Source organism: Mercenaria mercenaria, chromosome 6, assembly GCF_021730395.1.
Source record: "Mercenaria mercenaria strain notata chromosome 6, MADL_Memer_1, whole genome shotgun sequence".
Taxonomy (NCBI): Eukaryota; Metazoa; Mollusca; class Bivalvia; order Venerida; family Veneridae; genus Mercenaria; species Mercenaria mercenaria.
This window is the reverse complement of record NC_069366.1, coordinates 88,442,246-88,514,334: the sequence shown is the minus strand read 5'-3', so window position 1 is coordinate 88,514,334 and position 72,089 is coordinate 88,442,246. Positions and strand designations below refer to the sequence as shown.

At 34.7% G+C, this 72,089-nt stretch overlaps 2 protein-coding genes across 3 annotated transcripts; both read left to right on the top strand.

Moving 5' to 3' along the window:
• Positions 1-8,842: 8,842 nt before the first annotated feature.
• Positions 8,843-24,813, top strand: LOC123548286 (uncharacterized). 2 transcript variants are annotated; one of them, XM_045335429.2, is made up of 13 exons: positions 8,843-9,147; positions 10,073-10,305; positions 11,576-11,786; positions 11,999-12,294; positions 12,779-12,919; positions 14,961-15,173; positions 16,233-16,348; positions 16,574-16,715; positions 19,508-19,868; positions 20,221-20,887; positions 22,232-22,429; positions 23,156-23,291; positions 23,760-24,813. In XM_045335429.2, the coding sequence occupies exons 2-13, from the start codon at positions 10,135-10,137 to the stop codon at positions 24,171-24,173; spliced, it is 3,066 nt and encodes a 1,021-aa protein (XP_045191364.2). In that variant the 5' UTR covers positions 8,843-9,147; positions 10,073-10,134; the 3' UTR covers positions 24,174-24,813. The 2 variants fall into 2 exon arrangements, with proteins under 2 accessions (XP_045191364.2, XP_045191365.2); XM_045335430.2 differs by lacking the exon at positions 10,073-10,305.
• Positions 24,814-45,773: 20,960 nt separating this feature from the next.
• On the top strand, positions 45,774-65,570 carry LOC123548287 (craniofacial development protein 1-like). The gene is made up of 8 exons (XM_045335431.2): positions 45,774-45,928; positions 51,511-51,643; positions 52,754-52,994; positions 53,720-53,850; positions 57,399-57,512; positions 58,630-58,705; positions 59,422-59,507; positions 64,709-65,570. The coding sequence occupies exons 1-8, from the start codon at positions 45,874-45,876 to the stop codon at positions 64,800-64,802; spliced, it is 930 nt and encodes a 309-aa protein (XP_045191366.1). The 5' UTR covers positions 45,774-45,873; the 3' UTR covers positions 64,803-65,570.
• Positions 65,571-72,089: the final 6,519 nt, after the last annotated feature.

The window sequence follows — 72,089 nt, the reverse complement described above, 5'->3', positions numbered from 1 at the left end:
TATGCGCCGTTGTTCTAAAGTTTGCCAGTTTAGGGTGTTAATCATCTGGGTTACACTGCTTGTATAGTTATAGTCGTTAAAGATAAACCGTGCAGCTGATCTTTGCACTTTTTCGACTTTGTATGAGAGGGACTTTTGCCAGGGGTGCCAGATGGATGAGCAATACTCAAGTTGTGGACGGACATAGGTGTTATAGGCTTTCTCTTTGACCTTTTTGTTTGTTGTCTGAACATTTCTTTTGATGAATTTAAGAGAGTTGTTTGCTTTAGAGGAAATAGTATTAATATGTTCAGACCAGTTTAAGTCTTTAGTTAGTGTAACACCTAAGTATTTAGCGGTATCGGTAGATTTCAGTTCCTTGTCATGCAGGGTGTAAGGAAACATGACAGGGTTTCGTTTGCGAGTAATTCTCAGCACCTCACACTTGTCTGGATTGAATTCCATTGACCAGTCCTGTTCCCACTTTTCAAGGGCGTACAAATCTTTTTGTAGTGTTTGGGCATCAGATGAGGACTTGACTGTAAGGTATACTATGGTATCATCTGCAAACAGTCTTGCCTTACTTCTAATAGAATCTGGTAGGTCATTAATGTAAGCCAGAAAGAGACAGGGCCCTAGGACGGATCCCTGAGGGACACCGGACAGGACAGGCAGGGTGTCAGAAGTGCAGCCGTCTACAACTACTCTTTGGGTTCGACCCTTCAGAAATGACTTTATCCACTGTGATACCAGAGGGTGGACACCCAGCTCATTAAGTTTAAATATCAATTTATTGTGATCAACCTTGTCGAATGCTTTACTAAAATCCATTACTATTACATCTGTTTGTTGACCTTGCTCAAGGTTGTCGTAAACTTCTTGTGTAAAGCTGATCAGTTGTGATTCACAGCTATGCTTAGATCTGAAGCCATGCTGGTACTGGCTTAAGAGGTCATTATTGTCAAAATGTGTCATGATGTTGGAGACTAGAATGTGTTCCAATAATTTGGAAGCTATGCAGGTGAGAGATATTGGCCTGTAGTTACTGGCCTTGGATTTCGGGCCTTTCTTATAAACAGGGGCGACAACTGCACTTCTCCAATCTGGCGGGACACAGCCAGTTTCCAGGGATGACCTAAATATAATTGTAAGGATGGGCGCTATCTCGTGGTGTAGCTCTTTTAGAACTCTTGGTGAGAGTTCATCTGGGCCAGAGGCTTTGTTTGGAGAGAGCCCCTGCAGGAGTTTATCAACACCCTCTTCTGTAACGGAGATCATGGGCATGTTGGGTGCTGAAGTGTTTGTAGTAACTTTTTTGCAGAGTTGCTTCAAACTGAGTGGTTGTGGTTTTGAGAAGACCGACTCAAATTGCCTATTTAGTATATTGGCCTTGGTGGCAGGGTCAGTATATGTTAGACCCTCATGCTTAAGAGGTGCTACACCACAATTTTCTGTTTTCTTATGTTTTATGAAGGAATAGAATTTCTTATTTTTACCTGGTTGTGAATCGTCCATGAATATGACTGATTCTAGGTAAGACCAGTATGAGTTCCTTAGCTGTTTTTGGATGCTATATTTAAGGGCTTTGAAGGTGTTACTTTTACATGGGGATTGGTTGGATTTCCTCAATTTAGTGTACATTTTATCACGCTTGCGGATTTGCCTAAGGATCTTGGGAGTTAACCATGGGAGGTCGCAGCGTGTCTTAGTAGTTTTAGTTGGAATGTGTAGAGAACTAAGTCGATTGAGTTCATCTTTGAACAGATTCCAATCTGAGGCGGGGTCAGAGTGGTCAGAATCAGCGAATTTCTTTCCAAACTCTGATAGGTCCCTTTTGAAATCATCCCAATTTGCTTTGTTAAAGCATTTTATTGACCTTTTGGGTTGGAGGGGACGGCCTATCTTTATGTTGATTTCATGGAAAAAATGTCGTGGTCAGATTTACCTAGACAAGGGATTGTTTTAGTACATTGAACTAGGGGAGGGAAGTTAGTGAGGAACAGGTCCAGAATATTCTCATTTCTGGTTGGGATCTTGACCATTTGCTGTAGATTAAAGGAATTTATCCTATCAATGAAGTCCTCATACATTTCCTTGAATCTGCATTTGGACTTGGGGGCCTCAGATGACCAATCTATATAAATCTAAATTTAAACAATATATTACTAGAATATGATAAATAACGGTAGGCTAAACTGTTTAAACCCGCGTACATCGTATATTTTACGTGTGAGAAAATGCTACATTCTACTGATTGAAAATGAAATGTAAAATAATGAATGTTGAAGGTAAAATGAGCATGTACACGTCTAATATTTTGGACTACCCCCACCCCACCCCCAAAAAATGGGAAATTTGCTTGTAAAACATCAATTTCATACACTGTTTGGACATGCTGAACAGCCAGTGCTTTTTGGTATAATGACCGCAAGGTTGAGACAGCCCAGTGTGTTCTCAATAAATGTGTCCACATATTCTGAAAGATAAATCTCACTGATCCGAAATCGTGACTATCCGATTCATTTTCATAGAAAAATGATTACGCTTTCCAAGGAGAATCCATCAGAAATGAGATTTAAAAGAAATCACTTAAATCTATAGATGAATTAAATTATATGTATCAAAATCACCGACAACTCACTTTGTCATTAATGAAATAAGTAAATTGAAAATAAAAATGTTGTTGTTGTTGTTGTTGTACTTCTGCGCTCAATTTTTATTTGTTCGTTTTAAATAGCTTTACTTTTAATCGATCAAATACCGGGCTTAGGTCAGAGACCACCAATTCAAAAAAGTACAGGGAACTTACTGGGAATGAGGTAAGTGTATACCTGGGAATAAGGTAACGTTTGTGCGTTCTGATTGGTCACTCATGTAAACAAACCCAGGAAGTGATTATTTTTTCAAAATTGATATTTTTTTTCACTGCATTTACATTATTTTATTATACATTTTGACAAAATTTGCTACATTTTATGTGTATTGAAAAAAAGTTTTATCAAACGAATTTCTCCCGCCATGCCAACGATGTAAACAGGGGTCATCTCATTCACACGAAAATTACTTAAATAAAGTATCACTATTCATATGTTTTTCGTCCGATATTTGGTAGAACTAAGATGGGCATCTCATTCACAACGAAAATTACTTAAATAAAGTATCACTATTCATATGTTTTTCGTCGTGATTTTGGTAGAACTAAGATAGTTCTTGAAAAATATGTAGTAAGTTATACATGTTTCGATGTATGGAAGGCCGTACACGCCATAATGTTATAATGTAAGTCTATGGGAAAACAATTGGTGGTCTCTACCCTATATTAGAGCTAAAACATGACTTTCGTCGGAAGCCATCACAGGTAATGTTAATGGCCACAGATCTGTTGTAAATGATGTAGAAAGACGTTTTCGTTCAAAAATAAGCGTGAAATTTGAATATTTTTTAAATTTTGGCCTCTTTTTTGGACAAATGTGCGCGTTTTTATCTGAGCTTTTGGGCCAAAAAGGATCATTTTTATCTCTGTAATGTCAGAGAATGATCAAAATTAATAGACTTTATTTCTATTTCTTACGGAATGAATCACATTTCAGCTTCCAAGTCAAATCCAATGCAGATAATTTAAATCTTCACGAAAAATTGCAATCAGACGAGGACAGGGACTGAATCTGGGCATATAAATCGACTGGGGGTGACCTCAGTAAACTGTCCATATCTTTCTTAAAACTGAACATTTCTTGATGAAACTTTGCAAGACATTTGGCATTGGATCATGTTTGACAATGTCACTGTAAAATTGGAAAATGTGATACAAAACATTCCTCTATAGGTCAGAGACCACCAATTCAAAAAAGTACAGGGAACTTACTGGGAATGAGGTAAGTGTATACCTGGGAATAAGGTAACGTTTGTGCATTCTGATTGGTCAGTCATGTAAACAAACCCAGGAAGTGATTATTTTTTCAAAATTGATATTTTTTTCACTGCATTTACATTATTTTATTATACATTTTGACAAAATTTGCTACATTTTATGTGTATTGAAAAAAAGTTTTATCAAACGAATTTCTCCCGCCATGCCAACGATGTAAACAGGGGGTCATCTCATTCACACGAAAATTACTTAAATAAAGTATCACTATTCATATGTTTTTCGTCTGATATTTTGGTAGAACTAAGATAGTTCTTGAAAAATATGTAGTAAGTTATACATGTTTCGATGTATGGAAGGCCGTACACGCCATAATGTTATAATGTAAGTCTATGGGAAAACAATTGGTGGTCTCTACCCCTTACGTAGTAATTTCATCATCATCATCATCTTCAGTGATCGCCTCACTCTGTGTAGAGTATACTCGCGATTTATGTTTAAAAACCGTGCATGCGCAGCTGAAGGTGGACTATGGTACTGTCTAAAGGTCTCTCTATGTACAAACTTTAAAATCTGATAAAAATTCAGCGTCGACGTTACAAGGTGTGTATGCCAGCCATGACAGTCTACTTTCTAATTTCTACTCAGTTAAAATCAGTCTGTACCTATGAGCCGCACCATGAGAAAACCAACATAGTGCATTTGCGACCTGCATGGATCCAGACCAGCCTGCATCCTGGTCGCTTACGGTTTCTCTAATTGCAATAGGTTATGTGTTACACACTAAATGGTTGTTGTTCTTTATTCTTTATAAAATTGACCTATTTCTAATGGCCGCAGCACACATCAGGACCCATTTTAAATGTCTGTAACCTACATTTTCTTGAAGAATATTGTCAGTGCTAAGTAAAAATCAAAAGAAAAGTGGGGGTCATGTTTGATGCAAGAAAAATAATTTCAGTCAAACACACAAACTGTAAAATCAGCTAAAACATGAGACTCCAAATTATACTGGTGGTGTATGATATTAGTTTCCATGAAAAATTTTGTCATGTTGTTATTTCATTCTGAAAATGCTACCTACATATCAAGCATAGATCTGTCATGTGATTTTAGCAAAAAAAAAATTGCAAAGAAAGTAAGGAAAATAGCTCTACAGAGCAGAAAACTGAGGACTATTTGTATCTGCCATTATGCGACTACCATCTTTTTTCGCGCCATTTTTCTATTTAGTGTCTGTATGCCAATAGATTTTGAAAGTGAACAGCATGGATCCTGACTGCGCGGAAGCCCTGCTACGTTAGTTTTCTCATGATGCGGCTCCTATAGTCTTGAAGGTGACCATTCTGAAGAAGTACCTTCAATATCTGGTGTTTCGCAGGTCCTTTTCCTTGGTCACTACTTTCTAGTTTACACAAACAATATCTGCCATCTACAACAATGCAGTCTCAATTAAAGTCTTAGTGTTTTCCTACGTCGGTTATCTTACTATCAATTCTTCAAATGACAACAAATCTGAAATGGAGAAATGAATAGATCATGGAGTTCTATCCCATCGTAATGCCAGGTAAAAATTTCATGAAAATTAACTCGATATATAACTACTCCATGGCCATACCTTACAATTCCGTCTCGAATAATGTCTTGGCGTTGACTTAATTAAATCTTTTGGAATCAAGGAGACCATTCTATTTCACTGCTATAGAATTCCGCTTGGGGTGTGAGGCCCGATGTTGCACATTTCATTACCTCTTGTGAGCAGACAAATCAAACAATGCAATCAAATCATTGGTTTTCCTACGCAGAGACCACAATTAGAGTATGCCTCTTTGGTATGGTCACCACACACACAGAGAAACATATGGTACAAAGAAGAGCAGCCAGGTGGGTAAAGGGTCAATATTCAAACTATGATAGTGTAACAAACATGATCTTAGTTGGCAGGCACTCGAGGACAGACGGACAATTGCTAGCCTTTTCTGTTGTTTTCATGTTCTACAAAATCGTTCATAGTTATGTAGCTATTTCAATCCATCCGTATCTAGTACAGCCACTGAGACGAAGTCGTCACATGCACGACCATGATTACGGGATATGCCAATCATAACTGACTAACTGACAAAAATCAAGATACCTAGTTAACGTCAGTGAATATGTGGATGGCAGTAGTGGGCACTAACAGTCAGTTTTGTCTTGTTAAGATACTTAATTGGATAACACGCAGTTTTGTCACTTGCCAGATAACAACTGAATTAATAAGTGATATTTTTACGAAATAATTCAAGGTAAATAAGTGGAGAGGTGGTTGGTAGAAATATGCCACCATAGCTAGTGTACTTTTAATGCGTACTAGTATGTAAGTTTACATATATTCCATATGTCTCAAGTGTTGTGTTTAATAACAGTAACTGTACTATTACTTGAATAAGAAATTAATGTGTTTAAGATGATATGAATGGTATTCTAATTAATGTATGTATTAGGTGTATTACTTGGTAGTAAGCTTTGTTAACGCTATACACTTTCAGGATGCTTCTTTTAAAACACATTGAATGGTAGAAAACTATGATCAGCTCATTTTATAACACATGACCTGGACCACAGACCTACCCCATTCATCCCACTTTCCGGTTATTATAAAGGAACATTAAAGTAAAGCTAATAGAGTGACATGAAAATTTAAACATAACATAGGGTACACAAAATCAACACACATCTGTCAAAACGAAAAGTTTTTCGAAAGTTTTATAGCTTAAACATTTACACATCTACTACTCAAAGATACCCTGAAATGTCATAAAATGTTCCAAGTACCACCCCTGTAGAATAATGGATACCTTATATACCTCATGATCAATAAGGGGAAAATCACGAAAACCCATGCTATGGTGGAACCATAAACCATACCATGCTATTGAATTGTTATTAAACCGGTTAAATAAATCAAAAGAAAAGAAAGCTACATTTGGCTACACAATTCGCCCCCCCCCCCCCCCCACCACCACCCTATACACCTCAACCACAGCCCTTCTTTAAATCGAATCATTTACATATGTGATGACTTTTTAAGCATTTAAAACTTGAGAAAAGGTAAGGTATGAAAGAAATTTAACTAAATACAGAATAAAGGCTTGTAAGCATGATTTTTAAAACTAAGTCATGCAGCTACATTTTGTCAACATAAAAGAGTTGTCTTTCCATTCACCCATCTACTTCACGAGTGTTCCTTAAGAGAGACAAAAGTGACCCCAATAGTATGACATTTGCTGTTTATTTTGTAATTTAATCAATTCTGACCAAAAGAAACCCAATTTCATACATATCCAACATATGCTGTTGAAAATTTTGACAACTGGAGTACATCATGTTTGCAAATATTCTACCAGGAACGCGTACCGAAATTAACTAGTAACATTATAATTTCATTTAAGGCCCATTGCATACAAAAATGAGGTCTCAACCATGTTTTTAGTACCTAGATATGTTCAGCTGCCAAGCTGGCTGAATATTATAGCAATTTTAAGTCACTGGTACTGTGCTGGACCTGCTCCAGGAAGCTACAAGCACATGCATGAGCACCATATGTCACCGTCTTAACGTTTCACAAAATATACCACTACATGCTAATTTGTCTATTCCAAGACACTAAATGGTGTCTATTTGAAGATAATTATCTGCACTGTGATATTTAGCTATGATGTACATGATTTTCAACCCATAGAACTGACTGCATCAGACCACGAGTCCATGTTAAGACCTCAGTTTGATAATGATCACCTTCCGCGAGTGATGAAATATGAGAAAAACGTTACTTTTGAGACAAACCTTTCAAAACCCATCTATTTCAGGGAAAAAGATGTCTATTCTCTAAACTTTGTGTGCTGTGACTGGAGTCTATGTTATATGCAATATGTACATAAATTCTAAACTGAAACGAACAACGAAATACTGATTCAGAGGACATACTGCCGAAAGTACCCCCGAGGTCTGTTCCACAGCCCGAGCCGCTATTTTGCTGTTAAAAAGCTTACTGAATTAATAGAAATCAATGAATTTGCATGTAAATGCCTTATTTGACGACTTTAATGTCACAGTAAGCATATGTCTAAGTAAAATGGTGTCACAACAGATATATCTTTCATTATATCGGCTCGGAAAACACTGTAAAACTGACTTTCATGTCTGAATCGCGGTTATCTCCCCTTAGTTCTTGCTCTTAAAAACTCTCATTTTGCTTAAAAATTAACTTTAAAACTCATATTCCTTCACAAATCATACTGAAAAAACTCTAAGACATCAAATAAATGCACATGGAAGAACTTACAAATTTTCAAGTTTTGCTCTTAAGGAGGCAGTAAACAGTTTTCGGAGCTTCTCGGCCTAGAGTCGCCTACCTAACTTTCAAAACCTCACACAAAAGTCTGTAATCACACACCTGAAATAAATATATTGCAACATTAACATCACTGTATGTCTATCGCTACAAACCATCTGCAATACATCTCTAATACCTAGTTTTCTGTTTACAAGACCTGAATTCTGTGCTCTCCCGGTCGCGGAAACTGATGACGAAAAAAGCTAAATTTGCCAATTTTTCAGTCGCTGCAGAAAATTCCCTGAAAATGATAGCCCCAATTGCTACACTGTTCCGTACTCCAGTAACACTGTAAAACCTGAAAATAAGCTGAAATATATGGGCCATCCGTACCGTTTTTTCACTATTACACTTTTCCTGAGGCCCCTGCTAAAATGACAACCCCACTTTAAGCTAGCTCAGAGGAAGCATGTATACGCTCCTGCAAGTCATTACGTCATACTATCAAGATCAAGGCTACTCAACTGATTTTCTTTAAATAAATGAAACTCAATTCTAGCCGCTGAAACTTCAATTCTAGCAATTATTATTATTTAGAAGTTCAAATATGCACTTCATTCCGTAAATTGCCTCTTACTTGTAAATTTCACCCCCCGGCCAATTCGACACTAACAGCTGAAAACTGTTTACTGCCTCCTAAATATATGGACAAAAAATAATCGTTTCAGTGGATTATACATATTCAAACTATGAGATTTAGCGTATGGTCAATTTTAAAGCAATGATAATAGTGCTATTGACCTTTTTTACATTTAAAATATGATTTGATAAATCCTAGACAAATAAACCACAAGGAAGGACTAAATATTTGAATAAATAGACATGTTTTACAAAATATGTCGATGTAAAGTGTTCCTTTTGATAATCTCACATCAAGCGGTTTACACCCGACATACTAATGTAATATTTGAGGATAATTTAACGTGTAAGTATATTTTAACTATTTTATGGACTTAAAATGCTAAATATACTACTATTGTGTCAGTAAATCTTAACCCAATAACTTGTTTAAAGATTATTTTTTCTAATAATTCATGAGCTATTTATAAAGTATTACAATAACCTGACCTATGAAATACTAATATCTGATTTAAATTTGTTTTATTGGGTTTCAGTTACACGGTCACATTTCATTCACCCGAACTAGCTTAACGACGCGCCACCGAATAACTGTATTCTTTTGTACTTCCGCGATGGTACTTGTATACATGATTTGCATTAAGAAAGAGAAATACAAGTATTTAGTTACAAACTGAAAGTGAAATATGTTAGGCCAAGACACTGTATGTTTAATGTCTACACATTTTCTTGAATTAATGTAGTATTATGCACAGTACTTGATGTTTTAAGTTTAGTTTAGACCTCGCTCTGTTTTTTTTTTCAGTGTAAGATTGTTATTTATCTATATTTTGAAAACTATACTGGAAAGAGATTGACTGAATAAGTTGGCAGATGAAGTTTTGAAAACACATTAGTTCAGGGAGGGCCTAAGTGTCCACCTGTCGTCTTGTAGTAGAAATCTATAGCTCTACTATGCCACTATATTCAGAATGATTTTCACGAAGTAAGGTCTCTAGGTTGTGTGGTAGGTCTTTAACTGCATTATTTTATGCGGATAGAACCACCGACCATCCATATGTCAGCGTAAGGTCTTACATAAAACAAAACAATTTGACATTTCGATGAAACTCGAAATCAAACTAGTATTATCAGTAAAAGACAATGGATTTAAACATCACCACCTTGACCACAACCGACAATGAAGGTCCCTTAGAGAATTTGTCGTTTACAGGACGGATTATTTATCACGCGGAAACAAAGATTAAAATATGCAGTTTATTTGTTTTCAGTTCAGATTATGTGAAGCAATAAAGTGACCAAGCACGATTGTAAAAATTCAAAAACAGTAAAAATGACAATGCGCCTAGAAGATGTTGATCGTCTCAGTATAGAGGAGGCTGTGGATTGGTTAGAAGAAAGGGATATTTCATACGAGCTTTTAGAAACACATAGTGAAATGTTAGATCTCATTAGAGCTACACTTAGAAAAGACGAAAGCCTGGTTGAAAGAAAGTGTGTAGATGTAAGCGTAATATATACTAATCAGACATACTTGTCAAACTGTTTCACAATGTTATTTCGGGCTTTGAATCAGTAATCTAAGTTTACTACATGTATGTTTTATAAGTTTCTTCGTCCGTCAATCACCTTATAGCGAATAAAAGCTTCTGCTGAGAATCAATCTATATATTTTAGATAACCGCAAGTCAAGTGTGACCAATTTGATGAGTTTCAATTGCCCAGCCAGCATGACTATATCGGCCCGATATAGGTATGATGTCGGAATGTCGGCAAAATATGCCGATGTAGGGCCGACATCGGGCCGTTGTGAGTGAGTGAGTGAGTTAGTTAGGTTTACGACGAATCGACACAAAATTATCATATATCGACGAGATCGGACCGTTGAACTGCCGCAAAGTATTGAAATCGGTAGACCGACATCAATCAGTGTAACTGTTTCGTAAGTCGGATTGACACCGGGCCGATATTGGATTCTCTAATATAGCTTTATTTTTCAAAATATTATTGATAAACGTGAAAAAGTAATCTAATTGTTTATGTGTGCTAAGCAAATATGATGTATGCCAGAATTAATCAAACTAGGTTCCAAACAAAATTTGTTGACGGTATTTATCAAAACTTTTATATGTAATAAAGGGAGGTTATATTTAAGATGCTTGTAGAATGCCGCCGTAGAAATATTTATATTTACCAAAAAAAAAAAAATGAAAATATAAATATGTTTAAAATTCTAATTGAACAATTTTAATAGAGTTAAGAATATACAGAAAAAATTACGTAACAGTATAAAACATGTGGTATATAGTTGTGAAAAGTATTATATCAAATAAAATCAAATAACCATCATACACATAATGCGACACACATCTGTTCTCAAGTAAATTACTCTGAGAATTTATAAAGTATATATTTGAAGAAAACTTTGATGAAGTACTGCGTGTCACACTGTTTCGCGACAACGATATGAACTGCCAATATCGGACCGATGTCATTATGATGTTGGCCCAATATCGTCTGCCGACGTCGGGCCGACACCACTCCTATTTGCAGCCGATATTGAAGCCGATATCGGGCCGTTATAGACAACGACCTCGGTTTGATATCGGGTCGATAGAGAATGCTGGCTGGGTGAATGTTGTGCAATTCATGTTTCGTGATAACGCCAGTATACATGTATTTTTTTCATAGTTTAGAAATACATGTTCAACCAATAAATTTTCCACATCGCTCATCGCGAGTTAGCTTCAATGTGGTAAATTCTTTATTTTTAGAGTGATGAATTTATATCTGATGTCCTAAGTGAAGACGATGCGATGAAATACGAACTGTTAAAGATATATACAGACCTTCAAAAGTTTGTCAAAGACAACTTAGGGGATGAAACAAGACAACGTATTAATAGCATTTACACTGATGTTGACTCTCATCTACAAAGAAACACCGATGACCTTATAAATTCAGACTGTGCTATAGTAGTCGCAGGTATGTAACTTGGCGACCACTATTAAGGTGTAAAATGTTTAAGTATAGATTTCGTTACATTTTGTTGAAATTTAACACCCGGTAATCACATGCAAGTAAAAGTTACCTCTTAAGATCGGTATCAATAATTTTGCTAAAATGTATGGGTTTTTTTTATCTTCTTGCATAAATTAGGCATTTCATGATGAGGAACTACTTTTTGTGTTTTTAAGGTGAAACAGGTTCAGGGAAAAGTAGTTTTCTGAATCTGCTGATAGGGACTGATGTTTTACCGTACTCCCTCTTATCCAATACCTCAGCCATTTGCCAGATTCATAACAGTGAGAAGAAGAAATTTAAAGTGGTCAGAGAGAATGATGAAAGTGAAACATTTGATGTCGTGGGTGATGGATCGGCAGCGGAGAAAGACCTTATAGCCAAGCTGACGCCATATGTCGGTCGGTCGGGTTATGTCACTGGGAACAAAATAAAACATGTTGACATCTATTGGCCCGTTCCTATGATAAGGGTAATGGTATTAAGTTTTTAGTGTTTTTTTTTTGTTTTTTTTTTGGAAAAAAATATCGTTAATGTTCGAGCCATTTCAAAGTTGCTTTATGCATATTTCTGCACTTAATCCGTTATGTATCTTTATGTCAAAAACGATCGAACACAAAATTGAACGATACAATGTATGATACAATTTATATATTACGAAAACTAGTATCAATGTCTCCCCTGTCTCTGTTCATTACCAACGGGAAGATTATAAATATTTATCAAAATATGAACTCTGCCTGAAGTTATAAAAAGGTAAAACAATAACAGGAAAATAAAGGGAAGAAATAATTAATTTTTCTTTCGCGCAAGTTTTTAAATTACAATTTGACAATAAATAACGATTTTTTATGTTTTAAACGAACGATTCAATTATAGAAGCAAATGTATGGTATAGTTTTTACTTCTTTTGGGGGAAATTCCATAAACATGTATATCAAAATTTAATTCAACAGGAGCATGTGACCATTGTTGATACTCCAGGGGTAGGAGAAAACCGGGAAATGACAGAAAAGTTGGTTCAGTACCTACCAAAGGCAGTCGCATTCATTTATATTGTCAATAGCGCTAACGCTGGCGGCATTCAGGAAGATACAGTATGTTAACCTGCTTTTCATATACCCATTAATTTACAGCATAGATTATAAGTTTAAGTAAACGACAACTTAATTAAAGATACATTTGATTTAGTTGGTTGACTTAGTGGGGGCTTGCGAAATGTGGTTCTCGCAAACTGTCTTAAAACATGTAATTTTGTCAGTGGCATTTGGTTTAAAATATACTGACATAAGAAATGTTCATGACTTATTGCAAGTACAAAATATGTACTGTGAGAAACTCAGAAATGATTAACAATAACAATACTTTTTAATACTAAAAAATATGTACCAAAAAGTCCAAAAGTTATTATTTTTTTTTATATTGAAGTTCAAATTTTCACATGACGTTACTCGTGTTTCCGTAAAAAGTTTTCTTGCATACCAGACCGGGATTTCTGGTGATTTCACCGGTGCTGGAAAACTCCACCTTACTCTCGTAATGTAAACAGAGGATATTACACGAGTGTCTTTTCATATTGAATTTATTTAACGTGTTGAATAAACTCAATATGGAAAGTCACAAATGTAATATTCTTTTTATCACATGTTAGCTTTTCCTGCCGAAACATCAAAAAATCTACTTTTTTTTACTATATAAACAAGCCGATTTAAACAACGTCTCCTATACTATAAACGACGTCGACGTCAAAGCTTTATTACACTATAGACTACAGTGTATAATCATTTTTATTAATGGCTTTATTTCACTCCCGCGACGTCAAACATGTGATAAATGATGTATATCGAACTACATATATGTAGAACATTTTTGTAGTTATTTACAAATCTTATTTCATAAAACGATATAATATCAAATACCTAGATAGTTTATATTTGTTCCTTTTGTCGATGGTATATTTCTCAATTCAAAAACGTTACTTTATCAAAAATAAATAACGTTACGCTGAAACAAAACCGGTTCTAAACATTGTTGATTATCTTTGAAACGTCATGGCGTCTTTCCTGTTTACGTGTTGATTTTTGTTGATTGTGCGCTTTGTTTAAATACGTTGCTATCAGGAAATAGTTCTAAAAAAAGAAGTCGTTCATTTGGTTTTATCTTTGCTATTTTCTCTTGAATAATGGCATGCAAGACAAAGATTCTGTCACTGGCTGTAGGTGGAAATATCAAGCCTCGTTACCGCCGTAAACAGTTACCCGAGAGTCTGGCAGTCCCATCTGTACCTACAACCAGAGAAAGAATCTTATAAGAAAACCACACTATTTTCCATTTTACTGAGGCTAATTAACAAATTTAAATCATTTAGGACAGATGAATATATAATAAAAACATTATTAGCTTTGCATCGAGAAATATGCATTGGTTCATATGCTGCCTCTCTAAATTTGCGGTATATTTTTATAAGTTGCAGAACCTATTCATATATATATATATATATATATATATATATATATATATATATATATATATATATATATATATGTGTGTGTGTGTGTGTGTGTGTGTGTGTGTGTGTGTGTGTGTTTATGTGTATGTTTCTCTCGAGCTATGAACAAGTAACTTACAATAACTACCATCCAAAAGGTATGTACATAAATTGTCATCATTTTTAAAGTGTTGAATTACCCGTAAAATGGAAGTTGCCTTACTAAATGGCCGAGAGTCTCATTGCAACCGTTTGTAAAGATATGTATAAGTCTTATTTGAAAGTAGATTTAAAGCAAGAATAAGGAAACACTCTGTTACCTCTGTTTGATATGTGATCCCTCTTCTAACTTGCATAAACAGATACACCATGTCTTACCAAGCAACACTGAACGACAAAACTAGGTGGCCTATTACATTTTAAGACATATTAGTGTTTCTTTTTTATTTTTATGTACATTAGGTATTAGAAACTGCTATGCATGGCAAAAATACTTAATTGTGAGATTACAGTATGACTCACTTTTCATGTTATTTCTCATAAACATTTAGACCTGATTTTATTAGTATCTTTTTGTTAGTTAAGATTTCAGCTGTTTTGTTTCGTATCTAGTGTATAAAAAGCAAAATATCTTGTTTTCTTTTTTGAAGATACTTCATATCATATCTGAACAAAAGAAACTAGACACAGAACATGAGCTTTCAAGTTTTGATCCAAGAAGTATGATTTTTGTATGCAACAAATGGGACGTTGTAGAAAAACGCGGAGAAGCTGATAGGACATGGCAAGACACTGTCCGTAGACTCCAAATGACCATTCCTGGGCTCCGTGAAGATCATATTTTCAAACTGAGCGTCAGCGAGGTCAGTCGTTTTATTGTTGTAAAGTCAAGATTATTAATGTTCCATATCTATTCTAGCTGCTCAGGCATCAATTTCCCCTTTTAAAGATTTGGAAAATACTAGAGCAAAATTTTTGCATAAACTTCTTCAAATGAATAAAATTAACAAGTTACGGATGAGCGGGAAAATTTTCTCCATTACGTTTAAATACAGTTATATTGTAAGGATGGTCTGAGGGCAAAATGCTAAATAAGAAAAACACTTAAAGTTTATTATCTTTATTTTTACACTCAACCTCGTGTAAAATTATGTCAATATTTATTTTTATATGAATGTTATTGTTTACATTGTGGTGTCATCCAAAATTAGGTTTTCCCGTAAATACTGGGTCGCCCTCAAGAATTCGGGAAAACAAAATGGCGGACATTCATAACATTGTTGCATGATCAACTTTATACAATTAATACAAGATAATACATAAATGATTCAAATAGTAATTGTGGATATTGCTTAAGAAGGTACCTTTCTTAATGTTCTTGAAAAGACATTACATAAAGTAGATGTCCCGGGAACAGCAGATCAGTATGTTTACTTATATAGTTTGTTATTATAAAATATCTGGTAAATGCTTTAGGTGGATATACCTTTTAGCAACCATGAACAGTGAAAATGTAGAGTAGCACAGCTAGCTAACATAATTAAGCGTTCCAAGTAAAAATCTTTGTTGTGAAGTGTTCTGGAGACAAGACAAATATTGATAATTAAGGTTGAGTTTTTTTTTGTCTTTTATGTTTTTAATTGTTTTTGAATTACAAGGAGTTGCTAACTTTTAATTACTTGTCCTTCGCCGTTGTGAGTTAGAGCCTCACTCGGGGCATTGAATTCATTATGTGTGGAAGCCCTCCAGATCCATCCGGCTTACGGAAGGTCGGTGGTTCTACCCAGGTGCCCGCACGTGATGAAAAAATGCAAAGAGGGACACCTGGGGTCATCCTCCAACAATAAAGCTATGAAGTTGCCTTATAAATGTCGCCAATTGATTCTGTGCAACGTTAAACCCAACAAAACCTTGCATTGCAGGCGATAAAGTATAAAAAGTCCGGAATAGGGAATACGGAAAAATATCAACATCTGCTTGAAGGACTTGAACGATTCATCCCAGACAGTTTGGTTGCAAATATCAAAAGGCATTATAAGTGAGTTTTTTATTTCCTCTTATTTAAATGAGTCTTTTTAACATTTACAAAGTTAGGGATCATTCATACGGCATAAGTAAATAAAAGAACTAAAAGGTAACTAAACTGAAAATAACAAATTTTAATATTTTTACAAATTTTCCAAAGAACAAAAACTAACATTTTTGAACTTTTGAAATGTTTACCTTTTGAACTAAGTAAAACTATTTGTTTCAATATTGTTAGATGGATAAACAGCATTATTTCAAAGCTTGAGGTATATATTGCATCAAGGATCAATAATGCCAAAAAATCTTCAGAGGAGAAAGATGAATTTCTTAAGACGGTGATGTTAAGACTCTCAAAACTTGAAAGAGATTCTGAACTGGTACGTAAGTCGATATCAACTTTTTATCTGCCATTTAACTGTACTTAAATGTCAAAATCTCAAGAAACAATTGCTTTCCACGAAGTGTACTGCACTTCAAAAACACAAATTTGGAAGAATATCTAATATGTCTTCAGCTATTCTTTGAAGACGCCGTCCATCCGTCCACCTGTTTGTCACCATTTTCTATGTAGGTTTTACATGTACCTGTTGAAAGATTTTTAAAAGATAATGAGATGTGTCGGCTATTTAAGATAAAGAAAAACCATTCTGTTTCGGTTTATTTATCAGTTAAGCAATCAACAAAATCAAAATATATCTTTGTAAGAGTGGTTACTATGTGCATATAACATACAAGTGTGATTTATAATACTATATCCAAGAAAATGCAAATCAGCTTTAATTGGTTAGCATCTTCATCTAGTCGCACTTGGACGTACGTCTTCCTTTGCGATTGTAGCTGACGGATCCATTGAGAGTATCCAAAATATAAAAAGCAGTTGTTCAAGGATCTGTGTTGTTAGATTTTTTCCATTTATCCTCATTTTTGTGCTCCAACTTATGTGCCTGCCTCGTTTTACTAACAATGCCACCATCCCTTCTAAACTCCATCCAACATGTAATAAATTGTTGATGGATGTTTTAAGCAACCTGTCTAACATAATTTCTATCCCTCCTAAACTCTATCCAACATGTAATAAAATGTTGATGGATGTTTTAAGCAACCTGTCTAACATAATTTTTTTCTGTTTGTGGTCGGCCTACTTTACGATGTGTCTTCCAAAGACTCTACTGCTTACACCTGCCTTACCTTTTGCAAAGAATTTAAGTAATACGTATATTTTTATGTTATATATTCTACATGCACAATTATGTGTTTTATATATGGTGCCTTTTGTTACCATCATGCATATTATAGATTTATCAGGCGCGAATAACTTTTATTTACTCGGTCCTGTGACTTTCACAACAGCGGGTGTTAAGGATGTAGGAGCGATTTTTTTTCTAACGTTAAGAATTTTTTCATACTCTGTGAGCTTGAAGAACATTAGTTTCAAAGACAAACAAGAGAAGAAAAAACATAGGTCACCGAAATCGTTTTAATTTCATAGGGCATTTCCTTCACCCACTGTTTAAGCATTTCTGAATTTTTGTAAAACTGAAAAAATGGTGGTACTTTATAAAACATCTAATATCCCACTTAATGTTATAGTGATTTTGGGTCTTATAGGTTAATGTGAAGACAAGGTGATGTCAGTATTATATAAGCATAAATGTCAATAATAAATCGCTTTCATTTTTACATGTTGACATAATTACCCCACCCATTTTATTTTCAATGGAAGAAACGTATTTAGATCTACAAAAAAAATCTGACGCTAAGATTTTCAAAATATTTTGCAGCTTTAATGACACACAAAATTGCTTCATATTGGAAAGAAAAAAAGTTGGAGTCACCGTGCATCTAAGAGATTTACTAAGAAAAAACTGTTAAAAACTGGTGAATTTCGATATTTTTTGTTCTTTTTGTTTTAATTTATATTTTCTAGATAATATAAAGCGCTATCTTGAAAACGTTTACCTCAATTGTACCTTATTATTATATGTATCAGTCAGGAAAATATCAAAACCAAACCTAATCTACTTTAATAGATATTTGAAATCACCTACCCCTACCCCATCGTAAATCTTACATCATTTTAAGGCAAATGCCAGCCAAAAATAGGGGTGGAAATTTTTTTTCGCAGAAAGTAGAATCTATTTGGTTAAATGGTACATTATTAGCCATATTTTAATTATTTATCATTATTTTTTGGCAAAACTTTTGTTAGAAAGCAATTTTCGAAGAAACATTTTTCAAAATGGCGGATATCCCGAAAAAAAAATGCTCGTACATCCTTAAGTGCTGTGTGGCGGCCGTAAAAAGTAGCCCGACTTCATTTCAGTGTTGTTATATTTTCTGGTCCTTCGGGATCATTGATTTCAACTCATTTAGATTTGACGATTGAATACTGCTTAAGCCGGTGCTAGGGGGCATGAGCAGTGTTGCATTTTCCATTACTGCTCATGAACAGACTCAATCAAACCAAGTCGGCAATTTTCACTGTTTGCCTTGTTCTCGGTGCTTCCGAGGGATCTACTTTCCAGATTTTATTTACTTCAGAACAATGGGTCTTAAGGGCTGTATGGCGGCCGTAAAAAGTCGCCCCGACTTCATCTCAGTGTTGTTATATTTTCTGGTCCTTCAGGATCGTTGATTTCAACTCATATAAATTTGAAGATTGAATACTGGTTAAGCCGGTGCTAGGGGGCGTGAGCAGTGTTGCATTTTCCATTGCTGCTCATGAACAGACTCAATCAAACCGAGTCTGCAATTTTCACTGTTTGCCTTGTTCTCGGTGCTTCCGAGGGATCTACTTTCCAGATTTTATTTGCTTAAGAGTAAAACGATTAAACTGCCCAGTGGTGTTTATGTAATTGTTAGTTCTAATGCGGCGGTTAACCATGTGTTTCTTCAAAAAATCTTTTTTTGCTTTATTCTTGTCTATTTTTTCAATGCATTTCCGTTTAAATCAAATCTTTTACGCACCCATACATACAATGATGTAGGAATTCGTTTCCAGTAGGATGCTTTTTGGAACATACCTACTCCTGTTTGATCTTTATTCTTTTTTCATCGCTATTTAGTATAATATATACTAAACCAGTTACATACACACCCGTCAATTCAATAAATCATAATGTTCTCTTGATACTGTTCATTAAATTTAGAAGTTGTTTTAAACAACCAGGTACGCAATCAGCTCATAGCTGAGGCACAGAATGAATGTCACCTTGTTACACAAGAACTTCACAAGCATCTCAAAAAAGAAGATGTCATCTCTTACCTTGAAACATGGACAGAAGAAGAGGCTCCAGATATTATTGAAAACGACCTTGATGTCACCAAATTCGGAGCACAAGAGATGATACTGCACAGACTACTGAATGTTATTCAAACTTGGGAGAGTGAAACTCGCATTGTTCAAAAAGCGACACAAAAGCTAACTCGCTTATTTAATAGGGAGTGCTTTCTTCTTTCACAAAAATGCAATGCAGTCGACGAAATTCTCGAGGGTGGTTCACTTTCTGATACAGTCGGGCTCATTCTAGGTAATACGGCAGTGAACGTTAGTCGCAAGTCGTTGAATTGTAGTACCTGATTTGATATGGATATTTTAATTAATGCACTTTAAAGTACTTTTATCATTTTTTGTTTGTAAATATTTAGTACTTTTTCATTTATATGAATTTACATAACCAAATTGGACGATAAACATGATGATAAAACAGTATTTTAGTTTTTGAACTTGTGAATTAATATTTCAAAAAGTGGTAAAATTAGTTTAAACGATTAAAAAGATAACAAAAATCTATGTTTAAAGCACTTTAAAGAACCTTTGCCATTTCTTGTGTGTAAATATTTAGTACTTTTTTAAGATGCTCATCATTACGAACATTACAGGGAGACACTCCGGTCCAGAAAATACTGTCGATACTGATTTAGAACTAGAAGCTTCAGACATCGCAATTATTGCAGCAACTGCACCAATATGGATACCGCTTGGAATTGCTGCCCTTGCAATTTTCATTCCAGTTGGAATAGGATTTGGTGTAGTAAATAGCATCAGAAACGCACTGGAAAGAAAGGAATACCGGAAGGACAAGGCTAAATTTATGCGGAAATGGACACTTATGTTGCTTGATAGCCTTCATGAAATAGATAATATATCTCACCTCATTGAAGGAATGTATCTCAAAAGTATGATTGCACGAATAAATATTTTGTTTTCTGACTTCATACCTAGACAAATTGAAGCTGATAAAACTCAACTTCACCTTATCGTAAGTGATAAAAGAACTGAAGTCCAAATTCTTCATCAATTTCGACCAAAGAAAGAAAGGGTACACGAGCTCTTTCAAGCACTGTATCTATTCGATCTGAAGTATTTAGCAAATGATTTGATTGGCATATCAAAGATTCTGCGTTACAGACAAATTGGAAGTGGCAATTTTTCAGATGTATATCGGGCCACATGGAAACAGGAAGATGGAAGCGAGAAAGAAGTTGCTCTAAAGATTCTTAAAGGTCATGACATGCACTTACAGCTATCTGAAGTGGACTGCTCAAGGTTTGAAAATAACACTTTGTATGCCCCACATACACTAGATAACTGAAAGATTTTTTTGTCATTCATTCCGTAAGGCTTTTATGTGGCTATTCTTCTTTTATTAAAAGAACTAAAGAGAGAACACACTATTAGCCTGATTTTATTTAAACTTTCAAAGATAAACAAGCTTGATGTGAAGATGACCATAAAAGAGGGATTTTTGTCTATGACCTTTTTAACCACAGTTAATGCCCTTTGACTGTTTTTGTTATATGAAATATATAGAAATACTTTGTGTGTTCAACTCCTCCCAGAATATAAGTCTAACAGATGAACAAGTTTGATGTGCAGAAGGAAGGAATTTTTTCTGTGACTATTTTCACTTTGAACAGTAATTTTTGCTATATGGAATATAGAGACAAATCGTGTGTGTCCAACTCTCCCCACACCATTAGCCTTATTTGCTTCAAACTTTCACCGATGAAAAAGCTTGATACGGAAATGACCATAATGAAAGGATACCTTTTTCAGTAAATATTTTTACTGCAGTTATATGGCCCTTTGACAGTTTTTGCAATATAAAGGAGAGCAAAGTATGTGGGGGAATCCCGGTCCTATGGACACAGTTTCTAGTTTAAGTATGTAAAGTACTCCTGAACAATAATGTATTAGCAATCTGTGCTACAGCGACTAACTCACGCATCGTGGTGAGCCCTTTAAAAAAATCAAACTTTTTATGTCGTATATTTGATGTTCTAACAATCTATTTTTCATCGAATTATGTTGAAAATCGTTGTTTTCCTAACAAATTTAAAATAAAAACTTTCGTGTACGACTTCTGATAAGGGTTTCCTGGTTTATAAAAAGGCGGAATTCCGTTCATCAAGCATCTTGCAAATATCACATGACAGTGAGAGAAAATTACATCAAACATGAGCGGAGCGCACACGTATAAGTATCGCACAGTATTATGTAACGTCAACAAACAAGACAATAACATAAAAAGAAGCCAGTACACTACGTTTAGTTATTCCTCGTTGGCCGAGCGGATACAATATTCGTAATATATTTTTTCGTCGGGTGTTCGATTCCCAGACCCGTAAAAAATTTATTTTGTCACAAATCACAATGTGTGGGTTAGTCGCTTTAATATTTATATAGATACACGCTTCGTTAGACTCACAAAAAAGTTTCTTTAATAAGGAAGTTATTTCGTTAGTTGTTAAAATATAAGTGTATGATATACGACTTTTTTCAGGTTGTGTTTTATTCAAGAAACATTTATATTGTTTGAAATACATAATATAAATTCTATGGTGTTCCCTAAAAACCTTTGAAACTAAAAAACTATTTTACACCTCACAGGCGGTTAAAACACCACAATCTAGTTGAATTCTACGGCGTCATCTTTTCCGGTCGTGAAAGATACAACGGTTCTCATGCTGGCTTGCATAGACAGAACGTTGGATTACCCTTGTATGATAATCGACTGATGCTTGTGCTAGATCTGTGCGACCAGAGTTTGGAGTCATTAGTTTTTGGAAACAAAGATTTACAGTGCGGGTAAAGTTTGTTTTTAAGTATTATTGACAATTTCAATTCATATTGATTGTATAATAAAATGTTTCTTTTACTAGATTTTAAATGATAAGAATTTTCAGAAAATTCCTTTAGGTTTAACAGCCCTAAATATTATTCCCTATATGTCCTTTACCAAACGAAAATATTCACAAAGCTGCCACACATAGCTAGACCCATTACAGAGTAAAAATTAAGTGTTAACTTTATTTTGCTGAATTATCCTAAAACTGACATTAACTGAAGTGAAATACATGTTAGCGGTAATGTATCTTCTAAGAGAGATCTTTCCTGTCACATTTGTTCACTGCAAAAGCACACCAAAATTACACTGATGTAACATGGTATTACTCAAACTAAAATGGAATTTTACTTTACCAAATATAACCTTCGCTCTCATTTATGTTCTACCAAATTTTCAAAAATACATCCACAAAAAAACTCACCTCATTTTTTTCGCTCTGTGACCGCCAAAATGAAAAGTAGTGTTAAATTACCTGTCCTACAGTACGCGGCTAGACCAGATTGCTCTTTCGCAGTAATTCCTTTATTTTATATCATACATATTATGTTAACCACCACATGTAGTCACTTGAGCGCGAAAAGTGCTTAACTGTTATTTAATGTCAATGGCTTGAACCATTTTTGGGCTGAAGTTATTATACCTCTCCTTGACATATGTTTTACTTATATTTTCAATATTCAATATAGGTCATTTTCCCACTCTCTACGTGAAAGGAAAACGTACGACTTTTTCTTCGACATGGGGGTATCGATCTGCGAAGGTCTAGCTTACATGCACAGAATGAAATATCTCCACAGAGACTTGAAACTTTCAAATGTTTTGGTATGTATAAAATAACATAGTACATATCAATACGCACTATGATACCCAGTAAATTGAAAAAAAATTATTGAAATTAGTGTATCACATACAACTAGCATATACTCCACAGCGAAAAAAAAAACATACCTAATAGTTTATTTTTAAATGTTCTTATCAATTTAATAAAAGACATGTTAGTCATAGCGTTGAAAAATAGTTACATTTTATGACATAATGAATACAGAGTAAATGACATTTAACTGGGCAAACAGTAGAACACCGATTGCTCGATGTCTTGAGGTCATGAGTAAAATGCTCGAATTATCAAAGGTTTTGGGGATTGCATGAATTGTTCAAGTGAGCCCGGCTGCTCGGGTCATCTATGCTTAAGCGAGCGGTGCTATTCTATAATGTGAAAACAGCCTTCAACAAATTGAATTTGACAAGAGATAGCAGCATGCATATATGTCTGAAACCCTGTCGTTACAGGTGAAAAACGGTATAGGAAAGCTGAGCGACTTAGGGTTTGCAAGAGCGGAGGTCACCATAACTGGGACAGCTGCAGGCACATTGACGCACATGGCACCCGAACTACTAAAGGAAAAGTTGTACAGCTATAGCTCAGACGTTTACAGTTTGAGCATTTTGATGTGGGAACTGTGGTATGGTAAAAGCTCATATTCAGATACAGACTTTGCTGGCTTTGGCGTGGGGCAATTCATTGATGCAGTAACACGAGGTGCAAGACCGGGTTGTGATATGGAACATGCAATGATGGAAGATTTGAAGATTTTAGTTCAGAAATGTTGGGACCATGATCCAGAACGACGTCCAAAAGTTGAAAACGTTACAAAAGAATTGAAGAAAATTGATGAAAAATACCGTCGAGTTATTTCAAGATAATTTGCAAATTGAATGGAGAAGTTAATAAACTGGTAAAAGCATGGATAAATTCAGAAACAATTCCCATTATATATCAAAATAATAGTAATACTTTAAGTTGGTAGAAGGGTTGTCAATGGTCTAACTTGCAACATTTAACATAAAAGAATGTCGTTGAAATTTTATATAGCTAAGTTTTAAATAACAGATTTTCGTTTTCATTACAAAATTTCATTTAACCAAAATATACATGGCAAAGTATAATTTTTCATTTGTGACAATCACCTAAGCCTATCTCTAACTATTGTCTGCCTCATCTGGCTTTCATCAAAACTACCATCTATATACGGAAGAAATGCCAGACAAGCTTGTGCATAATAGCTTTTTTACCTCACCATTTCCTGGTCATGCTGTGTTCAAGCCGTTTTGAAGCCGGTTTAACTTATATCACACAATCTCTTTCTGTAAATAATTTGAATCATAAATATGATGATACTCTGTGGCGCAAGCTTTGTGAAATATGTGGGATAGATACGGTAAGCTCGTTTCTTAAAGAAAAATTGTATTAAGATAATTAATCAAGCTTACTTAAAGGAAGTCCAATATTTTGTAATCCCAAAACTTTTTTTAAGTAAATTAAATGTATACCTGTTACACTATACTTCGACTCAGTGCTATTTACGTTTTCAGGTCCTTTAGGATCATGGAATGCATGAAATATTTCTGAAAAATAGAGTTCAATTTCAGAAGGAGCTAGTGGGGCATGGGGATGTTGTATATTTCATTACCTCTCACGAGCAGACTCATTCAAATCGAGTCTGCTATTATTTTGCTTAGCTGCGTTCTAGGCTTCCAAAGGATCTTCTTGTAGAATTTGTTAACTCTTGATCACAACAGCAATCTTTTAATACAGTGGTGGCCACAATTAGTCTCTTCGTAATTGGACTCAGCGTTGTTATATTGTCTCAATCCTTTGGGATCATGGAGTCCATTTAATATATCAAAATATCAGAGCCCTGCTTATGCTGGTTCTTCTTAAATAAATCTTATTGAAGATTAAACGTACAATTAAAACACAACAATAGAATAACTTCGTTTTTAAATTGCGTTGAAAAGATGGGCAAAAAAGACAATTTTCGACATGTCTTTTTTTTATCTGAATTACCTTGACATGGCTATAAATGTCTTGTTGTTAGTTTCAAGTATATATGTAATATCAGAAGTGAATTGAGCAATGGTAGGTATCAATATGAGTATTTAAGTACAATTTTACAAATTCGTCAAGTCAGAATTGATAACATATACCGAATGTGCTTGCCTGCTGAGAAAGAGAAAATCTGAGAAAGAGAAAATCTGTCTACTTCTACACAGTACTACTGAAAATAATCATTAACAATTACTGTTTGGAGACACTAGTCTACGGTGGCACAGAGGTGACATAGATGTTTTTTATTTTAATACGTGCGCATGTAATAACTAATATGTGCGCACGTACTAGTACAAAAGAACATCATCGCACATACTATAAAACAAGAAATATCTTTAAAAATGATGGTCCGCGAATTGTAATAAGGATAGAAGTTTATGAATTTTTCATCTAACATTCATCTTTCATCTAACATTTTTCAAATTGCAAAACTAAACACCACACTTTAACAATTTAAATGGTTCTATTTTAATTTTTCGCAAAAGTTTCGTAGGGTTGCAGTTTTGTTTCGTTTATCCTTAGGCGAATAATTACAGCAGTAGTTTGATGAAGATTCATGAAGCGAGGTCATTAAACGTGTTTATATTTTTAGCTAAAATGGTCCCTATCCCCATTTGTAACAAAATAGCAGGAGACCTTACGATATTGTTACACATCGAGTTTGATAAATATCAATTACATTTTAGTGGTTAATGCGAAGAAAGGCATATCTACTTTTAGCTATAGTGGTCCCTAATAGGACCCAAGTTCCTATATAAATATATTTGGAAGAGGACCTTATAATGATGATCCAGACCAAGTATGACAAAGATCCACCAAGCAGTTCATGAGACGCTGTATAAAGGCATTTCTAGTTTTAGCTCTAGCAGCTCCTAAAAGGGGTCAAATGTCCCAGCTGAACAAAGTTGGCTACAAATCAAGTTTGATTAGAATACATGAGAAAAAAATCAATTAAAGGATTTTTTTATTTATTATTTTTATTTATTTCTAAAATAGGCCAACTGATCCCGTTTTAACAAAAGCTTATTCGCTATTCACGAATCTTGCGACAATGACGTCACACCTATAAAAAAGTGAAGGTCAAGCAAAACATACAATTGTAATTATTTCAATATTTTGTTTCATAAGGAAAGTTTGACCATAGTCATATCACATAGATAAACTGTATGCAGCGTACCTTCATTTCAGTGTAATGAGATTCAGTCATTATATAGCATATATATAATAAAACAGATTTCAACTGAGTTCAATATTTGCATACCATACTAAAGAAAAATATTCATATATAATAAATCAGTTAAATAATTTATAACAAATATATCAAAGCAAACAAGTACTCATTTTAATATGCAATCTGAATAAGTCACAAAAGCAAGAAACCTTTTCATATACAGACGACAATTGTAACAAGGAAAATCTTTTAAAAAGCACTTCTCTACATAAAAGACTCTTATCACACCCTTATTCATGTGATACGCAGACCGTATTCAGCTGTTTCTTTAATTTGACATATGTTGGTATTTGAACAGGTTTTTATCATATTTATTAAACTTACTTATCATTTTGAGATATATCAATATTCTTGCTAAATATACTGAGCCAAAGTTAGCTTTAAAACTGTGAACAGCGTCGTTTAGGATAAACGCTTTGTCTACATTTCACTCAGCGTAGCACAATCAACAGAGTGAAAGAAATTGACACTCTCGTCCAATCAGGCAGAGTGTTACAGAAATCTTCCATTTTGATAAATTATCTATAATGCGTTATCAAGTAGTTTGATTGGCAAACTGAAGTCACGTGGCATAGGAAACGAAAACGAATTTAGACGGCGTTCGCCGAAAAACATCATCGTACGCATAAAGTAATACGTGCGCACGTACTAGTATAAAAAACATCGTCGTACATATAAAGTAATACGTGCGCACGTAAAGGGTTTTACGTGCGCACGTATTAGTTTATGCGTAGGTAGATGTTTTTTATAAACTAGTACGTGCGCACGTATTACTTTTACGTGCGCACGTATTACTTCATACGTACGAAGATGTTTTTTTATAGTATGTGCGATGATGTTTTTTGTACTAGTACGTGCGCACGTATTAGTTATTACGTGCGCATGTATTACTTTATACGTACGATGATGTTTTTTTTATAGTATGTGCGATGATGTTTTTTGTACTAGTACGTGCGCACGTATTAGTTATTACGTGCGCACGTAATAAAATAAAAAACATCTGTGTCACCTCTGTGCCACCGTACTAGTCTGAAAATCTGTATGTTAATTTATATTGGTTAGGTACGAAGATAAGGACAGTTAAAAAGGTAAAATAATACAGTGTAAGTTGATAGCGAGGATGTAGCAATTACCAGCTTTTCAAGGAAGACATTAAGTATTGGTCTACACTGAATGTATGCCGGAAGACCATTCCGTAGTACTTTACGACTCTGTTGAAGTAAGAATAATAGTAATTCCGTGGAACAAGAAAATCATTCTTCCACATTACCATAATTGATTGTTGTCACTTTTTGACCTTACAAAAACGAAGTTTTGTAATTTGATTTCCGCTGGAGTTTTGTAACATTTGAGTTACACTACTTGTAAATTCATATTTGTTGCAGACCTCTCTGGACAATCAAGTTTGCTAATATGATCGCCAGACGATAGAGCAATAATTAGCTATCATTTGCTTTCGGTTTTCCGAATAATTTATTTGAATATTGGAAGATGTGTCCAGAAATACTAGCTTTTCGACAAATCCATAAATAAATTCAATCTCCATTTTCTGGGCTGTTTTCCGGCGAAAAATCAGTCACCAAGTTGTCAAATTGGTCCGCAGCTATTCGAACCCCACTGTAATTGTGCATTAAACGGACAAGCTCAAAGTTACGAGATTTTTTTTTCTTCTTTCTTTTTTGGGTTGCGTTAATGCTTCCAAAGGATCTTTTTACTGTTTTTATAATTTTATCATTTAATACGAGTATTCGAAGTTGAAACGAATAAAATCTCTAAAACATACATTTAAAAGAATGTCACAGCAACAAAAAAGCATATATATTCACCTTCCAAAAACATTTTTCTTTAAAAATCCCTAGATATACATGAATTAGATCTGTATTATTTTAAACATAATAGCATAATGGTTATACACACGGCTCGGCCCTGGCCCGGATCTAGGGCCGAGCCGAGGCGGCGGCGGGGGGGGGGGGGGGGGCCCACCCCCACCCCAATTGTCTGAGAAGTGACCTATACTCGTCAAAGTTGCACATAACTATTTTGGCTAAGAAATAAAATTTTCTCCAAATTTTAGACCCAAAAATGCACCAGAGGCCACCATTTCATATCTATAATTCAACATTTTCCGGGGGCAGAGCCCACTATCCCACATCCCTTCTCCTTCCCTTAAATGAGGATGGTACCCCCTCCCATGCCTCAAAATTTAGACCAAAAAATGCACCAGAGACCTGTATTTAAAAAAATCCTCAAGCGGAGGGACCCCCTCCTCTGTCTACACCCCTCTCGGTGATATGCGCCTCGCCGGTGACGCCTTCGTTCTAAACTGGTTTTGTGCACATCTCAATGAAATGTTTACGACATTAAGATTTAGATTCAATCTGAATAAAGTTGACAAGACTGACATAAATTTCCGATAAGTTTTAGTTTAAACATATTTATTCCATATATATGTACATATAGTTACATAAGCATATATTACATTTGTATGGACAGGATTAGAACGAAAGACAATGTCTTATAGAGTTCTTCTCCTATGTCTGGTATTTGTAGTTTATTATTTTTACTGCCCTGAGCTTTAAGATTAACGAAATATGGAATATCTGACTGAAAAAAAAAATGAAAATGACCAAAACTCTAACGAAAGAAATTCTTTGCAAAACGTATGAAAGTGACTGAAAGTGGAAAGGAAAGAAAGGAAGAAAAGAGGAAGGGAAAAGCAATGCCTCATTTCCGGTGAGTTGGATAGGTTTGAATCAGTTGAGAAATCTCTTGCTGCTTGATATATAAGATTGTACTAATGTAAAAATGAGAGAATTATCTTGATCTGAAAGAGCTGGGTCCCCAAATAATAGTGTATCCAGATTAATATTAAAATTTTGAAGACTGTCGAGCAGAATTGTACGAATGTCATTATAAAACCTGCAGTCGAAGAAAAAGTGAAAGTTTGTCTCAATTTCACCACAGTTGCACAAAGGTGTAGGGGATAAGTTTTAAGAAGTTTTAAGTTTTTAACATAAACAAGATAGAACTTAGAAAATTAAAAACATGTTTTTCCTCCTAAAATCTCGGTAACATTTGTAAAATGTTCCTAAGTTTATAGGTTATTAGCTTTGTATCGGGAAATATGCACGAGTTCTTCGGCGGAAATATTGCGCGACTTTAGGAGCGCAATATTCTTCCGCTGAAGAACGAGTGCATATTTCCCGATGCAAAGATAATAACCTTTTTATTACATACGCATATACACGTATAAATATTATGTAAATATCATAAATATGTTCAATAGCCTGAATAGGATTGACAATACTGAACTAAATAGAAACAAATAGTGCAACAACACACACTGAATTACGTCACGCACCAGATATGAAATTCAGGCGTCAGTGTATGGAAAAATATTGACGTTTCCGCTACCAGTGTAACTTAACGTGGAATAGAAAAGAGTATGTAATATTTTTTTGTTATTATGTTTGGACATCAAAGAATTTTCTTTTAATAAAAAGTACCAAAATGGATATATCGTTTAAAAGTTATCACATATTTATTGAATAAAAGTTCTATCTATCTCTGTATACTGCCAACCCCTCTCGCGAGTGTTATAAGCAGGAAATAAGTGCACGTCGGATTGTTAGTAAATAGGTGAGAGAGAGATAAAACCTGACAGTGAAAGCATGTCAGGATAAGTGAGACTGGAAAAGTGTTCTAGTCATGATTACAATGTTAATAGTGAGAAAAAAGTGAAGATAAAAGGTAAAAACACCGGGAGCCAGACTAATAATGCATCTTTACAACCATCCGCTTGAACTGATCAAGGTCGGACAGGGTGACAATGTGACTTGGGAGTTTGTTCCAAAGTACAATGCTGTGAGGAAAGAAGGAGTACTTATGGTAATCAGAGGAAACCTGTATTTGTTGTAGAGATAGAGGGTGCGTCTTGTTAACCTATGAGGAACATGGATATATGGCAGGAGATTAACTGCAACTAGGTTATGGTGTATTTTGTAAAACATGATGAGCCGGTGTAACATTAAATTTTGACCCCGTTGAAAAATGACCCCATGGGTCATTTTTCAACGGATTAATAATCAATTTTCGACGTTGAAAATGGACCCTTCCCGTTATTTAATGACCCACCCACGCGTAAAAATTTGACCCTCGTTGAAAACTGATCAACTATCGGCAGGTCATATTTCAACGTTGAAAACTGATCCCACTAATCTTGCGAAATATGCCTATTATCCTTACAGATGAAAGATTACTATTTCTGTATTTTTTTCAGAACTTTACGTAAAATTCAAATCGATTTTGGGCCGTTGGTTCGAGTGACAGTACTGAACTGGTTGTTAGTTACACATAATTGTATCACTTGTGTATCAGACAAAAAAGAAAGTACATGTATTTGTTTTTGAATTGCCTAGTGTAAGATAAGACACTATCAGTTTTTAGTGAGCATTTTGGCAAAATACTTGGAAAACATTTCTCTAGTTAGGTCAAACGAAACATAAAAAGCCGTCTCAGAATTTTTCAGATTTTGAAGAAATTATCCATGATCAACAATTAGGTAAAATTTGCCGTCTTATCGGTAAAATTATCCCCCTTGAAATCACCTGGCAGTGCGATATCGATTTTTATCTGGTTGATATTTTCCAATAGAAACAAAGAAGGAAAAAAAGTTTGAACAAATATTGTTTTAATTAGAATGAAAACACAATATTTATTATCCTATTGAAGTGTTCGTCATTCTTTTCTCTTTACAAAGATATAAAAATTATTTATCTAAAATGAAGAATTAATGCTTCCCTTGGCGATTAAAAAACATCACTATCAGTCTCTGTTTACGGCATATAGTTACTGAATAAAATAAGTAAAAACCCGTGATACGTATCTTATTCTTTTCCCTGTAGCCACTTTATTCATATATTGAGAATATTTATTATCCTATTGAAGTATTCTACAGACAATAAACTTTTTATATATGTTTTTATTTTGAAATTATTTTAATGTCTTCTTGCTTCCCTAGACGTTTAAAAGTTGGTGATTTTTGTATTATTTCTTTATTTGCCGTGTCCGTGGTATTTCCGGACGCGTGCGGAAACGCACGAACCCGCCCGAAGTTTAGCTGCCGATGATACAGAAAATATTTTTGTTACATAGTATTAAGTGATAATAATAGTGCGGGAATAATTTCAGTTATATTAAGGCGAACCATAGTTTTTGGGAATTACAAGCTTACCGCAAAATAAATGCTACAGAGAAAGATGCTGACGTATCATGTTAATAAATAAAAAAAAAAATAAGACATGATGCACGTTGCAACTATATATATATTTCTTTCTAAACCACTGTCTCGTATTTTAAAGATTCGTTTAATCATACTTATATATACCCCTTAGTTTAAGTTTTAACCATAAATATGTTATAAAGAATTTATATAATGCAACATTTGAGTAAATTGTTTTCGGAGCCCCTGAAACAGCCATATTAAAGCGCTTTTCGATAGTTGTTTATTACCAATTAACAGCTTTTTGCAGGTTTATTGCTTATCAACACCTTTTTATTAGGGGATTAGGGACGATCAGGTCTTTTTATTACACAGATAATAATCTTCTCGGTGACTTCGTAAGAGCATTTTGAAAATTGTAACATGTTTAATGAACGAGACTTAAATACACAATAAATATATTGTTTCATTTTCAAGTACAAATGTTGTTAGATACATAAGATAATGGGACAGTGATTGAGTATTTACTTGTATTTGATTAACAGTATTTTTTCCTGAATACAGGTTAATTGTTCGATATTAAAGTATAGATATATAGAACACGTGTTAAAAGTTCGCCTAAGGGTGAAAATATTATAGTATAGAAGTTTTGTGACAACATTGTGAAAAATTGTCGTTTATTAATTTATTAGTTTATTCAAAGAAGTATAAAATACATTTTTAATTTTTTTATAGCTCTTTGGTTTATTGTCTCTCCTGAAAATTATTATGTGCTTTCTCTGCTCCATATTATATAATGCTTTCATTTGCTGTAGGCATTGTATTTATGCAATAAATCGAAATTGAATTGAACTGAATGTACGCACAGCTAATCTCAAGAAGGTATAGCACGCGCTAAAAGATATGAAAAATCTGTAATCCCCTGTTCATATAGTAAAAATATTCGTGATAGTTATTATGAATAACCTTTACACTACATTAGTGTCACTTTATCCTAAATCTTTTCTAAAAGACTTTTTCCTATGGTGTGCTTGTTTTATTCTTAGGTTTTCCACTTTTTATTTTAAAAATCTGACATTTATTAAATCAGTCAGCCAGTCCCTTTTGAGAAACCTTGAGAAGTCATAATTCGCACATACTTTATTACACAATGACTGGCTTGGGGGCAAATATAGCCTTTCCCATTAATTTCTTTTAGTGATAATCAGCTGCTATCACCGTGACATGTTATCTAAGGGTTTCGTGTGCTAGACTATTTAATGAGCCGAAGCTAATTTTCGGAGCCAGGGGCAATAAAAAAAGTCAATGTAGAAACAACCTGCTGGAGTTACTTCCCTCTTAATGAATAAACATATATATGTAGAACAAACATAGGGACGGGAGCCAGTCTAGGGCAAATAGGTCACACTTCCAATTAACAGGCTCTGGTGTCATAAAAAGATACCTTTCACATTGTCAAGTATGTTTGCTAGTTTGTTTTTCTGTTCATTTTTCATCAGTTTGTGACAATATGTTTTTCAAATGTTCATTACATAGCAAAATTGATTTTAACAAGTTAAATATGATTAATAATAATAATAAAAAACGCATTTCACATCTATTTATAATAACTGAAAATGAAATTGTCAAGTTTGTAAGCACTTTTAAAAAATATATTTTTTTTCCTGCTTTCTGTTTTTTAAGATAATAGTAGTTTCATGTACATGTATGTTATGCTCGCCTAATATACATAATTTTGTGTATTTATATTTGTTTTTATGTCTCAATTTCTTTAATGTAAAATATAAAGAAGATAATATAGTGTTGATCATATTTTCATATACTATGCCAAAGAAGTATAAAACACTTTTTTTATAGCTCTTTGACTATGCAAAATAAAAGAATAAATAACGTAGTGTCTTCTTTTTTCCGTTCCGTATTTTACATTATTGAAAAACAGAATTAAACCAAGTTGATGACTATATTTGCTGTTGTTGTTTTACTTAAAATTGGTGAAAAATAAATCACCCTTCCCACTACGTTTTTACAGGAGATCTCTAATCTATAATCCTTGTTTTTTTATGATCGGCACCTCCCGTGATCGATAAGCGGAGGTAGCCGAACCATAACGATCTAAAAAATATCCGATAGTGATCGATATTTAGCTAGACGGTCGAAGGGAGACAACAAGGTATAGCGTTGATCTCAATAAACAAGGAAAGATAATAGAATCGATTTTTGCCCAATTCTTCAGTATGCGATCGGGCACCTTTAATTCCATGCTTTCAGCGGAAAGTAGGACACTTTATGGCTTTAAGCGTTTTAAGCGTTTTGTGACATAGGCGATCTCGCTAGAAAAAGGCGTAGTTAAATAACCTAATTGTTGATCATGATGTAGAAAGTTTGGCTGTACTATTTTCGCATAAAGTTTCGGAATTTGCGCAATACTATCTCATTTCACAGAGTGGTTTGACATGATCCACCCATAATATATTAGGCATTCGTATCAGTTGGTGTTTTGCTTTCGGTCATGTAAAGGTGTTGTAAGTTATATTTAGACCCCGTCGGTAATTTACATACTGGGTCATTTTACAACGTTGAAAATTGACCTTCTGGGTCATTTCAACGTTACACAGCCATAACATGACAGACCTATGAAAATCTACATGTATTGAAAAAAGAATGTCATATCCAACCGGGCACTGTTACAATCTGTTATATTAATCAGAGGGACCTTCGTGGCCGAGTGGTTAAGATCGCAGACTTCAAATCACTCGCCCCTCATCGATGTTGAGTCGAGCCTCATTCGGGACGTTGAATTCTTCCAGCTGGCTTACGGAAGGTCGGTGGTTCTACCCAGGCGCCCGCTCTTATTGTGAGAAGCAGACGAGAATTCGACCTTTATCAGAACATACTCCATAAATGTCTAGCTGACACGGAACCCCAAGCTAGGAGGGAATGGGTCATGGGATCCGCCCTCCTGACACACTCTTGATTTTACAGATATATGTTAAAACTCTTCAATCACATTGAAAATGACACATCACCAGACACCTTGAAGATAATGGACTCTATCCAGGCGAGTAGGAAGGCTTCATCAAATAGGCGAGTGGTATGGAGACGTAAGCGTCCAGGGCAGAGCCCCGGTAGGGGGGCAGGCGGGCGAAGCTTTCAAATTCATGCATTCTATGACTGTAGTTTCTTGTGTCAACCTTATTCAACAACGCGAAGAGTGAGCTAACGAAATTATGTTATATAAACCATGCATTCTTTTGTAAAATAGATCTATATGTTAGTTTATATACTTGACGTTCTGTGAGTGGAAGTATAAAATCTGGATGTTTTGCGCAGCGAAAGTGTGCCTGATATGGTCGGAAGTTTCCTGATATCGATATCATGCACACAAGCTCACACGAAAACCAATTTGAGCTCCCGTTGTTCATATATATTACATTTTAAAGTCAGTGCAAATTTGTTACTATATTCAGTAACATATGCAATTAAAATGTTTTCAAACACGTTACCGTCCATGACAGGCTCAATCAAACTGAGCCTGCAAAATTTAGGTTTATGTCGTGTTGGGCGACCTGTGTTTTTTTCCAATATTATTCTGCCAAGAAATGCACCATACAATATCTTTAACCTTAGTGTTATTGAATTGCTTGAAATTTAAGAACGCGTCATGACATACATGTACTTTTTTAAACTCAAGATGCTCTTGACTGAAAAAAATACTTTCACAATTGTATGTTGAAACAGCGATATATACATTATCTACAATAACCCCATCTCGTTCATTATTAAGATCGACTGTGTTCTGAATTTATCGTATAACAAAAGCTAGTTTATACGTATTTTGGCAGGAAAGTTGCTATCCATGATGTGCCTCCGGTAGGCTAGACTGCGTATACATACATAATGTTAAATGTTGACTTCTTATTTTCGTTTAAATAGAAATGTTGAATATGATTAGAAACCAACACATAAATTAAAACGCACAATTAGTTTTTATTGGCCTACAAGTGTAACTGTGGCGTACATTTCGTTTTCGTAAACATCATGTTTGTAAACATTAAAGATTGCGTTTTGTAACCTTAACTCAGGGTTCCATATTTTAATGTGTCTTGTTTAAGAAAAACGTCAGCTCAAGCTAAAACAAAACATAATCAAAAACACACCCTATTACCTGATGTCCACCACGCCGAGGGATGCGGCTGCCACAGAGGTAGGAAATCAATAACGGCGAGTAGTGGTGTTAGTTTTTTGAGCAGTACTTTTTCATTTCGACTTTGCATGAAGATATTCTGGTGCAAGCATACGTGTAAATGCTTAAACATATTATATAATTAATCCTGGTCGCCAACTTTGCGAAATAAAGAAGTATTCAGCTGTTTAAATTGGACGTTTATTAAAATTGATGCGAAAATCATATTCAACGGCCCAATTCGAAATGTTTACAAAATAATTTGATCGGGTTAACCTCCCACGTCAAACGATCAATTATCTGGGGGTAATCCTGGCAAGTTTCAAGTCTGTCCGTACGTCTACACCGACGTTCTGACCCTCCAAAGGGACCCGGGTATAGTCATGTATGATAAACTTTACCGCAGAGGGCATTTTTAAATGATGCCCATCCCACCGAGGAGTCAAAATCTAGGATATCGTTTACGGCAGAGGGAAATTTGGTGTAAAAACGTCTATTCTGGCTGTTTGTTTTGCTTTTAAGACCTTGGAGGTCATGGGATTATTAGCAATATGCATTGTTTATACTTTTGTTTAATAATGGGTGATTTTCAATGGCGAACACCGCTGTAACACGGTGTTATTCAGTCTAGATTGAATTTCTATCTATCTCCGACATTGTTTTGTTACTATAAGTCTTCGTTTTGTAAATTAAATTTTGTTTCAATTTCCTTTATTTGCTATATGTATAGAGTTGTTTTGCCACTGAAAGTCTTCGTTTTGTAGAATCATTTTTGTTTCTTTTATATCATAATATACAGAAATTTGCTGCTAGCAATGATATCTTAAGTCCTGATACTTGCGTTTTTGCTGGATTCAGTGTTGAATATACGGTTAATATTAAATATCAAATTGTTTTGCATTATTAAGCTTTTATACTTAGAGGCCACTGATAGTAACATAGTCCTACATAAAAGATCAGCTAGGCTAGAAAATTTAAATATGAGCCGTGCCATGAGAAAACCAACATAGTGGGTTTGCGACCAGCATGGATCCAGACCAGCCTGCGCATCCGCGCAGTCTGGTCAGGATCCATGCTGTTCGCAAACAGTTTCTCTAATTGCAATAGGCTTTGAAAGCGAACAGCATGGATCCTGACCAGACTGCGCGGATGCGCAGGCTGGTCTGGATCCATGCTGGTCGCAAAGCCACTTTGTTGGTTTTCTCATGGCACGGCTCATATATTTGTTGTCAGTGGCATAAGTCAAGTGATCGGTTCTAAATAAAGCTGCTGTTCTTCAGAAATTTTCTGAACAATTTATCTTGTATTCATTTTCTGAACCAAAGATGAAGGCATACATGTGTTATTACTGTAACAATGATTTTGCAGTTAACACTGGAGTGATTGACCATTTATTTAATTGTCATGTCAAGATAGATCTATCAGAATGAAATGGAAATAACTAAACCACCTGCTAATAAAAATGATATTACCAAGTTACTATCTGAAATGAAGATTTCATTCTGATCGACCTTTCTTGACAACTTTAAAGGTGTATTCAATTTTGATATTTTGCCCTGTAGCTTCGATAAATGCCCACACGCTGGTCGCTAGAAATAAGCATTTAACCTTCGTTTGGAATCACGTCGGTATATGTTTTTGTCCTATATCCAGCATTCCAAATGTTTTCATCTGTTTCCAGTTCCCTGTAAATAAATCACTCTAGCGTAAGCTGCAAATCAGTGCCTTAGCTTTCTTTTAAACAATTCTCATATATTTCAAATATATATGCTTAAATATACTAGTCGACAAACTGTTAAACTATATGATCTGATGTGTATTTAAATGAAAGCTAATATTAACGGTAAATTCAACACTGAATCCAGCAAAGAAGACAAGTACCGATGCCATCAGGACTTACGATATCATTATTTCTGTATATTTCATGATAAAGGAAATTGTAACAAAAATGAATTCACAAAATGAACATTTACAGTAGCAAAACAAATGTATACATGTAGCAGATTGTATGCAATGTCGGAGATAGATACAATCTAGACTGATTAACACTGTGTTACAGCGGTGTTCGCCATTTAAAATAGCCAATTATTAAACGTAAGTATGAGCAATGCATACTGCAAATAATTCCATGACCTTCAAGGTCTTAAAAGCAAAACAAACAGCCAGTATAGACGTTTTTCCACCAAATTTCCCTCTGCCGTAAACGAAATCCTAGATTTTGACTCCTCGGTGGGATAGGCATCATTTAAAAATGCCCTCTGCGGTAAAGTTTATCATACGTGACTATACACGGGTCCCTTAGGAGGGTCAGAACGTCGGTGTAGACGTACGGACAGACTTGAAACTTGCAAGGATTATCCCCAGATGATTGATCGTTTGACGGGTGAGGTAAATCCGATCAAATTATTTTGTAAACACTTCGAATTGGGCAGATGAATATGATTTTCGCATCAATTTTAATAAACGTCCAATTTAAACAGCGAATACTTCTTTATTTCGCAAAGTTGGCGATCAGCATTAATTATATAATATGTTTAAGCATTTACACGTATGCTTGAACCAAAATACCTTCATGGAAAGTAGAAATGAAAAAATACAGCTAAAAAAACTAACACCACTACTAATCGTTATTGATTTCCTACCTCTGTGGCAGCCGCATCCCTCGGCGTGGTGGACATCAGGTAATAGGGTGTGAAAAAGTAGAAAGGTCATTTTGCAAGTAGAGAAAATTTAGTTTGAAAACGTGTAAACACGTATGACCTAGTAATCGAACTGTATATATTGCGGCAATATCAAACTATCGGTGTTTTAGTTTGAAGTTCTTCAAATTGAAACGCAGGCCGCATCAAACGGGAAAGATCTTCCAGGCCGATTTGTAGTAATTTATACACACCATATAAAACCATTAAAGCATGTGGTCATTCTAAAGAGAATTATAGGAGACTATATCTAAAAGCCATATCTGTACATTCTATAAATGAATTAAAACAGTAGATTATACAAATTCGTAAAATAAAATCCTAATTATGAGATAAAAGTATTTCGAACCTGACATTAGGATGTATAAGGACATAATATTATCTTTACAACGTAAAAATATATCTCTTTGTGTTACAGAGATATCACTATAATTCACAGACATATCCCTTATAAATATTTTGTTGTGATCGGAAAAGGTGCTCCCTGTGTGGAAGTCTCGATGTGCCCACACCCACCCACCTGTCGGAAATCATTGTGTTAAACTTTCGTTAACAGTTTCCTGTCCAACATATAGATGATCTCGCCTACCTCGGTAAAGTTGTCAGTTTGAGCCCGGACTCGGCCTTGCGGAATTATTTTAAAGAAGCTATCCAGCAAGCCTTCGATGGTTTCTGGTTCTTTCCAGTGTGTTTCTCTACTACAAACAGACGATCTCTGACGTTTAACTTAAATTTAACTAACCGTTAAAAATGACCCCATTTCTGATCAAAATTTAATAACTGATCAGGTTTCAACGACTTTTTGATCAAAATTTAATGTTGAAATGTTGACAGGGTCAAATCTCAACGTTGAAAAATGACCCATGGGATCAATTTTCAACGGGGTCAAAATTTAATGTAACACCGGCAGTCTAGTCTGCGATGTTCAAGGGAACGCCAGCCCAGGTCTTCCTGCATGGCTGTTACACTCGAGAGGCATGTTCTAATCTCTGGCCTGGCCTGGCCTGGCCTGGCCTGGTCTGATGAGCCCAATTTTCGACTGGACCGGGCCGGGCCAGGCCAGGCCATAGATTTCAATTTCGTAAAAGGTGAAAGTGATTTCTATAGCATCTTTAAAATCTGACTTTTGGAACTTATTGAGGAATAAGTTTGGATATTTCAGACATTATATAAATACATTTTGAATTCCCACTCTGTAAAATTATACACCTGGGAATAAGCCTGTAGCTAACATAACTATTAAGTCTAATTTAAAGGTGATGCCTGATCAATTGTTATGACTATTATCAGGGGATCTCCACCTCAATTGACTCTTGACTGGTGGTTTGTTTTCCCCCAATTGAATAACCTAACTAATTTTTATTATTTTGTCTATTGAGGATTATTTAGTATTGTTCGAAATTATTGAACTAGCACTCAAGAATATTCCGTATGCTTCCGTATGCTTGATCTGGGATGCAGTATTCGGCTCTCGTGGATTTTGCCAGATCGGATCGCACGAGGCGCGCAAGCGCCGAGTGTGATCCGACCTGGCAAAATCCACGAGAGCCGAATACAAAGTCCCAGATCTAGCTACTGTTATAATGACCCTTTTATTATATACCTTTACCATTTTGATTCTTGTTTTGTTCTTGAATGAAATCTTCAATGTTTGTCGATATTAAATGGAACTTACTGAAGTTTTTATGTGAGCTATTTATAGAAATGTGTCGGGTCATGCATATTAATGAAAATAGTCCGGCAGCATACAATACGGAATTTAAAAGGTACAATACGGAATTTTTGTCTGTCTGTTCATATTTAAAGGTCCAATACTAAGGAAGTGAACATTTTAATTTCTTTTAAAAAGCACAGAAACTATTTCATTTTATTGGAAAATGAAAGTTGGTATGTAGAAATTCGAAATAAATCGCAGTATATGTACAATTATTTTTCTATGAAGTATGAAGAAAGTTAAAAAGACCTGGGGGTCATTCTGTCGATTCATTGAAATTTCAACATAATACACATACATTTCATTGAGTTCCAAAGACTTTCTGTAAATTTTGACCTGCCAATCTTCATTATTTAGTGTCTTGCAGAAGTCTATGCACTGGCTATGAAAAAAATTGCCAACTCACTTTCCCTTAGTAATGGACCTTTAATCGTGAAATACAAGCCGATTTTTTACAGAATTTATATAGGTATGTAATAAAAACAATTCTTTACCGCCAGGTCGTACATGCAGATACTAATATAGTTGTGCTGACAAAACGTTCAGCTACCAATCACGGGACTGTAAGTTCGAAACACCTGTTTGACCATTTTCATTATCATTTTTTTTAAATTTCATCTGTAAACTTAGAATGCAGGAAAATTGTCATTTATCGTGATTTATTGTTAATTTATTGAAAGAAATACACAAGTATTTGACATTCTTCTACATTCAAGTTATTACCATTAAATGCTGTAAGAATAAAAACAGTATCAATAAAATGACATTATATTGATTAGATGAAAACAATCAGAATTAAAATCGAACCCACGGTAATATGTGTGAAAGTAGGAAAACTTATCACTACGCCACGGTGCTATTGGTAAACTATGCATGTTATTTTGGTCAATTTAGATATTTTCAGGTTACAAATATGTTGTAAAATAAAAAAAACGCCCAAAAATATTGGCGAAGATTAATGAGTGGCACCTGTCAATACTAACGGACAACAACTTTCAAGTTCTAATAATGCTATCTCCGTTCTAGAATCTGGGATAGTATGGTGCGGGGAAGCGATAAATAAATTTTGTAGTTTAGGTTATACACATACTGAATATTTTTGTAAGATTGTTTTTATATTTATCTAAGCATGTGGAAAAAAATCCTACAAAGTTTTGTGAAACAGGCTAAAGAGCATCTTTTAGCATTAAATATATCACTTAGAAATAACATAAACACAATACACCATTATTTTTTTATGCAAGAAATATATCAACAATCTAAAATGCCAACGCCCTGACAATGAGTTAGAGGTCCCACAATGAATATTATTTTTATTATTCTTCCATAAATTGAACATCAGCTTAACTAAACCAAACACACATTAAACGTTCAACTGAACAGTTAAAAGGTCAGCTAAGAATAGTAGGGACACAACCTGTAATTACAATTCCCAAAGGGATGCATTCACTGCATGCAAACATTCAGTTATATTGCAGCAGGTAAACTTATCAATGAAATTAACCATTAGTTTTAAAACCAAGTGTTAAAGTTTAATTTAAATAATTTGATCACAGAAAAAATGGGTAGTTATCATTTAGTTACACCATTTTCTTCAGTGCAAATCTGTATTTCAAATAAGATGAATGACCGCTAATTAATGATTCTCCAGAGGCCTGGTTTCTCATTTTGTTTGACCTGCAGCAAGTAAACAATACAGGTTAATACTGCCTGCTACTGTAACTGTATATGTAGATTTTATGCCATTCATTTCTCTATGTACAATAAAATCTGGCCTGGCCTGGCCTGGCACGGCTCAGTCGAAAATTGGGTTCATCGGGCCATGCCAGGCCGGGGCAGGCCGGGCCAGGCCAGAGATTAGAACATGCCCACTCGAGGAAGGGGAGTAGTCCCTCTTTATCCATCGTATTGCACGTCTCTGGACCATTTATACCTTGTGAATGTTGGATTTAGTGAAGGGACTCCAGATAGTTGACACATATTAAACCTGTGGTCGGACCAGGGACTTGTATACTAGTTCTCTGACTTTTTTTAATTTTTCGTTGTTACATTCCTTTTAATGAAACCAAGAGATCTGTTTGCGTTGGAAGTTGCTCCAGATATGTGTGTGTTAAACTTAATGTCAGCGGATAGATCTAAGTCCGAGATATTTAGCATTAGATACAGATTCTATGGATTCCATGGAGCAGATATTGGTGTTTAATCACAGTTTTGTTTCTGGTTATATGAATAACTTGGCACTTTGAAGGATTGAACTCGATGCCCACTGCTTCTCCCAGAGTACCATGTTGTTTAGATCATGTTGTAGTGTTGAAGGGTCTGAGGAGTTGATGGTAAGGTACACAGCAGTGCCATCAGCAAATAATCTGACTTGAGATTTTAACACAGAGGAAGTAGCTGGTTGATGTAGAGAAGGAAACAAAGGGGGCATAGGAATGACCCCTGGGGCACCCCAGAGGTAACAGGCACTTCGGAAGAACAGTCACCATCCACAACTAATGTCTATCTACGGCCAATGAGAAAAGACCGAATCCAGTTTAGGATTTGAGGACAAACACCATGTTCTTGAAGAGTTTGAGATGGTTTATTAAAGCTTTAGAAAAATCAAGGAGTATAAGATCTGTTTGTTTACCAGAGGAGAGCCTGTTGTTCACAAGGTAATCAGTTAATTCAATGAGCTGAGTCTCGCATGGTCGTCTTTTTCTGAAGCCATGTTGAAGATCATAGAGTATGTTGTGGGTGGTAAAGTGAAAAGACAGTTGAGAGGCAACTATGTGTTCAATGGTTTTACAGAGAATGCATGTAAGGGAAATTGGGCGATAGTTTGCCGGATCACTGGTATCTCCTTTATAATAAAATACTTTGTTTCCCCATCTCACTTACTGATAAGGATAAAAGGCTGACTGACTTTCAATGAATACCAGACAAGTGTACCTTTGTAATGAACAGCATCAATTATTTAGTGATATAATTTGGACATTCAAAGAAAAATATAGCTCTTGTTGAGTCAACCTTTTATCTCTTAATTTCATCATTTATTTTTAGATATGGCCTCAATGAATATAGTTAAAAGCTGTGGAATTGTTTTCAAATATATTAACAAAAATTATCTTTTACTCCAGTTCCTGTTCTTCATTATTTTTTAATTATTGTTCATAATTTGTTCAAGTCAGAGGCAAATTCTCAGATACAAAAATGTGAACTCCCTTAGTTTAGCACTTAAATTATCAAAAGTGTGATTAACACCTTTTGATTAAATTAACAACTGTGATTAAACACACAGGTGTTTAATGATTATGATATTTATGGCTACAAACCAATTTGCAATTCAATTCAATTCAATAGTTTATTTATGTCTCATCATATGTATGTCACAATAAAACATAATAAAATCTTATTAAAAAACATACGCCATTCTTAACAGAATTACAAGAGACGGGTAAGCATAGCTTACTTTAATTAATAAATATAGCTACTTTTTACATTATACAAGTCATTTTATTTCTAAAACATTTAAAAAAATATATAAAGTAAAAGATGTTGTGAACTGATCAATTTCTTGACAACTGGGAAAATGTATGTTTCTGGTCAAGATTTAGAAAAAAAATAAAAATGAGCTTTTGCCAATCAAACTTTCCTCAGTTATATATAACAACATGTGCATGTATGCTATTAGCAGAAATTATAACCAAAAATCTTTCAAGAAAAATGTCCATGACTGTGTGCCGTCTAATCTGTTTTAAATTAATGCAGTTTTAGTAATATAAGGGACTAACAAATTTTGAAAAAAAAAAGCAAATGGCTTGACTCTTATCCTGCTGGGCATGATTGATTCTGCCTTGGCAACCGGTGCAGATCTTGATCAGCCTGCACATTTTGTGAATTTGATTCGTTAATTTGTGAGAATTGAATCATATCATTAATTTTCTTATGAGCCTCAAATATATTATTAATTAATGTCCCCAATGATGACAGGAAAATATCCTGATTACATTTGATGACATTATACAGAAAACTCCTTTTCGCACAGGGGAAAACTTCTTTTTGAATATGTTAATTCTTTTCAGAAAGGAGTAATGTATTTCTAAATACTGAATATTTTGCAATTAGAATCGCACGCGTATTTTTCCGACATTTTAAAAATGAACGAATAAGCAGAAACATATGAACAGGGAAATATATAACTTTCAATTTAATTGATATTTCTCAAAGTGATATTTGAGTGTAAACAAATTGTACTGACAATTCCCTTGATGAATGTTACAGAAAAGATCCACGGCATTCACTTAATAAGGTGTTAAATGGTAATTACTGAAGGTGATAAATGCCACACTTATATATGTGAGATAATCCAATCAAACATTTAATTTAGAATGAAGACTTCATTTAATCTTCAGATTTTTTAAAAATTTTCAGAAAGAAAAGTAAATTTTATTATCAAGTACTTCTTGTAAATAAAATCATCTTCAAATATAATTATAGATCATAGAATTTAACTGGGAACGTTAAGTGATGAATTTCTTCTTTATTTTTTTCCCCACTGAAAAGCAGATCTTAACATCTATTTAAAGTGTAAGTGATGCAACTCTAAAATTTAATGATTTTAATGGAATATGGACTAATATGGAGTAACAAATATTTCACTAAGACTAGAGTACCCAAAAATCCTACCATTTTCAGGAGGTATACATTAAAGAAACCAATTTACATAATCCATATTTCATTTTAGCAAACTTCAAAAACAAAACTTTTTAATGAGTGCAAACATATATATATATCTACATAACTCACAACCATCATGGGCTAAATAATGAGTAATTGGTATTTTTTCCCAATTCATAACATTTAAAGATCAATGGCAGGCCAGTTATTATACATTGATCACTATAAATATTTTCCTTTATGTTTTGTAAAAACAATTGCTGCATTATATTTTATTTTCATACATTTTTTTTTTTTATTTTATTACATTATCTATTAGCCTGTATGTTATATGATATCTTTTGATACCTTAAATGAATTTGGGGGTGAAATGTCCTAAAAGCTGAGACAATTCCCCCCAAAAATGGGGGGGGGGGGAAGTCTTGGGAGGAAACGTCTTGGGGTCTTGGGAGGAGCTGTCTTGGGGGGGGGGGGGGGGGAACGTCTGGACACCCTTTCGAATAAACAATGACACCTGTTTGTTGGAACCTTACTGTGAAAGGCAAAGGTTTCCTTTCATGAAAGCCAAGAGCGAATAAAGACGTCAAGCTGAATGAGCATATCGGAAACTAATTATGTGGTTACACCAAAATTACTGCACATGACGAGGTTTACCTGTAGAAAAGGCGCTGGAGTGAGACACAATTCCGAAATAATGGAACGAAATTTAAACAATCAAGTGAGCTAGTTTTACATTTCCGGTTTCGACTTTTTTGTCTATGTATTTTTCAACAAGAGATTATAGAAGTTGAATAGACCCCCATAATGTCTGACGAAGAAGATTATGATTCCTCTGAAGATGAAGATTATGTCCCATCAGGTAGTTTGTAGTGTTTATTGACATGTCGGTGTGGAATCAATAACTTAGCAAAGTAGTCGATATTCGGATTTGACGTTTTCGGATGCGAAGTAGACCATGCACGTAGGACACATGTTGAAAAAAAGAAGAGATTTATCACTCAAACCTTAGTCTTTAAAAATATTGTGATTTTTAGCTAGACTAGGAAGAATAAGTAGAGCTATCCTATTCACCACAACTTCAGTGTCACGCCTTGGTGAAGTTTTTCGTACAGAAGTGGCTATTCCTACGGTCCCGTAAGAATAGCCTCACAGGCTATTCCTACGGCTCTCCCGTAAGAATAGTGAAATAGTCCGCAGATGGCTATTCCTACGGCTCTAAAGACAGTTTTGTATGTCCATCTGTACTGAATTGTTTCAACTGGTATATTTTCGAACAAATTCTTTACTTTTCAGTCTCCTTTTCAGAGAGAACATCACAGGAAGTGATTTCGAATATAGGAAAGGGCTAAATTATGTCTAATGCGCAATATTGTTGTCATCACATAGAGTGTATTAGTTACAGAAAGCGTTTTCGTTATAGTTGAATAACAGTTTTCAACTCTATCCAGTTGAATAGCTGTATTCAACTACATCCAGGCCATACCTCGAGGAGGCGCTTTTAATCGTGGCCCATAAGATAAGTATAAAATGTGAAATAATAGAATACATAAGATAAAGATATGTACAATGTATATAAGATACGGAAGGATACGTGAATACAAACATGTAATATAACTATGAAATATTAAATAAAGTAATACCGTATTTCACCTAAGTCTTGGGACACCCTAAATCTTGGGACACCCTTAAAATGTGGAAAAATAATTATTTTTCTTGACCCTAAGTTTTTGGACATGTATTTTCTGAGCGTATTTTTCGTCCCTAAGTGTTGGGACTAAGGTTTGTACTGATTCAAGATGTAACCCAAATACCGTTATTATACATTGTATGGTGTTGTATCGATCAAAATATCAAACAATTATAAGAACCAAAGACTATTTTTTTTAACATTTTCGTGTCGTGTTTTTACTAGTAAAGTGTTGTATTTTTTTTTGCTGCAGCCAGGAAGTCCATTTTCCGTTATTTGTTTATTTTTATTTACCACTGACTGGAATTTACCCGCGAATTGTACAGATATCAAAACGCCATGCCGGTAATTTTCCATTCCACGAGCACGTGCGACCTATCGTAATGTCTAACTTACAACGCCGTTACTTTTGTTCATCGACACGTATACAAAAAACGCGCGTCATGCATTCATTTTTTTATTTTATCGCTTCAGATTTTCAACAACGATTGAGAAGTAATATAGTTTGAATTCTATGATGATTTTAAAAAGGTATAGACAGAAATGTTGGCAAAATTCTATAAAAACAGTCGAATTTTCATAAAATTACTTGCAAAATTTCAAACAGCGCGATCCTAAATACTTATTTCTTTCTAAAAGTAAATAAATGATACAAACTATGGGCATAAAATTCAGACTTTTGACCAGAAAGTACAAAAAACAGAATAGAAAAATCTTAAATAATGAAAAGGCGGCAGCAATTTAAAAATATGAAGTAAAACGATTTTTGGCAAACAGATTTCTGTTACGTGAACTCGTGAACGTAAATAGAAAATGCGGTTAAAAAACAAAAACAATAATGATGTTGTTGCGTATTTTTAATAAGTTTTGAATGAATCTTTGTACATGTACATGTATTTTTTGTTACGACATCTTATAATAAGATATTCTTCTCAAACCATTTTGTAATTTCCTTGAGGGCAAATAGGTCACAGAGGTAAGATATCCGCTATTATAGTTTGACACGTTTACCTGTCAGTTTATACGGGATATTGCACATTCGCTTTAACAAATTAAAAAGAAGCTTTTTTTATTGATTGTTACAACACTAGATCTACTTCTCAGCACTTAAGAACCGAGGCGGTACGATCAAACAGTGATGTGCAACATGGCGCGAAAACATGACGTAATGCCATGAAAATCTCGGGGAAACTATACCGCTTTGATCTCCACTTCTAATGTCATGATACCGACACACTTCTTTTAGCTCTTTGAGGGGGTGTTAATTGATGATGAAAACAAGGCCAATTACTTTGTTTATCAACAGAAAAATTACCGATAATCGTTGTTTTTTTCCCGCTTTCAACACGGGTGGGTGGGGGATGTTACCCGATGACGATTATTGTGTCCATATTTTTGGGACACTTTTCAAAATAATTATTTTTCGGGAAATAAGTCTAGGGACAGTGAAAAAAATAATTATTTTATGCTGTCCCAAGACTTAGGTAAAATACGGTATATAACATACAATATATATCTCTCGACGTGATACTGAAAAGTAAAGAATTTGTTCGAAAATATACCAGTTGAAATAATTCAGTACATACAAAATTGTCTTTAGAGCTGTAGGAATAGCCATCTGTGGACTATTTCACTATTCTTACGGGAGAGCCGTAGGAATAGCCTGTGAGGCTATTCTTACGGGACCGTAGGAATAGCCACTTCCTTTTCATACTAGGCCACATAATTTTTGACAAAACCTTTTGAGATAAAGCTTTGAAACTTTCAAAACTTGTGTACCACCACCAGGTCCAGTTTTAGGCAAGAATACATAACTCCATCAAGGATTTTGGCTGAGTAATGGCCCCTTTTAACTTATAAAACTTGGTTACGGTTTTCGTACCAGTTTATATTTAGAAGTGTCTAGGGGTACGGATCCGTACCTCTAGACAAACCTGTTAGGGGTTTTCTAGGGGTACGGACCTCCATTTTCTAGAGATTTAGGGTTATTTATATCTTAAATTTTGTTGAAAATGAAATAACAAGTAAGACTTAACCGGTCTTCACTTAAAACTTGGATCTAATTGGTTTACAGATACCAGCGTTCACCTGATTGTTTACCTTCTCTTTCAAAACCTAAATAACCGAGGAATTCCAAATGAATACACTGTTCCGTGCCGATTAGTTTGTTCTCAATTAAACTGTTGATAACAGCTAGATTAATGAATGAATCTATCTCTTAAATGAATTCTATTTGAAATTTAGCAACAACAAAAAATTAGGCATAATAATATGCACCTATCTATTTTGTTATTTAACGAGGTATAATGATAATCGGCATGGAACTGATTGTTTAATAATCAATTAAGCAACATTAATTAAGTAAAAGAAACTGTTTGTGAAAACGTCCCTTGTATCTGGTAACAGCTACCAAATGTGTGGAAAACATAAATACACTAAGGGTTAATTAGAAATTAAAAAAAGTTTTATCCCAACATATGTAACATTATTTTGTTTAATCTTTATATCTTTTTTTCTGCCAGTTCGAATCCTCGTGATTTATTTGGTGTTCCTCGGTTATTTACGTTCCGAAAGAAAATGTAACAAATCAGATGATTGTTGTTAATCAGTAAACGATTTAGATCCAAGTTTAAGGTGATTTTGATGAAGTGTTATTTGTTATTTCATTTTCAACAAAATTTGAAATGTAAATGACCCTTAATCTCTAGAAAAAGGAGGTCCGTACCCCTAGAAAACCCCTAACAGGCTTGTCTAGAGGTACGGATCCGTACCGCTAGAATCAGATTCTAGAGGTACGGATCCATACCCCTAGACACTTCTTTTATGTTTTGTGTAAACTGTTTGAAGTGTGGCTTTGAAACTTCAGTCACTTGTTTATTATAACAGTCTCTATCTGTAGGCAAGAGTGCATAACTATGTCGACTATTTTGGCTGAATTATGGCCCTTTTTGGACTTGGAAATTGGTACAGTTTTCGTACAAGACCATGTGACTTTGAAACTTTGAACATGATTTCCATCTGTAGGCAAGAGTACATAACTCTGTCAACTATTTTGGCAGATTTACACTCTTTTTTGGACTTGGAAATTGGTTCAGTTTTCGTACAAGTCAATGTTTTGTCAAAAATATTTGACCTGTGTCTTTGAAACTTTGCACACTTGTTTATGGTTATGATCTCCACCTATAGGCAAGAGTACATAACTCTGTCAACTATTTTGGCTGAATTATGGCCGTTTTTGGACTTGGAACATATTTTGCCTAACCTGTTTGTCATATGGCTTTGAAACGTTGACAACTTGTTTACCATCATAGCCTACATATGTATGCGAGATTACGTAACTAAGACAAGGACTTTAGCTCAGTTATGGCCCTTTTTTGACATAGAAATTAGTTAAGTTTGGCATACCATTCCAAAGTTGTAATACCCAATTTAGAATGCTATTAAGATTAATATGCAGGATGTTTAAAAGTAATTTATCGATTGCTGGCTTTGGTAAAGATTCTCTCCACTTTAAAAAGCTTTGTTGACACTTGGGGTCAAGGTCATTGAAATACCTACAGACTGACCTGCCCTCAAAATCAAATTGTATATATCAGATTCTAGAGGTATAGATCTGTAACCCAAGACACTTCCTTTATTGCTGGGTTTCAACTTCACTGCCCAGTCATCAGACCTACATGTATTGACAAAACCAACTTACGGTAGATAACTTTTGGTTGAATTTAATTCAATTTACATTAATTTTGTATGGCCCCATTTCAACTTTGCTAAGTTTATGGGTGCATTTATCAAACTATATTCACTGAAATTTCACACAATGCTTCCAGTCATAAAAACAACTGAAGTAACCAAGTTAGATAACTCTTCATCAGTCAGGGGTTTAACTGTTTTAAGTTATGTAACCTATTTCAGTTACTTTTTCAACATAATTCAAGCATTTTATAACCTGTATTAGTTATAAAATACAGTTAACTCAGGTAAGTTATTCAAAAAAAGTCTTTTTGCTGTTCTCACAAAGTGACCTTTAAAGTGAAATTAGTATCAAACTGGGGTTAATCCAATTCTCTTTTAGTCTGATCATGACCTGATAAGCATAATGGGATGTTAAGAGTTTTATAGCTTTAAAACTTTTGCATAAAACTTTATCGTATCAGCCTTGCGTAAATAATGTTTACTGCAAAACTGGAAAGATAAAAGTTCAAGGATTCAGGAAATAATTGCATTAGTCTCATTCAAAATGAGGAATTTGCACAGGAGGGCTTTGTAATATTTTATGATAACTGAAACAAGTTATGAAAGTATAAGCAATAACTCAAATGGGTTATAAACTGGGATAACTTGAAACAGTTACACCCCTGACTGTTCATAGAATTTAATTCAAATTTTGAGTAAGAAACTTTGGTTGAAGTTTTGCATGCAAGTTGTTATCATTGTCATAATAAATCTTAAATTTTTTAAAATTGTGATGAAATAACTCAGTTTCATAAATCTTGCCAAGTTATGGCTCTTGTTCAACTTTGAACTACTCGTCATGAATGCATGTTTACATCAAATTCAAAACTAATAAAGATTTTTTTTTTTAAGTAAAAAGTATTATATTACCACCTTTTATTTTTTTAATGATGTATAATGTGAATGGATTGACTTACGTTAAGAGAGAAATGAAGGAAAAACCTTGTGATGGAAAAAATGTAGATGAAACACAGAGTAAATATTTTATTTCAAGAAATCTATAATTCTTGTTCATATTGAAGATGGTGAGGCGGTATCAGAAGAGGAGAATTCAGGAGAAGAAGAAAATCTGGATGCTTTGAAAGAGGATGGAGAACCAATCAAAACAGGAAAGAGGAAGCGGAAACCAGCAAAACAAAAACAAACAACCTCCAGGTATCATACCATTTACAGCAATTAGAGCATCAAGTTATGATAATACACTAAAATACATCAACACCCTAGTTAAAAGGTAAAACAGTTTTGGAAGCGTATTGATATACATTTTTGTTGTTCATCTTAGTTGATTGATCGCCTGTCTTTGTTTCATTTCAGAGAGAGAAGGGGGATGCCTCTTTGGCTAAGTGATTAAAGTCACTGACATTAAATCATTGGCCCACATGGCTGTGGGTCCAAGACCTTGCTTTGGGTACATAATTCTTTTCTGTGATGAAGCCATCCATCCGGCTTATGGAAGTTTGGTGGTTCTACCAAGGTTGTCCTCCATGCCTGAGATAATACGCAAAGGAACGCCTGGGGTCTTCTACTACCATGAAAAACTGGAAAGTCACCTGTTCTTGTGTCAGTGTGATGTTGTACCCAACAAAATAAATTGTTGTGTCCACATCCACAGTTTGACAGCTTGGTGTTTTGATACACTTTCACTTTATCTCTGTCATTACTATATGGATTTGCTTCAAACTTTTTTCCTTATCATCCCCAACATCATGTGACACAAGGGTCATAACTCTTGTGCCAGTATTTGATGAGTTGTTACCTCTTTTTAGTTTTAACTTTAGGTTAAAGTTTTGATGCTCTTTCAGTCTGTCTCTTTTGTAACAAAATGGTTTTGATTCAAACTTAAAAAAGTTGTTCCACATCATTACCCACATCATATGACAAAAGGTGCATTACTCTGCCAGAAATACTTCTTGAATTATGTATATATTTTATAACTTTAAAATTCTGGTTACTGTTTTGATGCACTTCTGTTCTGTTTCTGTTTTTACTAAACAGATTTTGCTGAAACTGTTGTCCAACATCATCATTCATATTGGGGTATTAATCACTTCAGCGATAGCTCTAGTTTCCTTAGATATGCTCTGTTTTACTATCGAGCATCAAAATGCTCAAGCATGCTTTTTCCTGTGACAGGTCATGCTTAACTTACATCTTTCCTGTACAAATAATATGGTTTATAACATGATTGTGTACACATGTTAAGTTTATTTATGAAACAAATTTGATCTGAACAGTGTTACATATGCATGGCAATATAATTTGTAGGAAGAGAGTTGGAGGTATAAAACTGGATAATGAGACTGTTACAGAGGAGACAGAACAAGATAACGCTAATAAAGTGTTAGCCGAACAGATAAAACTCGAACAGGAGCAGAAGAAACAGGAGCAGGAGAAGAAACGTGCTGATGATTTGTGGTCTAGTTTCATGTCAGATGTTGGTAAAAGACCAGAGAAGAAACCAGTGGCATCAACTGGGTTAGGAACATTGTCGAGTTCAATAAACAAGGTGAAAATGAAGTATTTATGCTAAAGATTTTGATTCGATTTTTGTATCATTTGTTTAGAATTTCATTTCTCTTTTCTTTGTTAAAATTTTAAAATCATAGGAAGTATATTTTAAACCATGTTGTCTTGATTTTGATTTTTGTTATGTTGATAATTGAAATGTCCTTGATATCCTAAATGAACATAATGATTATTTGGGATATTGGCATAGTCCACTTTTGGATGATTTTTCAAAACACTTTATGTTTTTATTCTGACTTGAGTAATATTTACCATTTCATGAATTTTACAAAAAAGTATTAAAGGGCAAGGAAAGCCTGACAGTAAGTTAGTTTTAAATGAAAGCCATCCTCAAGCCTTTCATAACGCTGAAAGAATTTTTAAAATCGGACCACTATTGAAAAAGATACCGCAGTTTGAAATTCAACAAAATGGCAGATTATGGAGGCAGCCATTTTAGTGTGTATATGACGTCATTTACACACTCCTGAATTCTTTATTTAGCAAATAACCTTTTAAATAGATTAATTCCATGTTTACTTCTTTAAATGATTTAAAAAAACCTAGCAGACAGAATTATGATGAATACAACATTGCCTTTCCCTTTAAATATATGGTCAAATTTTGATACCTTCAATTTTTGCCTTTTAAAAGAGGTTGCAAATTAGGCTAGTTTTTAAGCATGACTACAGCATGTCCCAAAGTAGAGTATGTTTTTTTTTTCAGGCAACACCAAGCAAAACACCTGTAACTCAGACAAAAACAAGTGTTGAAGAGACAAAGCCAAGTTCAGCGACGTCTCAGAAGTCTACTATTACAGTTACAAAAGTGTATGACTTTGCAGGAGAAGCTGTCAAGTATGTTGTATTACTGAGAAATCATACTGTAAAAGCAGAAATTTTCGCGAGGGTTTAATTTTTCACTTTATTCGCGTGGCCCTACATCTTGTGAAAATTAATCCCCGCATAAATATTCACCATTAGTATAATTCAACTTCAAGTAGGATACCATTTTTACAATTTCGCAAATATTAAACCTCGCAAACATACTCAAAATTTCAAATTTGCGAAACTTTGACACAGCAAAAATACGTGCTTTTACAGTATTCTCATCATTCCAGTGTTATTGGCATAAAATTTGGTGTTGTTTGACTGAAACTGACCTTGAACAGGGACATGAATTCAATGGTTTCAAATGATAAAAGATTAGATCATAATTGTATTCTACTTGTTTATTCAGATTTAATTATTGAGTAACACAGCCATGAAATATTATATTGGAAAATTAGTATGTAATAGTTTCACAGTATAGTAGTTGTAGAGAAATTTATGATTACATTTCATTTGATTATTCTCTAATGCCTTTAGTCAAAGAAATATACAGTAAACAAGATGCAAAAGTCAATAAGATCAAAATCTCCCAAAATCTCATGGTAACCGGATGAGACCTCATTTTATCAGTGAATAAAGTGTCTAGGCATTTTGTAAATTTATTAGGAAGGTAGATGCCTCAAGTTATTGCAGACTGAGAAAAATTGACAACGGTTTTATTTCTGCTTAGATTTATTTCAGCTAATACTTGCTGATTCAAAATGTTTAAGAAATAATATATAGCAGAACCGTATTTTATCATATTGAAACAATATGAAGAGGTTTTATGCCTGCGGAATAATTTCATGAGGGTATAGCCCAAGTAAATTATACATGCGGCATAAAAGCAATTCATATTGTTGAAATATGTTAAAACATAGTTCTGTTGTATATTGTTTCAATTCTAATATGTCTTTTATGTAAAGAAGTAGATGAAATAGGGAAGCACCCAAAATATAGTAGGTTGATGTGACGTCAACGTGTAACCGTGTTTCAATAGTGTTAAGATACTGGATGTAACATGCCCTGTGAAATAACAAAGGAATGCATAGACGTCTAGTGAGTTGCTCTACGTGCCTAATAAATAATTCAGAGTATGTGAATTAAGTGTATCATTGTTCTGTTATATCATTTTGTTTCTGAAACATCTTTATATGAAATACTATATCAAAACATGCTAGCACTCTTTCTTGACACCTGTATGGCACCAGATATTATTTTGATGTAACGTCAAATTCACATATTTTAACGGAAATGTGCATCATATTTTCATATAATAATTGTGCATATTATTTTGCAGCTTGTCCTAAAATACAAACACTAACAGTTAGCATATTCTGACCAACAGGAATAAGACTGCTGACAGTGAATTGCTCAATGCAGCCTACAAGAAGATTACCCATTCTACAATACAAGCTGTTTTTATGCCCCCGAAGGGAGGCATATTAGTTTTCAACAGTCCATCCGTTAGTTCGTTAGTTAGTTAGTTCGTTCGTCACAACGTTAACTTTTTGCATGAAGTCACTTTACTCGCGAACCACTGCACCCAGGACCTTCAAACTTCACCTGCTGATAGTACTTATTGAGTATACCACTCCTACTGACTTTGGGGTCACCAGGTCAAAGGTCAAGGTCACAGGGGCCAACGTTAACTTTTTGCATGAAGGCACTTTACTTGCGAACCACTGCACCCAGGACCTTCAAACTTCGCATGCTGATAGTACTTATTGAGTACACCACTCCTACTGACTTTGGGGTCATCAGGTCAAAGGTCAAGGTCACAGGGGCCAACGTTAACTTTTTGCATGAAGGTACTTTACTCGCGAACCACTTCACCCAGGACCTTCAAACTTCACCAGGTCCTGCTGATAGTACTTATTGAGTACAGCACCCCTACTGACTTTGGGGTCACCAGGTCAAAGGTCAAGGTGATGCGGGGGCATTTATCACCATTAGTGACAGCTCTTGTTTTGGTTTTTAGCTCACCTGTCACAAAGTGACAAGGTGAGCTTTTGTGATCGCCCGGTGTCCGTCGTCTGTACGTGCGTCCGTGCGTGCGTGTGTCCGTCCGTAAACTTTTGCTTGTGACCACTCTAGAGGTCACATTTTTCATGGGATCTTTATGGAAGTTGGTCAAAATGTTCATCTTGATGATATCTAGGTCAAGTTCGAAACTGGGTCACGTGCCATCAAAAACTAGGTCAGTAGGTCTAAAAATAGAAAAACCTTGTGACCTCTCTAGAGGCCATATATTTCACAAGATCTTCATGAAAATTGGTCAGAGTGTTCACCTTGATGATATCTAGGTCAAGTTTGAAACTGGGTCACGTGCCTTCAAAAACTAGGTCAGTAGGTCTAAAAATAGAAAAACCTTGTGACCTTTCTAGAGGCCATATATTTCAGAAGATCTTCATGAAAATTGGTCAGAACGTTCACCTTGATGATATCTAGGTCAAGTTCGAAACTGGGTCACGTGCCATCAAAAACTAGGTCAATAGGTCAAATAATAGAAAAACCTTGTGACCTCTCTAAAGGCCATATTTTTCATGGGATCTGTATGAAAGTTGGTCTGAATGTTCGTCTTGGTGATATCTAGGTCAAGTTCGAAATTGGGTCACGTGCGGTCGAAAACTAGGTCAGTAGGTCTAAAAATAGAAAAACCTTGTGACCTCTCTAGAGGCCATAATTTCATGAGATCTTCATGAAAATTGGTCAGAATGTTCACCTTGATGATATCTAGGCCAAGTTTGAAAGTGGGTCACGTGCCATCAAAAACTAGGTCAGTAGGTCAAATAATAGAAAAACCTTGTGACCTCTCTAGAGGCCATATTTTTTATGGGATCTGTATGAAAGTTGGTCTGAATGTTCATCTTGATGATATCTAGGTCAAGTTTGAAACTGGGTCAACTGCGGTCAAAAACTAGGTCAGTAGGTCTAAAATTATTAAAATCTTTTGACTTCTCGAGGCCATATTTTTCAATGGATCTTCATGAAAATTGATCTGAATGTTCACCTTGATGATATCTTGGTCAGTTTCGAAACTGGGTCACGTGCGGTCAAAAACTAGGCCAGTAGGTATAAAAATAGAAAAACCTTGTGACCTCTCTAGAGGCCATATTTTTCATGAGATCTTCATGAAAATTAGTGAGAATGTTCACCTTGATGATATCTAGGTAAAGTTCAAAACAGGGTCACGTACCTTCGAAAACTAGGTCAATAGGTCAAATAATAGAAAAACCTTGTGACCTCTCTAGAGACCATATTTTTCAATGGATCTTCATGAAAATTGGTCAGAATTTTTATCTTGATAATATCTAGGTCAAGATCAAAACTGGGTCACATGAGCTCAAAAACTAGGTCACTATGTCAAATAATAGAAAAAACGACGTCATACTCAAAACTGGGTCATGTGGGAAGAGGCGAGCGATTCAGGACCATCATGGTCCTCTTGTTTTAAGCTTGAATTAGTCTTTTCTAAAGCTAATCAGGTTTTGACTGATGTAAAGTGGTATTAAGTCTCATTCAACTGTTTTCAGAGTTACAAAAGAAATAGATGTTAACTCAAAAGAAGGGAAAGCAGAACTAAAGAAGCAGCAAGAAAAAGATACAGAACCTCAGACTGTAGAGAAACCTGTCAAAACGACGCCTCTGTAAGTTTCTTGCTTTACATGTGGTTCATAACAGGTACTGTTTTCATTTGTTTGGTTTAACTTTAATGCCATTTTTCAAGAGTTTTTCAGGTAACATAGCAATGATAAGGTAACAGAAGGAATTCTCTAATATCAAGTTATATATGCAAATTAATATATTAATATACTGTAGAATCTGGTAAATAAGCGTATACGCTTATGATAATTTTAGTGACACTTTTGTGCGTCTATTTTTGATATGCACTTATACTTAAGCCCAAAACTATGCGCTTATATTTGATATGCACTTATAGACAAGCCGTATGCCGTGTTATACTCCTCGCATGTGCGGTACTGATTCCAACATCTTTTTTAAAAGTCAACAATTTCTAATTTCTTTTCCCTAAACTGAAACTGAAACCTAGAATAAGATTTGCATTTACGAGGTGTTTTATCCATAATTTTTTCACATATTTATCCAGTTATGACAAACTGTAATGACAATGCAGACAACTTTTCAGGTATTCAAATTTACTGCAAACATGATTTAATATTGTGAACGATTAACATTTTATCAAACAATAGACATTGCTAATAGACGCTAAAATCTGCTATTCAGCAGGTAAAAACACATGTCACCTGCATTCATGATTAACAACTATTAGTACCTCAGTATAATACTAGTAACGCTGTTGCATCTGTTATTTGTTTCCTATTAATCGGATATGCACTTGCTTTCAAGACAAAATGACGGTAAGGAAATGACATGTGCTTTTTATTCCATACAGATTAACAGTAAGGCCATATGCATTAACTTTTCATATGCGTTTATATTCAAATATGCGCTTATTTACCAGATTCTACAGAATTTATTACTGACAAATATTTTGGTTAGGTAAACCAATTTACTCCAAAGCCCGTAAGTACAGATGATGGATGATAAATTAACAGTCACATTTAATGTAAGCAAAACACAGTAAAATGGGTCAAATGGCCATGAACAGTTCAAAATATTAACTGCTGTTACCAGTTTGTCATTCGCACTATTTAAGACTTTTCTGTGCACCATTCAGTGTCAAATTATCATTGCACATGTATACATGTATCAGTTTATTGGCAATTATACTCCTGTTTTCAGTGGAGTAAAGAGACCAGGTGGAGGACTTGGAGGAGTGCTTGAGAAAATCAACAAAAAACCAAAAATGGGAACATTGGTAAATACTCTAAATTAATACTGGTGTCTCTTTACAGAAAAACTAAAAAATTACAGAAAAAAAAATCTGCTTTCCTTACAGTTTGTATATAAAAATACATCATGAAATTCTTTTTAATTACTTCTGTTGATTTGGTTGGCATGTATATAACTAATTACCACTAGAAATCTGGTTTTCCTCTGACATAAATTATTTCTGTCAACCACTGTATTGTTATTTCAATAATAAAGGAGGAAATTTATTGCCTAAGGTTTGATTATAACATCGCAGAATGACTGCCTGACATTGTTCCTCATCATCTTCCAATTCAACAGATAGTAGTTTTGTCCCCAGAGACTGGGACAGTAATTTAAATCTGCCAAGTCACAGCAAATGAGTGAGAACTGATACAAAATATTGGATCACTAAATGAGTAAACCCTTATCATGCTGGACAGGACTGATTCTGCCTTTGCGACCAGTGTAGATCATGATCAACCTGCACATTCATGCAGTCTGATCATAATCAGCAGTCCGCCATTCAGTCGGTATCTTTTTGGTAAGCACCCCCTTTAACAGTTAATGGTTCTGACCAAATTGAAAGATGGAAAAGTTCATTACAGAAATATAGCAGGGTAAGGGTTTAGTACTGTTTGGCAGTGAAGTACTGTTTGGACATAGTAAAAGACCCCTATTATATTAATACAAATAATTGGTAAGTGATGATTGATATTGCAGGAGAAATCCAAGATAGACTGGGAAGAGTTTAAAGAAAAAGAAGGAATTCACGAGGAGCTCAAAATACATAACAGAGGAAAACAAAGGTCTGTGATTTTAGTTTTGATTTTTTTTAGCTCACCTGTCACATAGTGACAAGGTGAGCTTTTGTGATCACCCTTCGTCCGTCGTCCGTCGTCCGTCCGTGCGTCCGTCAAAAATTTCTTGTCTGCACGATAGTGGTTTCATTTATGATTTTATTTTAACCAAACTTGCACACAACTTGTATCACCATAAGATCTCGGTTCCTTTCTTGAACTGGCCAGATCCCGTTATGGGTTCCAGAGTTATGGCCCCTGAAAGGGCCAAAATCAGCTATTTTGACCTTGTCTGCACAATAGCAGCTTTATTATGTCTCCCACCACACAGTGGTGTGGGAGACACATTGATTTACTCCAGTCTGTCTGTCTGTGTGTGTGTCTGTCACAAAGCTTGTCCGCACTCTAAGTCGAACATTTCTTATCCGATTTTCACCAAACTTGAACAAAATGTGTTTGACCAGAAGACCTCGGCCAAGTTTGATAACTAGCCAATTGGTCCAGGCGTCTTGGAGTTATGGCCCTTGAATTACCAAAAATCGGTCTTTTTACTCTTGTCCGCACTCTAATTCGAATATTTCTCATCCAATCTTCACCAAACTTGAACAAAATGTGTTTGACCATGAGACCTCGGCCAAGTTCGATAACTAGCCAAATCAGTCCAGGCATTTTAGAGTTACGGCCCTTGAATTATCGAAAAATTGGTCTTTTTACTCGTGTCCGCACTCTTAATCAAACATTTCTCATTCGATCTTCACCAAACTTGAACAAAATGTGTTTGACCATGAGACCTCGGCCAAGTTCGATAACAAGCCAAATTGGTCTAGGCATTTTAGAGTTACGGCCCTTGAATTTCCGAAAAAATTGGCCTTTTTACTCCTGTCCGCTCTCTAAGTCGAACATTTCTCATCCGATCTTCACCAAACTTAAACAAAATGTGTTTGGCCATAAGACCTTACCCAAGTTCGATAACTAGCCAAATCCGTCCAGGCACTTTTGATTTATGGCCCTTGAATTACTGATTGGATCCACTCATCCAGACCATCTAATTGGATCCACTCGTCTAAAACATCTAGAGAAACTAGCATTTTTCATAGGGGCAGTTGTGGGAGACATGCGCTTTTCTCAAAAGCATCTCTAGTTTATGATTTGATTTTTACCAAACTGGCACACAACTTGTATCACCATAAGATCTTGGTTCCTTTCTTGAACTGGCCAGGTTCCATTACGGGTTCCAGAGTAATGGCCCCTGAAAGGACCAGAATTAGCTATTTTGCCCTTGTCTGCACAACAGCAGCTTCATTTATGATTTGAATTTAATCAAACTTGCATAAAACTTGTGTTGCCATAAGATCTGAGTTCCTTTGTTGAACCGGCCAGATCCCCTAATGGGTTCCAGAGTTATGGCTCCTGAAAGGGCCAAAATTAGCTATTTTGACCTTGTCTGCACAATAGCAACTTCATTTATGATTTGATTTTAACCAAACTTGCACACAACTTGTATCACCACAAGATCTTGGTTCCTTTCTTAAACTGGCCAGATTCCATCATGGGTTCCAGAGTTATGGCCCCTTAAATGTCCAAAATTGGCTATTTTGGCTTTTGCAGCCATATAGAGACTTCATTTATGGTTTTATTTGATACAAACTACCAAAATATCTTCAACAACAATAAATCTTGGATTCCATGACAAATCAGATCCAATCGTAGTTTCCAGAGTTATTTTATATCTGTTTACCTCCCCTGATTGTAGTCAAAATGGATTTATATCAGTAAGTTCTTACAGGACTTATTTGAAATTTCATTATTGTCATTAGTTGGACCGAGCCAATCAGGGTAGATAACTATGGACTGATTTTATGTCAAATTACCTCCCTTTATTTCAAATTAAAATGGGTATATCTCCGTAACTAATGAAGATACTGATCTGAAATTTCATTTATGTCAACAGATTTATTTGGCAGATCCTTCTTTTGTTAACTTACAATAATTTTCATTTGAATTACTTCCCTTTTACGTTACTATAAATAGCCTATTTTAGTAAATTTTTTATTATTGGCCGTAGGGAAAATCCAAGACCACTTTTCTGTGGTACAACATGGATGGTACCTCCAATTTTTAGGTGTATTTTGACATATTTGTACCTTGTAAGAATTTTGTTTTTCTTTTTGGTTAAATTTCTTTCCTTTGTTGTTCCTGTCCTTTGGACTTAGATATTTTTTCTGAGGACCTTCTTGTCCTCAAGTGCAATGATAACAGGTGAGCGATATAGGGCCATCATGGCCCTCTTGTTATTATTAAGCATATCATCATCTTAACCTTTAGCCTGCTGGCGGCAAGTGATTATGCTTTTGTGACCAATGCAGACCAAGATCAGCCTGCACATCCATGCAGGCTGATCATGGTCTGCACTGTTCGCTTTTCAGTCAGTAAATTTTCAGTGAACACCCCTTTGAATAATAAGTGGTACTGCCGAAATGGAATGATGGACCACTTCATTTTGGAAATTTAGCAGGGTAAAGGTTAACTTATACAGAGTTTGCACATACGTCTAAAAGTCCTTGAATTTGATGCTTGTCCTTGGAAACTGCTTAAAAATTACTAAAATCTTGATAAACTTTAAAAAGTACTTGAATTTTGAGAGAAAAAACCTGTTTGAATATTATCCAAATCTCCTGACAGAAAAATGTTCTCTCAGCAACGTTTTTGTGAAAAGAATGAATTTGAAAAAGAAATAGGAAAAAAAGAAGTTCAATTTATAGAAAATATCGATATTTTGTGACATATTGGTCCATTATGCAGAGTAGTAATCAAAAGTAAGCAGCATTTTATCAGAGTTTGCATTGAGCACAGTTTCTATTATAACACCATTTTGAAAGTTAACTTGAAAAGTCCTTGAAAAATAATTTAATTTGTTTTTGATGTTCTGTTTGAACCATGTTAGAGATTAAAATGTCTGCAAAACTTGTTGAGGATAGCCCAAGATAAGTGCTTGAGTTAGGCCTGTGTGTGAGGCAAATGCTTTCCTTGACTATTCTTGTTGGCAACATATGAACCAAATTGTGGAGTGCCAGTTAGTAGTGATACAAACTCAAGGAACCCTGGGATTGAAGGGAATGTATTGACATTTCCACATATATATAATATAACCATTGTTTCTTGAAACAGATTGTGAAACCGTTACTTGATAAATTTTGATGGAGACTGATTTTCGTAGATTTGCTTTTATCCACGAATTTTTGTCTGAATGAACAACACATAAAAACTTCCTAAAAATCTGATGTTAGAAATTTTAAATACACATATTTGTGTCCCAATGATACAACTGTTTCCTCAAAACCAGAAACTTTATGCCAAAAAAATTTAATTATTTTTCTCTAAATGGAAGTGAAACATCAGACAATAAATGATGAAATAAATCTGATTTTGAAACAATGGCAGCCATTTTATGCAATATGACATTATTGTTCTTCCACATGGACACTGGCATATTATATTGTAATCCTGTGAATAATAACTGTCAGATGGTAGTATGCATTAGGTCAAAATAGAATTTAAAACTTAAAATATTTATGAATTATAAACCTTTTTAAAACCTTTATCCTAAATTTAATTGTCTCTAACATTTTTTAGTATTGGCTAATAGTATATAAAGAGACTGAGAATGATGAAGTTAGCCCTTACCATGCTGGACATGATTGGTTCTGCCTTTGTGACCAGTGTAGATCATGATCTGCACTGTTTGCTATTCAGCCAGTATCTATTTAGTAAGCACCCCATTTAATAGTTAATGGTCCTGTCCAAATTGGAAGATGGACCAGTCCATTATAGAAATTAGCAGGGTAAGGGTTAATTAAAAAAATGGCTTCTGTTTCGTTACTGTGAAGTAATTAATTTTCATGGATTTCATGATTAAGTACATCCTTGAAATTAAATCCTAATGAGGCTGTAAAATTCTGATTCATTTTATGTTCAAAAGTCAAAATCCATGAATTTATATCTCCATGAAATAGTTGTTTAAACCAAATCTGTACAATACAGGATATTGTTAATATTTGTAAGAACCGCTTTTAACAGTTAATGGTACTGTCCAAATTGAAAGATGGTCAAGTTCGTTATAGAAATTTAGCAGGGTAATAGTTAATGTTTCACCAAGAAAATAGAAATGTAAAATACTGCATGTTCTTCATATATTTGAATATAAAAAGGCCTCGAGTCATGTTGAATAGAGGTACATGTACATTTGTGTTACACCAATACCAAACAAGTTCCATTTGGTTATTGGACAACTTGCTTATGAAAAGAATTATATTCTAACACGATCTGATTCATTTTTAAACAAAAAAGGCAGAAAACAGTGAATTATTATACAACAAATCACTGTTCTGACGTCACAATTATTACGTCATCGCGTCAAACGGCATAGCGGCGCGCTGGAAAAGAAACCGATTGAAAACTGGCAAATATTTAAAGAATGTCATCAAGGATGTACTTAAAAATCCTTGGTAACGTGTTAGAATCGAAATAATATATCTCATTTAGTGATTTGCTCTTGAATAAATCATTGTTTGTCGTTCAGATGTGTATTATTATATAATTCCTTCGCATCTAAACTCCAAACAATGATTTATTCAATGACAAAACACTGGATGAGATATATTATTTCTTAAATAACCTACTTACATTTGAATGATCATAAGGGGCAACTAAGACTTGGTTTGATGTATCTCAGTATGATTGCAGTAGATTTAAATGTTTTGATTTTGTGTCTCATATTTTTATTTCCATATATTAAATGAGATGTGAAACCAAAATGTTAGCTCTGTTTAGCACCATATATCCCATACTGTGTTGCACAGTGTTGGTGTGTCATAAAGCCCAATTTAAATAAAAAATCATGCGAAGTCTTTCTGATTTAATCCCTTACCCTGCTAATTTTCCATAATGAACTTGTCCATATTTCAATTTGGACAGTACCATTAACTGTTAAAAGGGGTGCTTACCAAACAGATACTGACTGAATGGCAAACAGTGCTGATCTTGATCAGACTGCATGGATGTGCAGGCTGATCATGATCTGCACTGATCGCAAAGGCAGAATCAAGCGTGTCCAGTGTGATACGGGTTAAGGGGCCTTCATACAGTGTACATTCATTATTGCAGAAGAGAGATGTTGAGCTGTATTGTCAAGGTTTTGTTATCTATTTCAGTTACATTGAAAGAATGAACTTTCTACAAAGAACAGACCAAAAACAGTTTGAAATTGAGAAAAGTCTGAGACTTGGGACATCCAGTAAAAGATGACACAAACAACATGGCTGATAGTTCTGTAGAGTAATTTAAATCTCACAAATCACGAAACTGTTCATAAGACAGTGTAATAATTCAGTTGTTATCATCACTTTGGAAAAGCTGACATTTCAGCTGATTGTGACACCTAAAAGTACTGTTGTAACAGATACTAGTGTGTGGCCAAAATTTGGAGAAATTTAGTAACAGTCTAATAAAACAGTGTTTAAAAAGTTGTCTTTTTTATGAAGTATCTCAAATCCAAATTGTGAAAGACATTGTGTGAAGTTATGAAGTTAGCAAAAGTACCACTCTCACGTTTTTGCTTTTAAACTGATGATAGTATGAAATTGATTGTTACGTTAATAATTTTGGGAGCAGCGGAATGTTGGGAACATTGGAATTTTGTAAACAACAGAATTTTGGTACTGCAGAAGTTTGGGTGATTTCACTGCTAACAAAAGACACATGATGTTGTGGTCTGATTGATGTATAGCTGATCTCTTCAAGCTTTTTTTACACTGACAGTTACCAGTATGAATCTGATTGGAATAGTCACAACTGAAATGTTGTACAAAGAACTTTTTGGAAGAATATCCGTGTATCATTAGAAATACTTGTAAAGTAAATGTGTACATTTGTGTCTGTAAACAATATGAGGGCAGAATTTTATTAAGGTGAAACAGAAAGTGACTGAACATAAAAAATGATTTTATGCTGCAAAGCCAAGCTATGTTTATATCATTTTATTCATTCAATGAAAAATAAACAGAAAGAAATAGATTTACCATATAGTAAATTGGCACAAAGGGTATGTATGTTGCAGTTCATCAAAAACTCAGAAATTCAGTTTGCAATAACTTTTTAGCTCGACTATTCGGAACATAAGGAGAGCTATCCTACTCACTAGGGTGTCAGCGTCTTACAATGGTTAAGTTTTTCATACCAGTCCATATTTTGGCAAAACCTTCTGACATGTAGTTTTGAAAGTTACACCACTTGTATACCATCTCCAGGTCCAGTTTTTGCCAAGAGTACATAACTCCATCAAGGATATTATCTGAATTATGGTCCCTTTTGAATTACAGATCTTGGTTAAGTTTTTTGTACCAGTTCATATTTTGTGTAAATGTTTGCCATATGGCTTTGAAACTTTTATATCACTTGTTTATTAAAACAGTCTCTATCTGTAGGCAAGAGTGCCTACATGTACATAACTTTGTCAAGTATTTTGCCTGAAATATGGCCCTTTTTGGACTTGGAAATTGATTATGTTTTCTTAAAGTCCACATTTTGACAAAACCTTTTGACATATAGCTTTAAAACTTTCAACACCTGTGTACCATCACCATGATCAGTTTTAGGCAAGAGTACATAACTCCATCAAGGATTTTGTTTGAATTATGGCGCCTTTTAACTTAAAAATCTTGGTTAAATTTTTTGTGCCAGATTGTACTTTGTGTAAACTGTTTGACATGTGGCTTTGAAACTTTTATCACTTGTTTATTAAAACAGTCTGTCTCTTTCTATAGGCAAGAGTACATGTACATAACTTTGCAAAGTATTTTGGCTGAAATATGGTACTTTTTGGACTTCGAAATTAATTAAGTTTTAGTACAGGTCCATGTTTTGTCAAAACTATTTGACATCTGGTTTTGAAACATTGAACACTTGTTTAATCATCAAAATCTGTATCTGTAGTCAAGGGTATGTAACTAATTGTCAAAGGTATTTTAGCTGAATTTTTGCCCTTTGTGGACTTGGAAATCGTTTAAGTTTTTTGTTCCAGTCCATATTTTGTCTAAACTATTTGACATACGGCTTTGAAACTTTGACCACTCACTAGTTTACCATTATAGTCTACATATTTTAGTATTTGAAAACCATGTATTAAGTCAGTCTTAAAATTACTTTAACTTGTGTCCACTGTCTAGTGTTTAAACAGTACATTTATTTAATGCTGTATTTATCTTTACTTTGGCCAGTCATATATTATGATCTATCATTGTTAAATTGAATATCAGATTATTTAAGAAAAGGTATATCCCAAACAGTGATTTGTCATTGAATATAATCATTGTTTGAAATTCAGATGGGAGGGAATTATGTTAGAATACCGGTATGTATCTAAACGACTAACAATGATTTTATTCAAGAGCAAATCACTGTTCAAGATATATTATTTTGATTCTATTAGATTATCATAGATTATTATGGTATCCTTGATGACAACCACCAAATATTTGCTTGATTTGTGCAAGTTTAATTTCCAGTTCCAGTATGATGTTGTAATTGTGACGTAATGACAGTGACTTGCTGCATAATAAGGCACAATTTACAGTCTTCTTTGATTAATAGGAAAACAAGTCCGGTCATGTTAGAATATATATGTTTATCTGTACTGTAGGGCTACTGTGTAGAGATGAGCTTGATTTCATGAATAAAGATATTTTTGAAAAAGAAAGACTATTTTGATGTTTACTGATATCTGAATGAAATATGCATGGGATGTAAATAACTTTAACATAGTATGAGTTGAACAGAAAATTTCTTGGAGTGATCATTGCAGCCTTAGATTAGGTTATTATAAATTACTTAATAAAACTGCTAACCTGCCATATGATATTTTGCCAATATCTAAAAAATTAGTCAAAATTCTTTCGTGAAAGCAAACACTTGAAAAGATTTCAAATTTTTATCATAATTTAACTGTGATGTTTAAATCAACTCATTTTTCAACTTTAACCACTTTTTGAAAAGTCACTATGATACACTAAACTATCTAGAATTTACAAACTAGTAGAAAATTTCATACAGTTAATGAAAAGCTAGAAAGCTGCTTTTAAAGAATGCTAAAAAGAGACCCATTTATAATTCTAAGGTAAGAATGAAGACCTCTCAAGATTCAAAGTTTGGTAAAATGTGTTAAGGTGACCTTTTACATAACTAAAATCCACAATTTGCATAAATTTTGTAAATTAATGTACACGGTATGGTATCAAAACTACGAAAGGTAAGTATGCCATTTCTGTACTTAGTTCCTGATCAAGGACAAAATATGGAATTAAAATTTTCTCACCAAAGCTTGTAAAAGATAATTACCTTATTTAGTGAAAAAGCAACAGTGCTGGTGAGATTTTCCATAATTTATGTATCACTTGTGTAATTCAGTCTATGAAAGTGATGTGATCTTGTGATGGTATGAACTTTTCACATCTTCAATGGGAGAATCCATTACGTTTTTACCTAATTACTATACCTTCGTGAAAATGTATGAACCATTAAATCTTTTTCAATATGGCTTAATTAACCAAAGTATGGTCAGTTTAACAGTTTATAACCCATTAGATATTGATTTAACATTTCATCCAATATCTTTGTTCTTTTTAATACTACAATTACTTTGCACTGCAAAACCTTTTCAAATATATTAAAAGGATGTTTCGAGAATCGAATTAAGTTTGAATTTGTTTTATCTTGATTTTATGGCAAAACATGGCACCGAGAATGAAATGCAGTTAATTAACATATATACTGTAGTACCCTTAAATACTAGGTACAGGAATGGCAACATTATTATGGGTATAGCTGCAATAAGCGACAAAGACATTTCGTATCTGATTTTTTCCTAAGGAGAGTCACCCGGGAGAAAAAAAGTTTTGCCAGTAGGACAAAACAAAGGGAGAAATCATTCGTTGTGAAATATTCAGACCGTATTCGTCACAGAGAAATTTAGTGTAGCCCGGGGATCGAACCTGCGACTGGTGGGTCGTCTACTGCTGCTCCCACAAAGCAAACTGTATGGGCTCTACCAAACTTAAAGCATGTACAAACTATTGTTTGTCATCTTACAGCTAGCCTTTTACATACATGTATGTGATAATATTACGATAATGAAAGGCTGTGAATTTATTTTATCACTTGACCAACCTTGAAGACGTTGGAATGAATAAGACAGAAATATCGGCAGAAAATCATTTTGGAGAGGCATCTGCGTATCTTAACTTATAGGTATGTTGAGTTTGTTTTCATTCATAGGGCTGAATATTTTTTGTTTAAGTAGTTAACCTCTTGTACAATGGCATTTATCTGTCCTTCGTGATATCAATGGTTGTAATATTGATTCTTCGACATAGTCCGAAGACCTCCTACGCATCCAGGAGACCTTGTCGGGTGTTTTGATAGATGATTCTAGAATCTGAGGACGTATGATTAGAAACTGAAATAAATAGACAAAATCACTGGACTGGTTGAAAGTGCGACGGCCGTACAGACCGTAGAGTCTGTGGACAAACATTCATAATACACCCGGGTTGTTTACATAACTTGGAATTTAATTTTAGGGAGTGATCAGCTCCTTGACGACCGATTAAAACATAGACTGGGCAGAGGTATTGCAAATAGTATGACAAAGTATTTTACAGTACTTTCTGTTACTAGTTCAAATTATATTTTAGAGGTATATCAGTTAAAATTACGATGCTTATTTCAAATGTGTTAATTTTCTTATTTGTCTTGTTGGTAAATAACGATGCACACCGGGCCGAATTCCACCATGTTTTCCCCTGGGCTCGTTACGAGTTAAGCCATTTTTCCTCTAAATAATATTTCATAGTTGCTCATGTTCCATAATATTTTTGATAATAAAATGTACGCTATTGTTTTCATTTTGAAGGTCAGCATGTTTAAAGAACAAATTGATGACTATCCATTCGATGATGACGCTTTTGACGATACATGTGTATCAACAATGCCTCCAAGACCAGTGCGCTTTCGCAAATCTTCCAGCTTGGCAGACAATCTAGTGCCTTCAGTGCATCACAGGCCAAGTTATTCTTCTTTGTTTTCGTTCCCTGAGACGGACAGTATAGGCTCACCAACACCGCACAATAGGAGGTACTCTACTTTGTTTTCGTTCCCTGAGACAGACAGTATAGGCTCGCCAACACCGCGCCACAGGAGGTATTCTTCTACGTCATCAAGCCCTAGCGTGCGGCTCAGCTCCTTCGGTTCTCTTAGTAGCCTAGGGCCTTCTTCAACCCCAGGTTCGATACAAGAATTCGTCATCCCCAGACGAACGACACCGCCAAGGCCTCACACACTGACGTCACGAGGAGAGATCCTGTCACAGATCGATAGGAACAAGCTGGAAGGTTATCATTCTGTTATATTGAGGGAGATGAGAGGAGGTGTGTTGCCAAAAAATCATCTCGAGAGGCCCGTATGTAGCGACATCACGAGCTTTGATTTCGATATCCTTACCAAAAATGCCAGCAAGCGTCGTTGTGACAGCCTCCGCGGGTTCGAATTTTAAAATAAAGTTGTTTCTGTTTAAGATTTGAAACAGTTTGAAGATTTTATATGTATTGATCAACGTCCTATGTCCGATACTGATTGTTCAGGTATACCGTTACCGTTACGCCATCTGGCTGAAACCCCGTTTGAGGACAAAGTGTTTGCACAATGTTAGTAAATCCGACCGTCTGTCCTTTTCCGGTCTGTAAATGTGCAATGGGTAGATTTTCAAATATACTAGTATTGACATAACAAGACAACACGTTGTGTGCGGGTTTCAAACTCTTTCAAAAGGTTAAGATTAAAAGTCACACTCGGATGTAAACGATATACAAGTAAGCCGATATTTTTTACCCAGTCTATTAAATGGTGGATGTTAAAATAACCTGGCAGAAACGTTCACTATAACAAGACAAACTGTAACGTGCAAGACGCTGGTCCATATCTTAAAGGAAAGCCTAAAGAATATTAAGTTCTCTGGTCTACATGGATAGATAAAATGAAACTTTTGATACAAACAACAAACTTTCAAGAGTCTCACCTGTTGTAATTTGATTTAACATTTTATTTCATTGCCCTTTAATAAGAATGCTTGCCAATAATTTCTTCGCTGAGCGAAGTTTGAATTTATTTTTTACTCTTCTTTGTTGAATATGGTATGCAAGAAAAAGATTTTATCACTGGCTGTAGGTGCAGATGGGAATATCCGGCTCTCGGGTAACTGTTTACGCGGTCACTCGGCTGGAGCCTCGTAACCGCCTAAACAGTTACCCTCGAGACCGGAAATTCCCATCTGCACCTACAACCAGTGAAAGAATCTTATATTCTAGCACTGGCAAAAACACGGGAAAATCACGTCTGGCATGCAAGAATGGACACGAGTACGTATCACTGACCGAAATCGGTCGCAATTAAAAGCAAAACAAAAACTAACTCACTTAATAAATAAATAAGAGAGAGTTGGGTAGGCGGTTGTTTACAGTTTAATTTGGCATTTTGCGTGGAAACATTTTTGGCTTAGTTTTATTGTATTGAGGAAAGATCTAGACCGTTTTCATTATGAATTTCCAGGTATAAGTTTTATTCTTTGAGAAAATGTCTACATACGCGTAATTGCTAAACGGCTATTTTCATGGGAGCATTTTTAGAGGGTGATGTTTCTCAGAACAGATTGTTTTTCTTATATGTAACATAATATGTCAATATTTTTCTATATTTGATAAGAAAACTTGTCATACTAAATGACCATATATGGTTTTCATATCATTAAAATGCTCTAAAGTACTGCAAATGAGGCCTGAATATCTAATGTTTATATGAAATAAAGAAGGAACTGAATTGGTAGAATGTAACCATAAACATCTGACTAATGGTTTTACACTAGTAATTTGTCGTGTTTGTCTATGTGCGTAATTTTATTGAAATGTACATCTCACTTTATGTGACATCTTTTTTATGACATCTTAATTAGGTTATGAAGAGAATTTAACGTGTAGGTTAATTGCAATATTGTCAAACTTGTATACATAAATGCATGTTAAACACAAAAAAGCGTTATGAAAAATGACACTTTTTATCAAAAATTTTACTGCTTGTTTTCTCATCCATAGAAATGCTTATAATTTTCTGAAAATGTTCCTGACTTGAAATGTTTTTGAATAAAATAATATTATAAAATTCCTTGACTATACCGAGTTCATCTTCACGCTATTGTGCAATAAAAACTGGGAAGTTTAAGCACAGTAAAACGTTACGTCTTTTTCCCGCGCTTTTCAACCAGTTTCACATTGTTTGTAGGATTTATTTACAGCAATTATTGAACGGCTTGTTGCAATATTAATTGGTTTCAATCCGTTTCAACTGTTTCATAATTAGTTAAAAACAGTTTTCCCCGGAATCCGGAGATATTAGTTGAGCCCAACTAGCTGCAGTGTTCCATGAAGTGGGAAAGTTGTCCGTTTTTACAGAGAGTGCCTACTGGTTAGAAACTATAAAGAAAGGGGTTGT

Coding starts and splice junctions, on each gene's coding strand:
- LOC123548286 (XM_045335429.2), top strand. CDS start 10,135: ATGACAATGCGCCTAGAAGATGTTGATCGTCTCAGTATAGAGGAGGCT. Junction 10,306..11,575: donor TTGAAAGAAAGTGTGTAGAT/GTAAGCGTAATA, acceptor CTTTATTTTTAG/AGTGATGAATTTATATCTGA. Junction 12,920..14,960: donor GCGGCATTCAGGAAGATACA/GTATGTTAACCT, acceptor TCTTTTTTGAAG/ATACTTCATATCATATCTGA.
- LOC123548287 (XM_045335431.2), top strand. CDS start 45,874: ATGTCTGACGAAGAAGATTATGATTCCTCTGAAGATGAAGATTATGTC. Junction 57,513..58,629: donor CCTGTCAAAACGACGCCTCT/GTAAGTTTCTTG, acceptor TCCTGTTTTCAG/TGGAGTAAAGAGACCAGGTG. Junction 58,706..59,421: donor AACCAAAAATGGGAACATTG/GTAAATACTCTA, acceptor TTGATATTGCAG/GAGAAATCCAAGATAGACTG.